The sequence below is a fragment of the Chelmon rostratus genome, chromosome 19 (genome assembly GCF_017976325.1).
Source record: "Chelmon rostratus isolate fCheRos1 chromosome 19, fCheRos1.pri, whole genome shotgun sequence".
In the NCBI taxonomy this organism is placed as follows: Eukaryota; Metazoa; Chordata; class Actinopteri; order Chaetodontiformes; family Chaetodontidae; genus Chelmon; species Chelmon rostratus.
In genome coordinates this window covers 993,459-1,065,547 of record NC_055676.1, presented here as the reverse complement: position 1 = coordinate 1,065,547, position 72,089 = coordinate 993,459, and the positions used below count along the sequence as shown (strand labels likewise).

Sequence of the window (72,089 nt, the reverse complement as noted above, 5' to 3'; positions counted from 1 at the left end):
TTGTAATAAATAAATGTCATGATAATGTGGCTACAGTTATAGTTCACATGTTCAGTATTCTAAATGGTCCAGTTAACATGGTAACATCCATGTTAACAACACTGGACATGAACACACCATCACTGAGCACATCACATGCTAATCGTGATATACTAAAAATAAGCTGATTAACATGCTACCACATTTTAAAATGCTTAGGTTTAATATGTTGCATGTTAGCATGCTTGATAGCATATTACATACATGGTTACTGTTTCTTCCCTGTGTTCAATAGAGAGGTCCTGGACATTTCAGCACAGAGACTGGAAGGAAATCCACCTTCAAACAACTCTCCAGATGCCTGGTCTCCATGTTGCTTCTTTTTTATTGAACTTAACATCAGAGCTATAGAAACCATCCTCTCATCACACTGTTACTTTAATGGACAACATTGGTTATTTTCAGTCTCAATCAAAATTTTAACCAGCAGAACAGTCAACTGTGTTCAAGGTTTTGGAGCTTTTGACAGTAACATTTAGCTTCAACACACACACAACTTCCAAATGGGTCTGCTTTGGTCTCTGTACTGTGTTAGTGACTTGCACATTTTCATCTAAAATATGGTTTTTCTGCGACTGGACATGACAGGAATCTCCAAGAAGAGGACAGTGAGAACATAGACAGGTATCATCTTCCTCCTCTTCCACTCTGTGTCTTCTTCCTGCTGCACCATCAGACGGCTCAGGTGACGCAGAGCTCTGAGGATAAATAAAATAAGAAAATATTGCTTTTAATGCACGTTAAACTGCCACTGGGAGTTAATGCTAGCAGTTCAGTCACAATCTACAGCTATATTTCATGAGCCCCCGTCAAGAAATCTAACCACATGGTGTGACCGTGAACTGCAGTCAAAAGATCTAAGACCATCTAGATAGATACTTTATTAATCTCCAAAGAGAAATTTACATTACTTTACTTCTAAACAAAACAAGGTTCTTTAAACCCAGTTATGATTCATTTTAAACTAAAGGGAGGACACTGATATGACAAATTATGCAACATTTGTCAATTTAAAGACAATTATCAGACATTTTTAAACAAATATTTTTGACTTCTGACACCAAATGGTTGATTGATTGAAGTTCATGGCTCTTTCATATCTATACCCAGTTGTATATGTGACGTACTGTTATGCTGACAGAACTTCAACCATAGGAGCACAGTGCTGCTTCTAGATGGCATACAGCATGAACGCAAGTTAGAGACAAGACTTATCTTGTAGTTCATCTTCAAAGAAGGCAAAAGTTTCAATGTAATAACTTAATAATTAGCTCTGCAAGATGAAGGGAAACTTTTTTGCATATATGTCATATGCCATCACCCAGAGCCCAATGCTGGTGAAGTGGAGCACTGAACTCAAGGCTAGAGGTATGCTATATGGCTGTCCTTGTACACAGCAATGATTGGAGCTAAATGCTAATGTCAATGTGCTAACATGTTTGCAAGAATAAATGCAAGCAGGCTGATGTTTGGCAATAATTGTGCAGCTGAAACACAGCAAAGTAAAATAAAGTATAGCTGAGGTTGTACATTTGGTGCCAATCCATATATGAGTATGTCACAGGATAAGTGACAACTTTGATGTGCTGGTGGCGAAAAACCAAAGGATGACCGAATCATTAGTGTTCATTCTCTGGAGAACATGAATGTGTGTACTAAATTTCTTGGCAATCCATCTAATGTTGTTGAGATATTTCTGTCTGGACCAAAGTGGTGGACTGACTGACTGACAGAGGGACCCTGTCATCACTAGACCCAATACACTAGCATGGCTAAAACAATGCCTCAAGACAGGATCTGAGACCAGACTTGTACCGGACCGGTCCTAATACATAGAGATCGTCAAGTTGCTGCAGCGTCAGTTCACGCTACACAGTCACTCTGATGTTAATCCTGTTGTGAGAAATAATGTGGCGCTTGTTAATTTGCAGTTACCTCCACAATGACGGTCCACCAGGAAAACAAACACAACCAGGGCTTTCCACGAGGACATGAGAGGCATGTCCCAGAGAAACATTTCCTCCATAAACACCCAATGGCACATTCTAATGCCACTATTCCACCACACACACAGATAATTTAATGAGTTTGCTGACCCAGCTGCAAAAATGTAGTGAATTATTGTAAATGAGAATAAGGCTAGTTGTGCGTTTGAACCCACACAGTCTGTAACTTGGTCATATACAATATATTAATGCACAAGTTCTATAACACCATATTTCATTTTTAAAACATGATTTGGGGCATCTGGCATTAGTGTGCATATTTGGTCAACAGCAAAAAATAAAAGGACATTTTAAACTAAAATTACAGAGCCTACATTTTCCTCGTAGGACACAGGCCTGTTACTTTGACAACGTTGCCTGTTTTAGTGTATGCTTGTAATATGTCTTAGAGATGGCTCTGCTGTGAAGAGCGCAATGTACATAGAGATCAGTCATTCATTCATTAAGGCCATAAACATCTGAATGGCCTATATGTAAAACGCAGGGCTTTCAATGGCCATTTTAAAGCTCACTGTCGCTTGTTGCCAACAGTTTTCCAAAGCTGCCGTCTAATGAGGATGTCCTCTGTCTGCGTGATCAGTGCAATTATTCATGTGTTTTGTCATCAATTATTTTGCTAATTTTTGTCAAACACTGAAGGCAACTCTCCAGCCTCTACTCCGCAGGACACAACCTCTCAGCTGAATGCATACACACTCATACATTCATATAAAGCATGTGGGGTCAAGACCGATACAGACAGCTGAGCACGTTTCTCTATCATCATCTTGGCCTTGTTTTGAAGCAGAGGCTAGTGGTTGTAAAATGTACTCAGCGAATCACAACTTGCTAACTACTTTACTAGAATCAAAAAGTTAAAGGATAACTTTCTTTTTTACAACCTTGACCTTATTTGTAGCATTAAATACGACCATTTACTCACCCAGACAACATATTCCAATATTTTGTTATGATATGCTGGTGCTATTCCCCTCTGAGCCGGCGGTCGGTATGGTGTTGTGGCTGGCTGCTCGCAGCACGCGGCGTTCGGTAATGACATCATCCACGTCAGAGGTAGTTGTCTAGAGACGCCGGATGTTGATAACATGCCACCACGGGCTCAGAGGGGAATAGCACCAGCATATCCTAACAAAATATTGGAATATGAACGAGTTTCGCCGCAGATTACGCTCCTCTGGGGCTAATTTCTTCAAAACGACTCCAAATGCCACCAAAGTTGTCTGGGTGAGTAAATGGTCGTATTTAATGCTACAAATAAGGTCCAGGTTGTAAAAAGCAAAAGTTATCCTTTAAAAAAAACACAACCCAACCCTTCCTATGAACAAAGCATGCAACAATACAGTTTGGTTTGTTCTTCACAACAAGACTGAATGTTGACAGCGGAGTCATGAGGTGTTTCCAGGAACTCCATATGAATGATAAATGAATGAAATAAAGCCAATTTAGTGTTTGATTCATCTCAGACACAAGTTACATTTTTTCCATTAACACTTGTCCTGAAACATTCTTCCTTGTTGAACACACCTGTATTCAGGCAGGTAAACTGCAGTTGAACTGTTCTTACCTGCTTCCCTAGAGTCTCCTGCCTGTAGCCTGTCAATGAGTGCTGGAGCTACTGATGCCTGTCATTGTTGCTGAAGCTTGGCCTCCACTGCCTGCAGTCTGAACAACATCTGTTTCAAAGCCTCCACTGGACCAGGCTGCTTAAAGATGCTGTTTCCATGGAGACCATGGCACGGAGCCTGGGACAGACGGCAGACAGAAGGGGCATTGTGATCCTGGATCGGTCAAAGGATCATTTAGACTTCAATGTATGTCTGGCAAAGGAACCACTGGAAAACGCTGCTGAATTCTACACTCGCTGATCAACTATTGGCATATTGTTTACCTGACTATAAAATTCAAGTATGAAATGTGGGCACTGTGAAGGAGGTGGTGCTAAATGAGAATCACACATTGGGCTGGTTTAACTGTACATAGCAGAGAGAGCGGGACGGACTGCGTCTTTAAGTTGAATGAAACAGTTAACAGTGAAGGTTCTGCAGTGGATCTGTGAAAATTGAAGGGAGAAATGGGACAGACTAACACCTACCTGAGCTCCTCTGTCAGTCAGAGCCTCTGTGACACCTGCTGCTGCTGACTCACTGTGGGTTCAACATACCATATCATATCATTCAGTGTTTCGTCAAGGTGCATCAGAACGAATAAAGGGAGTGAAAATAAGTCTTACAGAGTGACTGGATGACAGTGTGAGGAGGACCAGAGCAGGAGCTCCTCAGTGTTCAATGGACTGACAGCATCTTCAGCACAATCAGCAGGACAGACTACAGCAGCAAGAACAACAACAGTTACTCAATAAAAAGCACCACTATCATAATCCTCTTCGACACAGTGATGCAGACTTCACTGTTACTTAAAAAGTCTCACTTAAAAAATTCCCCCACATTAGGCTGATGGCTGTTTTTTTCATTTCACCGTCAGTGGATGGACGGACAGTGAATAAGTTAATTTAAAGCAACAATGACACTTGTCTGTTGTATCAGTTGACTAACATTGCAGCTGTGGGAGGAGAAACTGACAAACCTTGTGTCTTGGGTTGAGTGCTGGTCTCACTCGCGTATGCTGCACCCGAATTCTGAGACAAGGAGCTCAACACCTGATCTGCCTTCAGAATCAGAGACTCAATCTTGTTGTCTGACAGGAAAAAAACACAAACGTAAATAGGAGTTTATAACAAACATGTCATGTAGTTTTACATCAACAATTTGTAGTTTTTACCTCTGAAGAGAGTTTCCATGATGTCTGAGGTTGCTTGCCCTGCAGTGAGAACAGAAATCTGTTCAGCAAACTGAAGCCTCAGATCTCTGAGAGTCTGCTGGCTGTCAACCTGATAACACACACAAACACATAAAAATCTCTCACACACACTGGTTATGATTCAAATAATTGGGCATGGAGATTGATTCTTGACCTTGGGAACAGTGTATGTGACAAAATCATTTCTACTTGCAGGTCCACATTTTTTTCAGAGTATTTAATTGCATCTCATGATCCTCTCCAGCAAATGGAGTCAGCGATTACTGCCTGTTAACATGTGACCGCAGTTCCACTACAGTCACATGATGACACCTGAGCTAGCTCCATCCAATGATGAAGACCATGATGCAATTAAAAGCTCTGCAACAGCTGGTAAGTGGACCTTGAGAGGAGACTATTTTCACACTTATCATGAACAACAACATTATTACCAACAGTCTATTAAGCACTTTTTCTTGACTCAGGACCCTTCTGCTTCAGGTCTTTGTTGGATGACTAATCTATCTCAGTAATGGATCCTTCTTCAGGTCGGGTGCAGTTTCAGACAACATAAGCTGCTGATTGATGAAACTGTTCTCTCACCCGTGCAAGTGTCTGGTCACAATCATCATCCTCCAGCTCTGCTACCCAGGACGGAGCTCTGGGTCTGGGGGCTGCAGGTGGATGAACACCTGGAAGAACAACATATAACCTCAGCAAAGAACATAATGATTGTTTGATGCTGAAACTATTCCACACCAGGCTCTGTATAATTATTATCACTCTAAAATTATTATGGTTTGTTAAGACAAGAAATGGTTATTGCACTTAGATACTGTTTGGATATCTGTCAAGCTTTTCCATTCTCACACAGCACTCGTAGTTTATGATGATAAAGGTGCTCAAAATTTATAGTAATTCTTTTTTTTTTTTTTTAAATCATCATCAGTTCTCAATTTCACACAAAAGACAAAAGCAGCTTGCGGTCTGAAATAACAACTGTTGCTGTCAGATTTAAGCAGATGAGATTATATTTTTTGACAAATACATGATGCAGCGATTCTGCAGTGCCATGTGGGCTCAGTAACAGTGAGGCACATGCAAAATGTATGATGGAAGGCCTGAACCATGAACCCTGGCAGTGCTGGTGCCATGCGGGGTGTGATGTACCATGGTCATCCCACAGCTCCGACTCTGTGGGTGGTGGTGGCTCGCTGAGGTCACAGCATTGGATCCAGGCTGGATACTTCAAGTCAGGAACACTGGTGATTCCAGAACAGTCCATGTCAATCTTGTTGCTTGTGAACCAGTGAGGGAGGTGGAGCGATGAAGACGGCTCTTTCCGCTCTGACTTTGCTGTCCTGGGTGCAGACTGATGGAGTCAGAAAGAGGGGACAGTGAGGTTCACTATACTGCCCTACAAAGGCACAGTGCAGCAAAGTAAGTACAGCAGATAGAAAGCCTTTGTCATTTATGCCCCAAGCTCTGGAACACAAATACCTATAAAGATCAGGGAAGCCAGCTCACTAAATATTTACTTTTATGTGAAACACATTGCTTTGCCATGAAGGGTGCTGTATAAAAGTTTGCTGTTGTTGTTGTTGCTGCTTTGGCCAAAAACGTGTTTCGTGAGGTCACAGTGACCTTGACCTTTGACCACCAAATTCTAATAATTTCATCCTTCAGTCCAAGTGAACAACTGTGCCAAATGTGAGGAAATCTTCTGAAGTTATTCCTGAGATATCACATTCACAAGAATGGGACAGACATATGGACGGACAGACAACCCTAACACTTAATGCCTTCAGCCACGGCTGTTGCTAATGCAGAGGCACAAGATTTATTGCCATAGAACCCATACAATCCACACAAAATGCTGATACTGCAGTCTGCCTTTAAGTAATATTCATGGGCAGCTCAGAGAAAATGCAGTATCTACCAACAAAATGTGTTCTCTGATTTTTGATCCATTTTCACTAGTTTGAGAAAATTTCCTTTACCTTGATTATTATTTACAGTCCATAGCTTATAGGTATGTTTGGCTAATAGTACTATTAATATTTGTTGAGTTGAACCTAATGCATTTTAACACATGGTAGTTAAGGTAGCTTAACCACCAAATGGTCAAGAAATGGGATGGCAGCTACTGAGATCTGCTAAGGTGTTTGTTTTCCCCATCAGGAACTGGTTTAGATGTTGTCTTGAATTATGTGAAATAACAACAGAAAATCAAAATTGATATCTTTCATTTACAGATAACTAGGGGAAAATCAATAACTAAACTGAAAGCTTTAGTTTTAGCTGAGGTACACAAGCTAGCTTTCACTTGACATAGCAGTGGCTTAGTTAGCCATCTTTCATTAGCAGAGGGTGTGTTGAGGTGCCCTACAGCACAAAGATTACCAAGCCACCATCAGTACAAAGCCAGAATGCAGTAGCTATAGCTTAAGTGCAGATGCTGTGTTTTGACTTGGTTGTCAGGTCTGTTTTGTACTTACTGCAAATCTAAAAAGCCGTTTTCAGAGAAATTACACATTACTATAGCATATTTTTATATAGGGAAAAGAGATGTCAGAAAGTCAGATAGAGGTTATAACTCAATTTTGAGCAAATATATCGTAAAATGCATTTTGTAGGCTGCATAGTTCTACTCATAGTCAGACCCAAAAACACAAAGTGACCTTGACGAGGGAATTCAAATGTGAATGACAGTCACCCTATGGCAGCTGACTAAGGAGATGTCAACTTCTGGTTTCAACATGGCCACCCCGGGTCTTCCTCTGCACCTGGACAGGAAGAGAAAGTAATGAAACGTAAAATGTGATGTAGGCCTTCTACAAGACAGAACAGAACTCTTTCTGAAAACATTGCAAAGTGCAAACAGCAGGAACCTGGAGCTCTTGGGAGTCTTGGCTGGATGAGAGTGGTGGTGGTGGTTCAGTCTAGGAGCAGCTTGGCTGCTGCCGAGTCTGTCCTGGGTTCTCTGTGCTGGTCTGGAGGAGGAGGGGCAGGTCTGGGCTCCAGACTGGGATAAAAGCCCTGGATCAGGAAACGAGAAAAGTCAGAGAAACTGATCAACAATGTTAATAATGATTCATCTATTGATTATTTATACTATCAACCCATTCATCGTTTCACCAAACACTGTGTGAAATACAGACAAATGCTGCAATTTCAAAGTGATGGATCTGAAGACCTGGGATGAAGGTGAAAGAGGCAGTAATGTGTTTAAAGACCTTGTATGATGGTGGAGGTGTGGGTGACAGGCATTGAGCCGTCGTAAGGGATAGACAGCAGCTCGTCTGTCGTCATGGAAAGTCTGTCTTGGTTGCTGCTGTGATGAAGGGAACTGACGGGAAGGGTGAGAAAGTCCAGCTCCCTGTCAGTCAAACACTCCCTGAGAACTATGGATAGAAACAAAACACATAAGGACAATAACAGTCAGAGAAACTTGTAACGACAGTCAGGGCTGTATGTGTACACGGAGGGTTTTAAGAGCCCAAACGAAATATAGAAATATAATCATAAATGATTATATAATAAAATGCTTACATTAATGAATAAATGTATAATCATCATGTCACATGTCATACTCACAACTTTGTTGTACTCAGTTCCTCTTTTTAAAACAAAAAATGTTTAAATCCACTTGCAAATTCCAACCCCTTTTACCCCTTTTATCAGTCTCTGTTAAAAGAGTACTGGACCTGACACAACTGTGTGGACCAGTTAAGACCTCAATATTGCTTTTCAGTGACAGCGCCTCCGTGTGGTGACCTACCATCTTTGTTTCTGAGCGTGCCCACTCTGGGTATGCTCGACGCGGCGAGCAGACCCTGCGGTATGACAAGCCTTTCTGTCAACGACTTGCTGCTCTGACGACTGCTCTCAAAGTCTGCGATGTAAGCATCCAATGCAGCTGAGGCTGAGTCATAGTTCTGCAATCAATCAATAAGTACGAGGGATTTACTTTTAGAAAGTCCAGCACCATCAAGATCTTTTCAGACAGCATCTTGGAATTACAGGAATATAGGGGACAAACACTGGCAGTACCCAGTCAATGCTGTAAAAACAGACCCCCAGCAGAAAAAGTAGAAGCAAAGCGAACCTTGTCGCCATATCTGAAGGTGGTGTTGTGTTCAGGGGCCAGTAGGCTGCTCCTCAGGTGTCCTGAGCTCGACAGCAGGGAAGTCACCGTTGACTCTGGAGACAGAAAGTCACCAACCAAGCTGCTGGACTCCATGCTGACAAAAAGAAGTACACTCTGAGGTTATATATGACTAAATCACAGAGAAAAGGGTGGTGTGATGCTGGAGAGGAGTGTAAAATGTTCACTGTGATGGATGGTTGTGTATATGCCTTTTCCCACAAACAGCATTTAGAAACAAAATACAACATAAACAACTAAAACCCAAGCAAAGAGGGAGGATTTTTTCTTCATTTGTTTGTGTGTTACACCACTGAAGTGAGACCATCTATGGGTCTATGGGGTCACAACTTTTGGATACCAGCTATTAAACTCTGTGAAAGTAAGAGTGTGTAAGAAAAACTGACTGACGTTAGTTTGCTTATTTGCCTTTAGCCAGGCCAACAGCCAGATAAACAACAACCGATACCCAAAAAGTAACGTTACCGTAAAAGCCTAACAGCTTAAGTAATTGACGTTAATCATTTTTTTACGCAACAGTAGTTTGGTGTAACGTTTTTTAATGTTTTTTTGTGTTTCTAGGACCTTTCACAACCGGAATCACTTCACATATTGACAAAATCTCAAAAGTTAACGCTAGGTAAGTTAAACTCAGTACAGTTACTGACGTTGACGTTAACTTAGCAGCACGACCAGGCTAAAAACAGGAATTCCAATTCAAATATTCCAAAACAAACCCGCCAATCCTTAACACACGAAAATAACACACTTTTACTTCGAAACGTCTCCTTTTCTGTATATTGCGTGTCGACACTTTCGCGTGCGGTCACTGTTGTTTATATGTCTATGGTCCAAAAAAGATTTAAGGCTCCCGGGTAAAACTAGCTGACTGTTAGCTGATCTGAAATCAGTTTAAGCCAAACGAGCGCTTTCTTCTTCTTCTTCTTCTTCTTCTTCTTCTTCTTCTTCTTCGACTGTCAATGGCTATCGGCAAACAATTTTAATTTCTCTTTACCGCCACCTACTGTATTGGAGTGATGAGCAGTCGATTGACATATAAACAAACAAACAAAAAAATAAAGAAATTATAAAATAAAGAAATAAAAATAAATTACCGGTATTATTCTTGTTGCTCTTAAGTAATCAATTAGTTGTACCGTCCATGTAATACTTTCTTTCCACCATTTAGGGCTGACATTAGTTCCCTTCTTTCTTCACCATACCTGCTGCAAACAGTACCTGTTTGACAGTTTCCGGTTTACTAAAGGGTGTGCATAGTCCAGTGTGGTGCTTACCTATTCTATGGAGTGTTTGATTTAGACCTGTATGTTCTATTCTCAGATAGTTAATGACTATGTCTTCCTATGGGCTCCTGCTTCGTATTCCACCAACTCCTATGTGTTTTTATAGGCTACTTTAAATATGTCTTCTTCTGTCACTTTAGTCCCAGTGTTCCTGTAGGATTTGCACACATAGTCCTTTATGATAGTTTTAATGTCTGCTAACAGTACTTGTAGATAGATAGATAGATAGATAGATAGATAGATAGATAGATAGATAGATACTTTATTCATCTCCAAAGATAAATTTGCAGTTCCAGCAGCTCAAAAGGTGGACACACTAGGGCATGCAAAATAAAAACAAGAACTACTTTCAAGTAATGACAAGAACTACTTTCAAGTAATGAAAGAACAACTTTCAAGTAAGTGGCAAAAATACAATACAAAATACAAAATAACAATATAAGAAAAAATAGTGAAATAAAAATAAAGAACTAAGCTATCCAGGATAAACATCTTAACATTTTGCTATACAGGATAAACATCTGAACATCTGGCTATATGTCAATTAGCTGTCGTCTAAAAGATTGTTTCGCCAATATTTCCACTTTCTCATTTCCTTCCACCCCTACGTGAGCAGGAACCCAAAGGAAGGAGATATCCATTTCCTATAATGAAGCCTGAGTAGCATATGAACAGCATGTATGACGACTTTCCAGACTTGATGGACTTGATGCTTGATAGCACTGACAAGCTATCGGAGGTGATTACAACTCTAGGTTATGTTCTTACGCCTATTGTAATGCTGGCAATATTAAATATTTCAAGTAATTCAGCTGTGTACAGTGAAAGATCTGATTCTCTCTGTTTAACTGCTATCTCACACTAGGGATAAAGAATGCTGCACCTGCACAACCAGTCTGTTTTTTAACCAGCTGTAAACATGAATATCTAGCCTTGGTGTTGATCCACATAGTCTTGTACTATTGTCCACTTTGATATCAGTTTAGGTTTCTCCTTTGTTTTTGCTGCAGACTTAGCTCTATGGACGGCATAATGAATGTCCAAGGAGGTATGGCAGATGATGGAACAGTGGAGTTTAATTTTAGGTTGCATTGACCTACATTTTGCACCTTAGCATTCCCTCTCCAACCAAAACTGTGAAACCTTTACATACTGTCGCTCCCAACACTGCTGTAATATGACCTTTGTAGAGTGTGGTATGATGTGTCCTTATAGATTAAACCAATACTCCAACAGCTGGACCCTCCAAATTTGTAGAGGCATTTCCCCCATTTCAACTCGCACTGCAGATACTGGTGATGTTTTAAATGCTCCATTACAAATTGAGCCTGAGCCTGTTCAACATCCAGCTTTCTAAGGCTGGTTCCTGCTGCGGACAAATAAAATATGCATCCATAATCTAGGACTGCTCTCATAAGAACCCAATAAATATGTAATAAAGATGTCTTACTTGCTCCCAATGTCGCCCTACATACATCCGCAGTACTGATCTTTTTGCACTTGTTTTTCACTTTGTCAGTATGTTGGCACCAGGTAAGCCTCTCATCAAACAGAACTCCAAGAAATCAAACCTGAGGACTTACTCCATATAATTTCATGGATACCGATTTACAGCTTTTAGCAAAGCATATGACTTGTGATTTTGCGATTGACAATTTAAACCCCCATTTGTTGCCCATTCTGCCACTTTGTCTATTGCAGCTTGCATTTTGGTTTTTAAGTGCTCTAGATTTCAAATCCTAATCCAGAGCGCCTCATCATCAGCATAAAGCGATTTACCTACATTGAGTTCAGTTTGTTCAAAATGTCATTAATCATTATGTAAAAAAGCAGTGGACTGCACACACTACCCGGTGGGGCTCTTTTTCTACTGAATACTTACTGGAATATTCTGCAGGCACCTTTATTGTCCTTCCAAACAGGAAATCTAACACCATCTTCCCATTTGCACCTAATTTAGTCAGTTTGATAAGGACTCCCTGTTTTCCAGAACATGTCCTATATCAGCATTTTGCTCCACTCCTGCAAGACACAGCACAATATTTATCAGTTTCTGACACTTATCCACCATCCCAATATCATGGATGTACTCCATGGATGTATAAAACTACTCAATTCCCACTCACCTCCTCTCACAGTTGCCCTCTTCCTCAATAAACTCCATGCTGTAGCTGCATCTGTTTCCCCTCCCTGTCATCCTGATACACATACGCTCACAAATATCCCCCTGGCATATTTTACAAAAAGCCTGACTTTGACCAATGTTGAGATAAAAAAGTCCCCTCCCATTTGGTGAAATATTAACTTTTAGCCATTTTGGCAGGTGCTCATCTGTCTCATGTTCATCTTGTTTTATTGGCAGGTGCTGTTTAAGTGAATGACTCCTTGTCAATAAATGTTGCAGTTAATGGTCTACATACAGCCACCTGCTGTACTGGATGGTGGGATTGTATCAAACACACCAAACAGGTAGTTTTGTGTCCCGTCAACATTACAGTCTTTTTTTTTTTTTAAGAAAGGTTAAAAATACATGAGATTTATGTGAAAATATTTAACTGAGAGGAAAGGGGGGAGAGAAATGTAAATCATGGGAATATCCAGGGAAAAATGGGAGGGTTGATAGGCATGGTGTAAAAATATTGTCAGTCATTATCCCTACTTAATATTCCCCAGATTACCCAGTGGGGTCAGACTTAGGGGAATCTATTGGCAGAAATTGAATATAATATTAATTTAAAAATTAGTTTTTGATTTATGTATAATCACCTGAAAATAAGAATGATTGTTTTTTTGCTACCTTAGAATGGACCCCTTATATCTACAGAGGGAGCAGGTCTTCTTCCATCGAGTGTGCCATGTTACTCTGCCATGTTTCTATAGTAGCCCAGAGCTGATAAACCCAACAGTGGCTCTAGGGCCTCTTGCATTTTTTGTACATTTCGCAGCCACCGCAGGTTCTCCTTCACCTTCGAAGGGGAGGGTTAGGCGAGGATTATTGACTTACTTTCAATCTGCAACCTCGCTGCTAGATGCCACTAAATACGACACACTAAAGGCCCAGTGTGGAGGATTTAATGGCGTGCAGTCGTGAGGTTGCAGATCGCAACCAACTCGAAACCCTTGCATCACCCTCCCCTACAGTGGCTGCAAAAAAAGTCAAAAAAAACACCAACGGCCCTCTCCAGAGGCAATGTTTGGTTTGTCCGTTCTGGGCTACTGTAGAAACATTGCAGTGCAACAGGGCAGACTCTGTGCAAGAGGACCCGCTCCCTCTGTAAGTATAAAGAGCTCCATCTAAGAAACCAAAAACACAACAGCTCTTATTTTCAGGTGATTATACACTAATGAAAACATAGCTGAATACTATATTCCACTTCTGCCAATGGATCCCTCAAAATCCTACACACCTTTAAGTTCGAGGACCCAGAAATGCAAAATCAACATTGATTAATCAGTCAGAAAATAGAGGTAAGGGCTCTGAAACATACAAAAGCTCAGAGCTTCCGTGGTGATGACTGGCCCTGCTGTCCAGGCTCCCTGGGTCCAGTGCTCATGGCTGCTGAAGGCCCCTTTAACTCAGAGCCTGTGACGTCAGTGGTGGGACAGAGATTTGTGAGGGAAAAGCAGCGAGTGATCACTCTGCCTCCCAGTCCAGACACCAGGAACACAACAGATACTGGCACAAGGAGTCCCCCTGTCAGAGCAGCCTGCCCATGAAAGACGAAAATACATGTCAACTAATTTGTGGCAAATTAATCAAGATTATTGTACTACGGCCACTGATTTATCTATCATTTAATATTTTTCATGAATAAATTATTTGTCTACTTTATTTCATCTTTGTATAAAGTCTAATACATAAAATTTATTTTTTTATTTTTTTATGAATTTAGATTTTTGTTACTAAAGTAACAGCAAGGTTAACTAGTTCCTGTACGTGACTGCAGTTATTTGGTCAGAATCAATTCAAAGTGAAATGCTGTGAACAGCTCAGCATAACATGAATGAAATGATAAAGGGCAGATAAATTCAGCACTTATTTTAAATCTGTATCAGTTGAAGGTTATGTACACATAACTTACACGTGTGATTGCATTAACTTACTAAGTCAAGACGTGCAAGTTCTAAATGTCAAGTTGTTGTGAAAAAAAATATTAATTTGCTCTAAAAAACAAGGCACTGTTGATTTCTCTAACGTTTTGACTTAATTCAAATATTTCAATTTTTGTATTTTGTTTTATGTAAAATTTTGTACTGGCCATTTTCATAGGGGGGGGACAGCCTGTCTATTGGGCAGATTTAAATCCCAGTTAAGACTGTGTGTGTGTGTGTGTGTGTGTGCGTGTGTGTGTGTGTGTGTGTAACTCTGCTATCTCAGAAAAATAAACTTTTGCTTTCCAGAGAAAACAAGTTTCCAGGTCGTGGAATACTTCTGTATAATTAGGATTTACTAAGTAAGTTCTCTGACCCCCACCGAGTGGTTCATCTGTCACAATAGACGATCTAAGAGAAAGAGAGAGCGAGAGAGAGAGAGAGAGAGAGCGAGAGCGAGAGAGAGAGAGAGAGAGAGTCTGTGTGTGTGTGTGTGTGTGTGTGTGTGTGTGTGTGTGTGTGTGTGTGTGTGTGTGTGTGATATCGCAGACGTCACAGCCTGCCGTTGATCCAGTTCAGTTAAGATCAGATGAGCCGTTGGTTCCCTCCCGTGGTAAACTGAACTAAATCCGGCAGTTTGACCCGGGACAGCCCGCCTCGCAGTCTGAACCGGGACACTTTCTATTTTTGCTTAACTCTGAATAACCACCATAACCAGCCGGGGCGGAGAGAGAGAGCCGCCGTTAAGTAACGTCCGTGACGTCGGTCCGCCCGGACCGCCACTCCGCTGAGCTCACTACCACGCTGTGTTTCAGGAGGCTCGTCATCGGTGTTTACTGGGTGATCGATTGATCCGATCGGAACCTAATCGTGGGGTCGCGAAGTGTGTGATGATGGAGAGGAAGAGGACGGACTGTCCCGCTCTGCCGCCCGGCTGGAAGAAGGAAGAAGTAATCAGGAAGTCCGGACTGAGCGCCGGGAAGAGCGACGTCTACTACTACAGGTAACGTTAGGTTCCTCCGCCACTCTCATCGACCAGGCTCTGATCAGTCCGGTCCCGCGGTAAACCGCTGATCGATCAGCCGAACTGAGGTTATTTGTCCTTCCTGTGACTGTCATCATCAGTTCTGAACACACTTCTGCAGATAGAGGCGTTGAGTTACTCAGTTACGTTACTGTCAAAGACGTTACACTTTAACGTATTTTCTGTCTTTTCTCTGGAGCTGCTCAGTGTCTCTGGGTGGTCAACACGGTGTCAGTGTGAAACACAAATAGTTATGATAATTTACATACAACCTTATATTCCATCAATATTTCATCACTCCACTCCTGTAGGGGTGGAGGCAGTGGCTCTGTGGTTGTTAACTGACACTGACGGTTCATTTCAACTACAGAGGTCACGAGTCGCTCATGTTTTATTATACTGCCTGGAAATTGAATTTTCCATCATAAATCACTGAGCCTGTTTCTTAAGTGGCCCAATGAGTGAAGCTGTGCCTGAACAGTGGCTGATGGTGTGCCACAGACCTGCCAGCCCTGACTGCTTGCTCATGGTTGACTGTTGTTGTGCTCCTGCTGGTCTGTAGACATCTGCCACTTATAGCCTGGTCATCACTGCTATTCAGTGACAGACTCCAGCATATAGTGATGATATGTTTGATTTATGATGGAAAATTCAATTTCCAGGCAGTATAATAAAACATGAGCGACCTCTGTAGTTGAAATGGGTTTACTGAGTGTTTAGTACTTACTTCCCATTTACCTTTGGTGCGTCGCTGCTGCTGGACTGGCACCTACCACTGATTTCCAGCACCACTCTTCTAACTGACGTAGGCCACTGCTGACCATTGTTATGCCACTGCTGTATGCCACATAAAACAGCATGGAACTCACATTTCACTGACAGACAGGTCCTCTGTAAAACTGGTAGCTTATAATGTTACACTGGGGCTAGCTGTAGCTACATGTCAGTGCTGTACAGCCTTGGGTTGAGTTAAATCATGAAACTAAGGTATCATATCTGCAGTAGCATGAAAAATGGATCCCTATTATTGTAATTATAATTACAACAGGGTTATAGCCTCGGAGACAAGGAGTCCGTCGTAGATGTAATGGAAGCGTTCTTTGTTTAACTGATGGCCTAAATGGTAATCAGGATGATTGATCAAATCAAGAAATTGGACATCGCATTGGTTGTATTTGCTTGAATGATTTCAGTGGTGGGTGGATCAGCAACACCCGTGACTAAGTGTTGTTGCCACAGGAAACACTCGTTGAGCAGCTACTTTGTCAGAAACACAACTGGTGTATCTTTGTTACAGCGCAGCTAAATTAACTCTTTTTTGTTTGTTTGTTTTTCTGAAAGAAAAAATAAGTAAGTCAGTAATTGGCATTGTGAATGGCAGACTCTGCACTCATGATGAAAACTGCCTTCTAAAGATATCATTACAGAATAGAACCTTTTTAATTCTTTTTTGGATATATTTAATTATGTACACTCAGTTGCCAGTGTGTTAGGTGCACCTAGCTCAAAGTAATGCAGTCCAACAGTCTAGCAATAAATCCAAACTTCATTAAGGTTGTAATGTTCAGTGTTTTTTTTTTAAACTGTTTCATGGAGATTTTTATTCAGCTGTATTGTGTTGTATTTTGGAGGTTGTAGTGTGTGGTACTGTTGAACTGTTATAACTGAACAGAACTGTTATACTGACAGTTGTTTGATATTTTGTCTATCAAAATGTTCTTTTTAAAATATAAATCTAGAAATAATATAATATTGTAAGATTGTTTTCTGTAATGTAAGCAATCAAAATTACCTGCAATAATTTATAAAAAGAAGAAAACAATGTCGTCATACTATAGACTAAAAGTCAGGGTCAGGATTCTGTCCCTCTCACATCCCCCAACTCTAAGTGCAGGCCTTAATCACTGGAGCACTTTTTTTTGCACTTTTCCTGCACATTACATTTGTCCAGTGTAACCTTAAGTGTATTCATATTCCATAGGAAGCAGAGCTAGGCAGCAACAGCTCAGCTACATTCTGTCTTTCTTTCTGTTTAGCTTTCTGTGCCTCAGTAATTTTAACTCTTCTGAAGTTTTAGCTTTTACATTTTTCCTCATTTTGTGCCTTCACTAACTACTGCAGTGTTAGATCACAAAGGAAATGATGTCAATCTCGACGCAGGTCTGTGTCGAGGCCGCGATGCCGCAGAGCTGTCGGCTGTTTTTTCACTTCCTGTTGATCAGCGGCGGAGGCATGGCTCAATCAGATTAACAGCTCAGAGTTAGAAACATCTGAGCCCCGTCACATCCTGGACCCAACATGAAGGTGATCTGCAGTTCAAAGCTGAGACTCCTCTTTACTTTCAGTTTGCTTTGTAATGTGACTCATCAGTTCCAGTAAGGAGACCAGTCAGCAGGTCGACTTACTGGAAGAGCAGCAACACCCTGCTGGGGCCTGTGCTGCCTCCATCTTCACAAACTAATGTTGTTAATCAGGAACGTTCTTCAAACACACATTTTATTTTCAGTTCTAATTCACATAACATCTAAAATATCCTCAGAATGATGCATCAGTTTAAGAAGAAGAGTTGGAGTAAGATTAAACACAATATATATGATACACACATGCACACAGATACACACATGCATGTTCATGCGCATGCATGCACACACACATGCACACACACACACACACACACACGCACACACACACGCACACACACACACACACACACAGAGCCTCTGATCTTTGCTTTGTTGCTGCTGACCTACATGTCAGACACAGCTGAATGACTGTATGTCATGTCTGTTCTTGTACATCTGTCTTTGTGGGGACCAATTACAGTTTTAAACATCTTCAAAACATATCTTTCAAAATTGAAGACATTTGAAAGTGACATTAGAAAGTAAGGATATTTTGTCTGGCCCTCACTTCTTCAGACAGGTTTTTGAGGCTTACAGTAGGGCTTGGTTTTATGGTTAAGGTTAGAATTAGGGTTTGGTTAAGGTTAGGGCTTGGGGGTGTATTACTGAATGTTAATGAGAGTCCTCATAAGCATTGAATTACAGTAGTGTGTGTCAGTGCAGATCATTGGATGAGGAAGTGTTTGACAGTTGCTGCTGGTGTCAGATGTGATGTCATAGCTGACTGATTCTCAGCACAGAGTCAATTCAAACTTGCCTCCTTGAGAGTTCAAAGTTGCTACGTGGAGCAGTAACTTCCTGGAGTCTCTGCTGGTTGTCTGGCTACTGCTCAGCCCCAAGAAACTGTCTGGCACACACTTGTCTTTTGCTCCGGGATATTTGCATAGTTTTAACAAATAAGATATAATGTTTTAATTAGTGAGCTTTAGAATTTCTGTTAGAGGAATTTTGGCGAGTGGATCCTCACAACTCTGAAACATCATTAATACCTCCTAGTAGTGGGAGATAAGTGGAGATGGCAGCTGGTAGTGTTTATAATGACAAGTTTATTTATGCGAGTGAATGAAGAGTTTATCCAATTTTGTATGACAGAGTTAACATTAAAAATATTTGAAAATAAAATGAGACATTAACTCAACTTCACTAGATTCTCGTAATACACATGGGTAGTGTACTTATGTATCATTAAAGCACTAATACTGTACTGTAGGACATGTGTAGTCACAGTCTAATATCTACAACTCCAAAGTCAAATTATCTAACAAATTCAAATTCCAAACCTTCTTGTATTTTTGTCAGTCTTCTTCTTCTTCTTCTTCCTAAGAAATCTGTCTTCCCATGCATGAAAATAAACAAAAATTAGCACACAAGCAGGGGGTGGCAGTCCCTGACGGCCCAATCTCTGGACTCGGAATTCTGGCAATGGGGGACAAGGAATGTCACCTCGCTGGGTGGGAAGGAGCCCAAGCTAGTGCGGGAGGTTGAGCGGTACCGGCTAAAGATAGTCGGGTTCACCTCCACGCACAGTCTGGGTTCTGGAACCCAACTCCATGAGAGAGGCTGGACTCTCTTCTACTCTGGAGTTGCCTGCAGTGAGAGGCGGCAGGCTGGTGTGGGCTTGCTTATAGCTCCCCACCTTAGCCGCTATGTGTTGGAGTTTTCCCCTACGCCTTCAGGTTGGGGACAAGTGCCTCAATGTTGTTTCGGCCTACAGGCCGAACAACAGTGTAGAATACCCACCCTTCTTGGAGTCCTGGAAAGTGCTCCGAATGGGGACTCCATTGTTCTAGTGGGGGACTTCAACGCTCACATGGGCAGCGACAGTTTTACCTGGAGGGGCGGGATTGGGAGGAACGCCCTCTCCGATCTGAACCCAAGTGGTGTTCTGTTATTGGACTGCTGTGCTAGTCACAGTTAACGAACACCATGTTCAAGCATAAGGGTGTCCATCAGTGCACGTGGCACCAGTACACTCTAGGCCGGAGGTCAATGATCGACTTCGTGGTCGTGTCATCTGACCTTCGGCCATATGTCTTGGACACTCGGGTGAAGAGAGGGGCTGAGCTGTCAACTGATCACCTCCTGGTTGTGAGTTGGATCCGCTGGCAGAGGAGAAAGCTGGACAGACTTGGCAGGCCCCGTTTGTTGATGCAGCTGTTCGGAGTTGTGGCCGTAAGGTCTTTGGTGCCTGTCGTGGCGGCAATCCCCAAGCTGAAGAAGGAGTCCTATCGAGCGTGGTTGGTTCGTGGGACTCCTGAGGCAGTTGACGGGTACCGGCAGGCCAAGCGTGCTGCGGCCCGGGCGGTTGTGGAAGCAAAAACTTGGGTATGGGAAAAGTTCGGGGAGACCATGGAGGAGGATTATCGGTTGGCCACAAGGATATTCTGGCAAACCGTCCGGCGCCTCAGAAGGGGGAAGCAGTGCCCTGCCAATACTGTTTACAGTGGAGGTGGGGAGCTGTTGACTTGGGGATATTGTCGGGCGGTGGAAAAGAATACTTTGAGGATCTGCTCAATCCCATTGCCACGCCTTCAGTAGAGGAAACAGGGGCTGGGGATCCAGAGGTTGGGCTTAGGTCACCGAGGTAGTTTGGAAGCTCCTCAGTGGCAAGGCACTGGGGGTGGATGAGATTCGCCCTGAGTACCTCAAGTCTCTGGATGTTGTGGGGCTGTCTTGGCTGATACGCCTCTGCAACATTGTGTGGCAGTTGGGGACAGTGCCCCTGGACTTGCAGACTGGGGTGGTGGTCCCTCTATTTAAGAAGGGGGACTGGAGGGTGTGCTCCAACTACAGGGGGATCACACTCCTCAGCCTCCCTGGTAAAGTCTATTCCAGTGTGTTGGAGAGGAGAATTTGGCCGATAGTTGAACCTTGGATTCAGGAGGAACAATGCGGTTTTCGTCCTGGTCATGGAACACTGGACCACCTCTACACCCTCTGCAGGGTGCTTGAGGGTTCGTGGTAGTTTGCCCAACCAGTCCACATGTGTTTTGTGGACTTGGAGAAGGCATTCGACCATGTCCCTCGTGGCATTCTGTGGGAGGTGCTTCGGGAGTATGGAGTCCGGGGCCCTCTACTACGGGCTGTCCGGTCTCTGTATGACCGTAGAAGCAGCTTGGTTCACATTGCCGGTAGTAAGTCAGACCAGTCAGTCCTTGTAAAAATAAATGACAGACATCTTTAGATAAAGGGCTTAAATTCTCAGAGTTTTGTCTTTGTAAATGACTTGCACATTACATTGCATTTACATGCAACCCTAGTGATTGCCAAGGTGGAGCCATCTGTGGAGTTTCACTTGGCAGGTAGACCAACAAGCTCATGACTTGTCCTTGGTATCTAAAGTTGTGAGTTAATCCCTACTCAGACATTGTGCTGCATGGATTAGAGACATGATTTCAAAGGTATGTTTAAGAAGTTTTAAATAATTATGATCCATGCAGCTCTGCTGACAAACCCTCATGTATTTGTCATTTGTCTCTTCCTGTTCCTCTTTTTCTTCATCCTCCATAGGCTCATTCATCTTAGCTATTAGCCTTTTTCCACAGTTTGTCTTTAGGGGCTTCTGTAACTCATTATTTTTACTTTGGTGTATTTTACAAAAGTGTTGCAGTTTCTGTCACCCTCTAGTATTTGCAAAAAGCTCAGTGCAGCTTTGAGCTATCTGGCCAGCCTGGTCATAATGGCTAGCAGCTACTATGTTACTCTTTCTTCATCTTGTTTTTTATGTGAATATGTGAGTCTCCGATGGCTTGAACCATTCATCCATTAATTAAAGCGCATACCATCATTATGGCTGATGCAGCTCTCATGTTGTCTTGTCCTCTGTTGTACGGTGCATGTACTGTATGGTTACCAACATATTTCTTATCACACCTATGGACATCTTACTTAAAAGATCATATTTTCTCAACATGATCACAACATGGGGGCAAAGGTCGTCAGTTCTGCTATATTTCTCATTTGTCTTCCTTCTCTTCCTTCTGTCATCTTCTTCTGTGTCTTTTTTTTCTTCTTCTTCCTCCTCAGAATGCTCGGCCCTGACTGACTGCAGTGCAGTAGCTATAATTCTGTCTCAAATTCAAGATCCTGTGTCCCCACTGTAGTTCTGACTAGCTACAATGTCAGTTAAGATAGTTTTCCCGACAATTAAAAATCTGTAAATGATTATTTTATTTTTTTTTGGATATCCAAAATAGATATGAAGAGATATCCTTAATTACCCTTCCTCTCTTCCTTCAGTCCATCAGGAAAGAAGTTCAGAAGTAAACCTCAGTTGTCCCGTTACCTTGGAAACACAGTGGATTTGGGATGTTTCGACTTTCGGACAGGGAAGATGATGCCTGGAAAACTGCAGAAGAACAAACAGAGACTCCGACATGACCCACTCAGCTTGGCCAAGGTAACACTGATGGATCACACCTGTGGAGGAGGGCTGTGGCTCTGCTGTGTTGTGTTGTGTGATATCAGATTATCAAACAAACAAAGCTAACAAAGCTCTTCCTGCAATAGTTCATAGTTCAGTAGGTCTGTTGACAAACACTCATTTACTGAAGCGCAAGAGTGATGCGAGCATGAAACCCCGCCCACCTACTGAAGTTTCTGTCTGTCATCTTCCGCTCTCATCATTCATCTAACAGTATACTGTAAAGACCAGGGCTGTAGTACTCGAGAACAGTTTCAAGACATTTCTCTGTTATCTCTGATTTGTCTCAGTCTCATCTGTATTTTGATTTAGACTTGTTGCATTCTTAAGGGTGCCTCAACTCAGACTCGTGATCTTGATCTTGTTGTTGTTTGACTCTGACTTGCTTCCGTCTCACTGATGCTTTGACTCTGTCTTGGTTTTGTGCCCGTTTGACTCACATATATCTCAGTTTTGTGGCTGTTTTGACTTTGACTTGTTCCAGTCATGTGGACATTTTACTCTCTTTTTTTTTTTTTTTTAATTTTATTTTTTTTTGGGTGTGGTGGAGTATTCACTCCCCCCCCCCCCCCCCCCCCCCATTAGCCGACTGATGTACCCCTGACTCACATATATCTCAGTTTTGTGGCTGTTTTGACTTTGACTTGTTCCAGTCGTGTGGACATTTTACTCTCATTTGTCTCATGTGTATTTTGACTCAGACTTGTCTCTGTAGTGTTTCGACTCTGACTTGTCTAGGTCTTGTCAGTGTTTTGATATGGAGTTATCTCAATGTCATGGATATTTGAGTCTTTGATTTTGTGGGTGTTTTGACTCAGACTTGTCTTTGTCTTGTAGGTGTTTTACTCTGACTAGTCTTGGACATGGCTTCAGTGGTCTTGACTACAGCACTGGTAAACAGTATATTTGTTGTGAAAATGTATCCACAGTTCTTCAATCAGCTGCATCCAATGTAGCATTTTAAGCTGCATTTTCTGACTCCAAACAAACTTCACTATGAGCAGATGGGCCTCATTAAGTTCTGGAATCCACCTAATTAAATTTGATTGGTCATCCAACCTGGGTCAGCTGACACACCACACTCTCGTTCTGCACACATAGGACCAAACCTGAGTCTGTGGTGATAAATCCTCTTCTAATACTAACTGATTCTAAAGCAGCCCAAAAGCATCAATATTGTTGCTATGGTTATCAGCACTTTAATGTACTGTACTGAGCTCTGATTTAGAACTGTGGTTAAAGTGATGACCAGAGCAATAATAGTGGTGTCCACTTATATGATTTATTTTAACAAATGCCTTATCAGAAACCAGGATTTTCCATGACAGTGGTTACTGCAGTAATATGCTCCGCCCACACAGATCAGATTGCTGTGTGTGTGTGTGTGTGTGTGTGTGTGTGTGTAAGAGGTGTGTGCTGTTTTGTGTTTGTGCTGCAGTCTTTGTACCAAAGATAACAGGGGCACTGACTCCTCCCACACAGCAGTGTGTAGAAAAAGAAGCTTGTTCACTTCTTCACAGTGACAAAAACACAAACCATAAAGGATCAAAGTAAGGAATTAAAGAGTGAATGGAGGAAAGGAAAAGTTCAGGTGTAAAGGAAGGAAGACTTGACCATCAGGTGTAGTTTTCTGTTTATCCACACTCACGTGACCCTCATGACCTAAAGTAACATGGAAAACCAGTGGAGAGTCCAGCTCCCTGACAGACTACAGTGTTCATTACAGCCACAGTATGAAAGTGTTGAACAGAACAAACAACATACTGATGATTGAGCTATTCAAAGGGACTGTGTCCACCAAAGTGTATTTTTTTTTCCTGCTGAAAGCACCAGGCACTCTTCTGAAAACACCCAGCTAGGAGCCCTTGAGAGAGCTATGGAGGCGCAATGTTTTTCAGCTGTGACACTTTTGGTTGCTATGTTCCAGAATATATATGTCGTGGGGGCAGCAGTCTAAGCACGGATGCCCAGACTTCCCTCTCCCCAGACACTTCCTCCAGTTCTTCCGGGAGGACCCCGAGGAGGCCAGCCGAGTGACATAGTCCCTCCAGCGTGTCCTGGATCTTCCCTGGGGCCTCTTCCCGGTGGGGCATGCCCAGAACACCCTCCCAGGAAGGCGTCCAGGAGGCATCCGATAAAGATGCCCGAGCCACCTCAGCTGGCTCCTCTCAACATGGAGGAGCAGCGGCTCTACTCTGAGCTCTTCCCGAGTAACAGAGCTCCTCACCCTATCTCTAAGGGAGCGCCCCACCACCCTGCGGAGGAAACTCATTTCAGCCGCTTGTATCCGAGATCTCGTTCTTTCAGTCATGACCCAAAGTTCATGACCACAGGTGAGGGTAGGAACGTAGATTGACTGGTAAATCAAGAGCTTTGCCTTTCAGCTCAGCTCCTTCTTCACCACGACGCAACGACTGCATCACTGTAGCCACCGCAGTTATCCGCCTGTCAATCTCACGCTCCATCCTTCACTCACTCGTGAACAAGACCCCAAGATACTTGAACTCCTCCACTTGAGACAGGAACTATCCTCCAACCCAGAGGGGGCAAGCCACCCTTTTCCAGTCGAGAACCATGGCCTCAGACTTGGAGGTGCTGCTTCTCATCCCAGCCGCTTCGCACTCGGCTGCAAAACGCCCCAAGACATGCTGGAGCTCCTGGTTCAAAGAAGCCAACAGGACAACATCATCCGCAAAAAGCAGAGATGAGATCCTGTGGTCCCCAAACCAGACTCCCTCCGGCCCTTGGCTGCACCTAGAAATTCTGTCCATAAAAATAATGAACAGAACCGGTGACAAAGGGCAACCCTGCCGGAGTCCAACATGCATGTGATAACCTCAGGATACATCACACATAATGTGCCCTAGCTTAGCATCAGTTGAAGTTTCATTCCAACCTCACACTTGTGCTGTTCCTAATGTCAAAATGTCTTCTCTGAAAATTGCCAATTTAAAGTCTGTGCGTTAAGTACAGAGCAAGAGTCATGGTGTGGTTAGCCTAGCCACAGATAAAGACTGAACATGGGGGGGCAGCTAACATGGCTCTGTCCAAAGTTTAAAAAACAAGTGAGTGATGCACTTCTAACATAAAAGTACCCCTAAAAACACAAAATGAACTGTTGTGTATCCATTGCTGTTTGTGCACGGACTAAACAAACAACATATAAGAGGCTATGGAGCTTTAAAGGTCAGGCTAGCTGCTTCCTCTGGCTTCCATTCTTTACGCGAAGCTAAACTAATCACCTCACAACACCAACTACACCAGAGCGGTTGTTGAGATGTGTTGTTTTAAGTATGACCAAGCAACATCCTACAACAGGGCAAAAATAATGTAATAGACTTACATTCCTTTCCTGGGGACTTACCCTCACCATAACCACTACTTGCCTAATCATAACCCAAGTCTTCACCCTAAAATTTAATGATTTACATTATGGGGACATTTTGTCCCCACAAGTAAGGCGAGTCCCCACGATACATTGCCACACACACACGGAAACACACAGACACACACACACACACTTATTTGTGAAACCACAGCTTGGAGTTAACCCATTGAGATCAACTTCCAAACACTCAGTATACACACACACATATAAAAACACAATACATACAATACACACAGGTTGCAGGTTATGGGGCAGGGTAACAGGCAAAGTCTTAAATCTACCATTACTGCACCCATCACCCATCACCCATTTCTTTTAAACCTGCATCTGTTCGTCACCAGTCAGTTACTCATTCAAGCAAGCTGTCAAGCTGCCTTCTCTCTGGGTTCTAAAAATGAATGTGAATTGAACTAAAAACCTCAAATGAGGGTGCCTGAGATGATCTGCTAACTGACTTTTTTTATTTTATGAAACAGCTGCTTAATGTTGAACAGAGCTCACATTCTTCAAAAGCGAAAATCCACAAAAAAAGGGAAAAAAGTTTCTGTTCTATATTTTGTAATCTGTTAACTGCATCCAGTCACACACAAGTTATAACTGTGAAGTCATAAAACAAGAAAATAACTTTCATTTGACAAGAAGCAAAGCTATATTTTATTTTCAAATGAAAGCCCATTGTCTAAAAAACAAGTAGAATTTTGAATGGAAATTTCAAATAGAATCAAAATTGATGTCTTCTACAAATATTTAAACTGACATTTTATTACACTTCCAATATATTATTGCACCATCTACTGACAGTAGGTGTCTGTTACAGTGAATGTTATGAGAATGTTGGTTTGTCAGTAGAATTAATTAAAACAAAAGATAAGACAAGATAAAATAAGACAGGATAAGGCAAAAATTTGTGTGGGGAATTTCGGGTGTTACAGGAAGCAGGCAATAGTTGTAGAAATAACAACACTAAAAAATACAAAATACAAAATAAAAGTTGACTCTCTCTCTCTCTCTCTCTCTCTCTCTATATATATATATATATATATATATATATATACATTTTAGAAAAAAGAACTTTAAGTGCCAGTGGAAAAATTACACATGAATTTGAAAATTGCACATGGTGGGTATGGATAAATTAATTACAGTGGTTGCTCTAATGCACAGCAATAAATAATAAATATATAAGTACCGCAGAAGAAGAAAATTATATATGCATAGGTTGAGTACTTAAAGAAAATTAAATAATATTACACAAGGTATTGCAAAAACTCCTTATCCCCGTAGTTCAAGAACTGTTGGACTGTAAAGTTTTTCAGTCTTTGCTTAAGAAGACAATTTGAAGGATTTTCATGGCAACACACAACTTCTAATTACAGCACTTACTTACTAAGAGTAAGTAAGTGCTGTAATCAGCTTTAGAAAATCTTGACATGACGTTCGACAAATGTATCTGCAGTAAATGGAAAATATACTAAGGCTTCATTAACAAGAAGAGAATTTTCTCTGAAGGTCTGTAAGGTAAAATTAAAGTTCTGTCCACTTAACAGACCTAAAACATCATCATAAGATATTGGACACTGACATCATTTGTATCACAGATAATAAACAATAATAAATAAAAATTAAAAATTTGTGGACGAGTGGAAATTTGAGTTTGGAATTTGCAGAGCAGCACAAGATATGGAATGTCAACTTTTAAACCACAAGTTAACAACAGGGAGAAACAGGAGATGCATTCACCTTGATGCCAAGCAGGATTTGAACCGGTGACGTAAAGGGCTTGTGTGTAGACCACTACACTGTCAGGACAACACAGTCATCACTGGCAGCAGTTGACACTAAATGTTAACAATGCTGTGTCTTATGGCTTGTTTTGTAAAACGATGCTGTTTAATTTAGCTGTAAACTTGTACTGCATTCAGCAGTGCGCTCTTCCATCACATGTACAGATAATTTGCCAATCTTTAGATCTCAGTAAATTAGTAGAATTTGTGTCTTCCATCACATGGGCAGCCTACATACTGCCAACACTACTGCACTGTCTGAGCCAATGGACTACAGGCTTTCAATCAAAATGTGATTATACATTATTAATGGAATGAATATATTTTGTATTTTTCATGCTCTTTTGGTTAAAGTAGCCTAAAGCATAGTACACAGTTCATAAATGAACATCTGCTACTTTTTGCGAGCCAGCTATTACCATGTTGGATGCAGCTTGATTGAGCATGCCAGTTGAGGAGTTTTAATTAACCTATTCCTTCTTGTTAAATGGACTACATTTTTTTTTTCATTTCTATCAGAAGACTTCTCACATATGTCTGCTTATGATATGGTAAAAGTTTTTTTTCTACCTCCATATATTGTCAACATGAATACCTGCACATTGTAAATTTCATTTTATATATTGTTTATTGCCACATAATTATTTGTATACATTCTTTATTTTGGATTTTTGCACTACTTAACTTATTGTCCAGTCTTTTGTTGTTGTTTTTTTGTCTTTTTTGTTCACGTTGAGCTGTTTTTTTTCTATGCAAGTACATTGAGTCAAATTCCTTTTTATGTGTTTTCCTTTATTTTGCATAAATTCTGGTTAATTCCCATGGAAAGTTTCCAGCTCGAGTATTCCCAAGAATTTAGCAATCCTGGTGAGGATACAGCAATTTCATACAGAATATGAGGGAAAACATGTATCCACCTATGCACTTTCAATCCGTGGAGGTTTATATCAGACAGCTGTCACTCTGTTAACAGAGATTCCAGTCTGCGATCTACTTCATTCACTTCAACTGATGGGGGAGGGGCAAGGGCGACGAGTTACCACCTTGGTCGAATAAATAGTTGACTTCTCATCACCCACTGACGGTCTCTCGGTTGCCAGTGCTCAGTTGCTTGCTTCAACAGGGATATAGCCTCTGCCGACTTCTCAATATTCTTAATTTAGCAGTTACCCTGCGCCATATACAGTATTATTAAGAAGGTAAACCATTAAAAGTGGAAAGCAAGAATGCATGAATAGAAAAAGGGAAAGAACAGAAAGAAAGAAGGAAAGAGTAAGGAGAGGAAGGAAAGAAGGAGGGAATGAAAGAAGAGTGGGATGGAAAGAAGGTAGGAACAAAACAAGGGATCTGGAAAGAAAGAAAGGAGAAAGGAAAGGAAACATGTCACCAGCACACACACTGTGTGTCTCTCTGTCTTATCCAGGGAGGTAAACCAGACCTGAACACAGCTCTGCCAATCAGACAGACAGCGTCCATCTTTAAACAGCCTGTTACCAAGGTTACGAGTCACCCCGGCAACAAGGTGAAGACAGACCCACAGAGAGCAACGGAGCAGCCCAGGCAGGTGAGAGGCTGACACACATACACGCGCACACACACAACACACACACACAAACGCACACATTCTAGTGTCAGCGTGGTAATGAGGTTGGGCTATTACACAAGAGTTGATGGAGGAAACCAGGTTGTCATGGCGACTGTGGCCAATAGAGGGTGCTGAGGCATCGTGGAAAAAGCAGCATGACATTGACAGAGAGGAGAAAATGGAAGTGGGAGGAAGAGGTGTGATGTTGTGGAGAAGAACGAAACAAAGACTGAGAGAGGAGGGAATGACGCAAAATGGAAAAAATTAAAGAGAATCCCATCTTGATCCCATCTTATTATTTATTCTTTTTTTCTGTCATTATAGTATAGCTAAAAGTAAAGCTTTTATAAAGGTTAGCAGTTCAGAACAAATGAGAACTAATACGAAAGTCATTATGTGGACCTTTAAGTTGAGATTTTTTGACATACATACACCAACAGATTTTCCCTCCATATTTATGCATGGTGTAGGTTTAGATTTATAGTTGGCTGTTGGATTTCACCCGTTGAAATCAGCATTGCTACTATGTGATACGATGATAAAGAAGACATTAAATATATCTTTTTATATACAATGTAAATCAAAATAGAATACAGTCATTTACAAACAAGCTGTGTTTTACAAGTATTCCTGAGCCCATGTGGTAATCTCCTTTATCCAGTAATGTCTTCACAAAGTGGTGAGCCTCCCTCCATCCTTGCTTGTGATCAACTGAACCTTTCCAGGATGCTCCTTTCATACCCAATCATGATACTATCACCTGTTAACAATCAACCTGTTTACCTGTGAAATGATCCAAACAGGTGTTTTTCTTTTGTTGCTCCTGTCCCAACGTGTTTGAAACGTGTTGCTGCATCAAACTCAGAATAAGCAGATATTTACAAAGATTAATGAAGTTGATGAGGTAAAAGATTACATTTATTCTCTTTACACTGTTTTCAATTGAGTACATGTCATCAAGGGTTAACACAGGTCATCACGTTCTGTTTTACACAGCATTGCTCAGCCATTAGTTCCCTGTGTCAATAATCTTTTAAGTTTATCCTGAATTGTGAAGCACTTCGTATATAATATGAGCTCTATAACTTAATCATCAATCATCCTTCTGAAGTTAATTAATGATGATTGAGATATTGTGCCTTACAATGATGATGGTTTACAGGTACATGTAGTAAATTAAGTAAAGCTTTTCTGGTGCTGTTAGAGAACCCTGCTGATGCAACACAATCGATGACATTGCACTTCTAATCAGTGCAGGTCTAACAGTCTATCGATATGGAAACAGATGTTTAAGGGCATTTCCTCCATGTATTTGCTGTGTGTGTGGTGTCACCTCAACACAGAAGTAAAAAATCAGCTTCAGGTCTTCAGCTTGCTTTGGTTGTGTTATGTTGTCTGTTCTTACGTCAGAGTTTCTGTAAGAATTCTGTATTCTTGGGATGCTTTTTTGACTTTCTTTCTGGAGGGCAGGATCAGCAGTAAAGGTGTTGTGGTTGTTTTTTATTCCACTGTTTATTCCTACAGTATTGATCCACTGCTCAACAAGCCAGACCTACTCCAAGCAAGGCAGACGTCTCACAAACATGAGACGTCATGGAGGGTCGGAAAGTAGCATTTTCCTCCAGTGCTGGGGCAACTATAGATTGGAAATTACAATGCCAGTTGGGTTTTGGGCTTTCTGATGTTAAGCAGTATCCACATAAATGATCAAACTAATGTGGTGGATCAGTGGATATAATTATGTTTATTCATAGACTTCTTCGTAGACACACCACAGTAACTGGAGTGGAAACATTACTTTGAAACATTTGGTGACTTTCAGTACTTACCGACAAAGCCAGACAAGAGTTTGCGGTACAGGCTGCACATTCTTACGGCTGGTCTACAGTTTGCAGCACGGTCTACATATTCTCACATCATGTTCATTTTTATACAGCCCACATGTGCTTGAAAACCAGCGTAGGCAGCCTTTTAGTATGTGCGCATTGCTAACCTCGGTGATTAATGCTGCATTTCCTGTATCTGCTCACAGTAAAAGCCTTCCAGTGGTTGCCATTGGAAAGCTCTTGAAGTGAAACAGCAACAGGAAGTGCTTTGTTGGCATTATCATCATAACGCAGCAGCAGACTCCAGCTTGGGCAAGGAGCAGATGAAATTAGGAGTAAAACTAAACTGAAAGTGAGATCCTGCGGTCCACAGCTGATACTCACCTGTCTGTTGCCTGTCTGTCTGCAGCTGTTTTGGGAGAGGAGATTGAAAGATCTGCGTTCATCAGACGTCACAGAGGAAGTACTTCGGACCATGGACCTGCCCAAAGGACTGCAGAGTATGTCTCCAGCTAGAACCTCACACCACCATGCTTTAGCCTTGACGCCTGACCTCTGACCTCTCTCTCTGCAGGTGTTGGTCCAGACTCCAGCAATGAAACTCTGCTCTCAGCCATCGCAAGTGCTCTGCACATGAGCTCTGCTCCAATCACAGGACAGACGACTGTAGCTGCTGAAAAGAACCCAGCCATCTGGCTGAACACGTCCCAGCCACTCTGCAAGGCCTTCACCATCACTGACGAGCACATCCGGTGAGAGATCTGTTTTTTGTCCCATGGTGACAGTTTTCACTGCCTTATTTGTACAGAAAGTGTTTCAACGCTCAGTTCAGGAGATACAGGTGTATGCTTTCTGACTGCCAAGCACACTTTGGTGGGTGACATCAGCATCTTTAGTGTTGGCATTCATCTTTTCAGAATGCATTAAGTTCGACTCTGTAGATGGTCTGTATCTGTTTTTTAGAGGTGCTTTATTCAGCAGTAACTGTATGTGTCCTAGTTGACATTCTTCCTCTCAGCATTGAACCTTTGTAATCAGTACTAGTACAGATGCTTTTTAAAAATGTCTTTTTTAAAAATGTCTTTTAAAAAGTATTCATACTGATGCATTCCATTATGTTGCATCAGATGTCTTTGAAGCTCATAGTTCCTTGGACTTTCAGCCTGTTAAAGTGAGACTGTTTAACTTTTGAAAAAAGACATTTTAACTCCTGTATCTCCTCTTCACCTCAGGCTCTGGCATGTAGCACCTTGACCCAAACAAACTAGGTGACATTTCTAATGGTCCACTCTTTCTCAGTCCACTCCTATTTGCAGTAACCATCTTTTCTGAACAGCTGGAACTGGTCTTAGGTTAATGTCCTTGACTAGAAAAGGCCTGAATTTCTTGGAGGACAGTTTAAACCAATTGTGCATCAATTTTTAATTTTGGGAGTTTATTTTTCACTGTAGTCTTCCACCATCTCCTCACATAGCCATCAGTGGACGATCAACAGAAGGTAACAAATATTCAAATTAATGTAACTGGCTTGACCTCCCTACTTGAATACAGAAGAATTCCTCTGTTGCATCTGTTCCATGTCATGACCTTCTGAAAATTCGATGAAGCCTCTCTTAAAAGAGATATGCATGCACAGACTTGGGTGTGTCAGCCATGTTCCTGTGTCAATAATAATGATGATTGATAAGTTATTGGCCTCATATTTTAAGTTTGGGATTGTCAATAGTACTGCGGTCTTGGTACTATTAAAGACTGATTTCCTTCTTGTTTTGTAATTTATTACTTGTATACTTGCACAATTTCATTTAGAACAGATGTTTATTATGATGTATTATGATTGTTGTCTTTTCTTCTTTTTTTATATCACAATTAATTGTTACTCTATTTTATTTATATACTTTTATTGACTTTCTTTGCTTTCGTTTGTTATCTAAATTACTGTGCTGTCATTTTAAAATGTATTGAGGTCCAGGTAGAGGAAATTTCCTCAAGCAATGGTCCTGAGCATCATAATGTGTAACTTCCATTATGATTTAGTGCTATATATACTGCAGTAGCTTAGTCGTTGTATCAACGTATAATGTATAATTCAGTAATATTTCAACAATTATTATTTTCACTTTTCATATTGAACTGATGTTGAGCAAACCATCTGAAATTACTTTTCTCTTTTATTTCTCTGACTGTTGTCTCTTGTTTCATCTCTACCCTGTGACTGTGTATCTTGCTCACTGTCGAGATTGCAGTGCTCATCGCAAAGCACAGATTTGATTTGTTGAGTAGCATCATGTAAGATGATTGACAGTTCATGTGTGACTTTCCTGGACCACTAAAGCAGTGCCATTAAGGCTAGAAACAGTACAACAGTTAAAATAGGAACACTCAGGTAAAATGTAGTAATTCTATGGTTTTTCAAAAACAGTGAGTCACTGCAGCCATGAAAGGTACTTAAGCAGTTGGACAAAAAATATTAGGCTGCCAGTAGTATGTTATTCTTTTTGCACTACCATTTACATTTTCACTATTACATTTTCTTGATGTTTCATTGTTTAGATTGCACAGTTTGTTTTACTTAGATTGTACAGTTTTTATTTAGATTGTACAGTTTTTTATTTATCTCTTTCAATATATGTCCGGTCACAAAAGGTTGAAGCGTAACGCAATTTCGATTCTCTGTTTGTCCTGTACATACTGCAGAATTGACAATAAAGCTGACTTTGACTTTGACTAGCTGCAGACAGACAGACACGGCACACACACAACCTGAGTTAATAAATACATGTCAGTTGTTCTCCTTGTTCAGTTAAAAAGTGATGGGATGTGTGAGCAGAGTAATGTTGCATATAAAAACAGTTTAATATAACAGAAACATGTCAGACATGCAAAAATGTCATTTTTTATTTCCACCTTCTGATAAAATCCTGAAATGGGTGAATCCAGCATCTCCCTCTCCAGCCTGAGACAGATTAGATGAGTGCAGATGACTGATGCATGCTGGGTAGTGGGAGTAATAACTTGTAGGGAGAGAGGAGGACGAGAGGGTAATGAAAGAGGGGACAGATGATGAGAGATCAAGACTAATGAAGCATGAAAGACGAGGAGGAAGAAGATGGAGAACAGTAGCCATCACCAATTGAAATTGGCAACAAACATGTGATTCACAGTAACATCCAGGTAGCTACTAAAAGAGAAGAACCAGCCAAGTCAGTAATCAGCAAAAACTGATCATCCTTTGCAGATACGGCCAGCTCACCTGCTGTTACAGATTTGTAACATCTGAGGCCATAGAAACATTCTGCATTCTTAGTGATGGTGGCCATAGAATGGACAGTGAAATTGATAGATGTAACCACGTATTAATTTAGTCTCTATTAAGACATGGTGTAATTATGAATACTATTTTATGAAATGAATGTCTCTGTTGGAGAAATGGGAAGCTATACTTAAAAAGTAGCCTCCAAAATGTTTGAAAACACAGGCCTACGTGTGTAGTAACCTATTCACAGGTTGTTGTAATTATTTGCATTCATGTATTAACCATGATGGTAACTGAAAGGCCTTTCAGTGGGAGAAAGACGCCTCAGCTTTCATAAATTTCCATGATTCCTGGTGTTAAAGCATTATTGGGTGGGAGATGTGAGTGCATCTCTAAGAGATCGAAACATTAGCCCTTCATCATCTAATCTGTGGCGTTTCATTAACTCACTGTCATTCAACATCTGGGGAATATGCATCCCACCTCTTTGCAACATTGGAACTCCAAGACTTTTTTGAGTTTTGTCATGAGGAGCAACTCTTTATGCGTTATGAATGTGTGTGTATACATATATATATACACATATATGTCTATGTGTGTGTGTGTGTATGTGCACATACATATATATACATTACTTCCTCTTCCATTCACTCCTTTTCTCCTCTCCTTTTTCCATCCCTCTCTCCTTCATCTTCCCTTCATCCTCATTTTTGTCATTCCTCTCATTGACCAATCTTTCCAATAATGCATTCTTGTCTTTCTCCTTCCTTTGTTTGCCAGCTCCTTCTTTCTGTCGTTCCAGTTTGCCTCTCCTCCTCTTTCTCCATTTCCTCGCCTCTTATATCTCCTCCAGCCTTCCTCCCTCCTCTCCTCCTCCTCCTTTTCTTATCTCTCCCCTCCATTAATTTCCAATTCTCTCTCTCTTCCCTCCTCTCTCTCTCCAGCTGAATGTGCTTGTCATCCTAAATCGTTCTCATTCCTGTCCTCTCCCTCTTCCTCCTCTTCATCTTCTCTCTCCATACTGCTCCTGTGCTACACACACTCTCACTTGGTTCACATAGGCCTATCTGTTAGGATTCATGTGATTTTTCTAATTATGTTTTTAATTAACTAATTGATTTTAGCCATTCATTATTCCCGCTATCCTTGAAATGTTTCCCTTTTCCCTTTGTTTTTCTTAAAAGGAGCAAACATCATTGCATAGCATGACCATGACTAGCATCCCTCTTAGGATGTTAGTAAATCCAGATTTTGGTCTCAGACGATGGAGCTGATTCTGTCTCTTCTTTGTGTTTCTTTGTCTTTTGGTTTTGACAAAAGGCAGCAGACATCTTCTCTGTGTCTGTGGCAGCAAAGAGAATAAAAACTCTCATCTCTTTTAAAGAACTAATGTGACTCTGAGGGAGTTGTCTGAGTTCACCACAAACTCTTCTTATCAGCTCAACATGTAACTTATATGAACACTGTTTTTAATCACTGTGATCAACTTGCTTCGATTAGAGGTGGAGTCTCAGGACAGTGATGTCAGTTCAACCAACAGTTTCATCCCGAGCAAAATACACCATATGGCCAAAAGTATACGGACAACCAACTCTTTCGTTGTAGCTGAGTAGCAGCAAGTCTCCTGGTTGCAACAATTATCTTCCATTCAGACCTAAGATTTTTAGTGAGGTCCAACACTGATGGTCTTGTCACAGTCGGCATTCCAGTTCATCCCAAATGTGTTAGATCAAGACTCTGTGCGGGCCAGTCAAGTTCTTCTACACCAAACTAGGAAAATAATTTCTTTATGGAGGAAAAGGGAGGAGGAGAGGGTCAAACAGAAACTGCTGCCACAAGCTGCCACCACTGTTGTCTTAAAAATCATTGTATGTTGTGGCATTATTATTTCCCTTCACTAGAGCTAAGGGGCTCAAAATAGGAAAAAGCCCCTTCCACATGTATCAACTAGGTGGATTGCCATGAAATTCTCTGTTCCAGTTCCTGCTCCCCTGAGGATGAGCTTCTTATGAGATGTAAATGAAACCATGACCTTTCCTATAGCATCACCCTGAGGATAATCTGCACATTTCACAGACTGTATTGATTTATTTTAAAAGATCTACAATCAAAGTAATTAAGATTGTAAAGAAAGGAGTCATTGTTGGGGTTTATGTTTCTTTCTTCTCGGTTTTAAGGGCTGTAGTCATGACATGCAATGACACTAAGTTTCCCTCATTCCGTGTCATTTTCAGCACAGGTGCTACTCGCCCTTTGATGATGTTTGTGATGTTTGTGTGATTTATGTTTTCTCTTCAATCTTACGTATTGTTACATTACGTTACGTTCAGGAATATTTGATGTGTCAGGTGCAGTCTTGAATTTGCATGACTGAAAAGTACTTGATGTTTGTGTAATATATTGATACATGAGATTAAATATGAAATATTTGAACAAATAGTAAACCAATATATAAAGACATTGTCTCCTACCTGTGTTTGTGTGTGCAGAGAACAAGAGCTGGAAGTTTACCAGGCCAGGAGGAGTCTGGAGGAGGCGTTGACGGCTGATAGTTTGGCGCGGGCCACTGAAAATACTCGAGAGCTGCCGGAGGGAAAAATAGCCTGAAGATGGACAGGTGAGATAGGTAAACAGTGTTGTCAATAATCATGTCAATAATAAGCAGCAGAAAGAAAAACACTTCTGTGGTCTCATTGTTCAAACAGAACTTCTGCACTTTCTTGCAGTTTATTAAACTGCTGAACCGGCCAGAGAGGCGTCCCACTTTACTTTTGCTTTTGTTGAGTTTAATAACATTTCATTTAATTTAAAAATATAAATATTAAGCACAAACTACACACCCAAATTCTGCCCTGTCTCTCCATCCAAGCATAAAAATGCAGCAGAAGAGTGTACAGGACACATCTACAAGCACTGAGGCTCTCTGGTGTGTGTGTATGTGTGTGTGCGGGTGTGTGTCTGTGGGGGAGAGTGTCAGTGTGTAGTCATAGCCCTTCTGTTAAACATGGGATCATCATTAAGGGAAAGAACACAACCTGATGGTAGTTCTACAGCCTTCAATAGCACAAGTCTAAACCATTGTGTTGAGATTGCAACATGCAAAGTAGAGGCTTAACAAGAAAAGAGAGTCGACTGTGAAAGTCTTTAATGAGCTTGGTTTCTGCCCTTTGACTAGAGGGTGTTAACATTTTTTTGTATACATTTTAAAATGTAAAGAACTCCCAAATGCTTGACTTTCCAGCAGGTTCAGCAGGATTTAAAACAGTAGGTGGCGTGTTGAGCCTTTTCCAAGACATGGAATGCTGATTTTTTTTTAATTTGGTAAGAAAAGTCAATATTAGCACCAGCGCTGATGTGCACTTACATAATACAGTTTGCAGCTCAAAAAACATGTCTAAGTGTGCAGTACCTCTTTAAACATGTCAAAGACCCCTTCTCAAATGTGCAGATGAGATGCAGATTGGAGAGATGATAGTGAACATTAGCCAGTTGTCATGGAAACACAACCTGCTTTCAGGCAGGCAAAATGGGGTGCACATCAGTCTGAAACAGATTCTGTCTGAGCACCGAAGGAAAAGAAAAGAAAGTCTGCATCTATATTTTAAAAATGTTAGAAACACAAGTGTTCAACAACAGCAAGAGTAACTAACAACACAGCTGACAACATACCACACACATCTCCTCAACCTCTGCACAAAGCAGCTTCCTGCAGCCACATTCTTGTTTTTCATGTGTGTGCACCTCTTCAGTGCTGAAATATGTGGATGTAGTTCCTTGATCACTCATTATTTCTCTATATATTATATTTTTACCCTCATGTTAGCTTCCTGTTCAGTTACATTTTCACTGCTGACCAAAAACAACAAGATAAACAACTAAAGTACAGAACTAGTGAATTAGTAAACTAGTAAATAACTCAGCTACCAAGGTGCAGAACTACTGAACTACTAGCGTTTGCCTCATATGACTCAGTATCTGTGTTGCAGTTTGAGGAAAGTTACAGATCACACCTTGATGTCTTAAACGATGCAGAAGCAGAACCAGTCTGCTCTGTCAGAGACCCCGTCTGTGTGCGTGTGTGTATGGTGAGACTTGTGAATGCTGATGGGATTCTTGGCGTATGATTGAAACTCAGTCATGCAGCAGACTGAGTGTGAATGTGTGAATGTAGGTGTGTGTGTGTGTGTGTTTGTGTGTGTGTGTGTGTGTGATATATTACAGTTTGTTTGGTTATTGGTTATATTTCACTCTGTAGAGCATGTAAACAAAACCAAATTAAAAAACATTTACTTTCAAAAGTTCACAAATCCATCCATCATCCCTCTATTTCCCAGCCACTTATCCAAGTCAGGGTTCCTGCTGCTGCAGAGTTTGACATCTTAGGGATTTTTTTCCACCAAGGAGGCTCAGAGAAAGAAGAGCCTAATCTGATGACTGCCACCTGGATCATTTTAACTTAAGTGTGACTCCAGTTTTTATTATGTCCAGCTTTTGCTGTCAGATGATTTAACAACAGAGTCCAGTGTGTCCTGAAAGTGGCACTAAAGAAAAGGTCAATGAAACGGGCTCATTCTCTGGGGAGCAGGAACATGATCAGTAAATTTCATGCAGATGTGTTCTGAGTGCCTCTGAGTGCCTTAACTAACCCACAATAACATGATTTTCATTCATCATTCACTGTGTACATCACCAGAGCATTATTATTTAGAAATAAAGGTAAAGTGTTGGGATACATTTTAAGACAGCATTGAAGAACTTAAAAATCCAGCTTTTGGTCAAAAAAAGTAAACTTTGGTGTAAGTAAGTAAACTTTGTTGGCTACAGTACGTACAGAGGATAGGGCACTGTAGGTGGGATACCTGGATCTGGACAGACTGACATCACCACCTACCAGCTATAACTACTATCTGCTGACACATCTATTGTCATTGTAATAATAATAATAATAATAATAATAATAATAATACAATACTTCTTACCACTACTGTTTGCTTTTGATATTTTATTATTATGTATATAATCTTTTACTGCTTGCTATTTCGATATTTTATTATATATAGTTTGTTCTTACAGTCACGGTACACTTTATTTTCACTGCCATTTGCTTTTGATATTCTTATTCTTTTTTGTGCAATACTTTTACTACTGTTTACTATTTGGCTATTTTATTATTATTGTTATGTATATAATCTTTTTACTGCTCGCTATTTTTATTTTTTATTATGTATAATTTGTTCTTTATAGACTTATTTTTCACTTATTTCACTGTGTGTAATGCTGCTGCTGCACTGCAATTTCCCAGCTTGGGATAAATTAAGTCTATCTATCTATCTATCTATCGATCTATCGATCGATCGATCGATCGACATTGACATCATTTCCCAAAGCATGCAGCCATATTTTAGCTTTTGTAATATCTTGGAAATTGTTCAAATTTTCAAAATGAAATGTTCAGGTGTTACTCCCATCTTAAAATTCAGCACTTAACCAACCAAAACACACGTCTGCGCTAATAATTCACTGTAATTATGATTTCATTCATCTAATAATTTGTCATTCTATGACTAATTTCCAAGGTGGAGATATACACTCCGTCTGTGTTGTATTGGTTGGAAGGACAAATGTCCCGCCTACAAGTACTGCTGATTGGAGAGACTCTGCCCCGTAAAGCACACCATATTCTGTAGAAAGTATGTCGAAAGTCTTCCAGCCCAGATTATCCACATCTGAGTTTGATGTTTGTGTGGTGTTGTGTAGCTAAAACTGTCTTCCACTCTGACATCAGCAAAAATAATTTGAACTATCATGCATTAGCTATGTTGAGGAAGTCACCAGTTAATTTTGAGACCAGCGGGCCCCTGGAAAGTATTAAAAGCTATTTAAAAATTACAGCGACATTTGCATGAATTGGGAAATGGTTGTCAGTTATGTTAAAGGATGCACATAGGCTGTACTGGGGGCTGCTGCACAAAACTAGCACAACCAGCAAAAATGATCTGCCTCTGAGACTCTATTAATTATCAGTATTTCTTAGTCAAGTCCAGCACTCACATTATAAATCCTTTGTAAGTGTTGTCGTAGTGATATATCTGTCATGATGTATCTGTTGTTAATAGAAGCTGCAGCTGTGTTTGTGTGTTTGTGTGTGTGTTGTCAGATGGATGGTGTGTGTGTCTCTGCTCAGTGATGTTTCCCCTAAAGGACGATAGATAAGGAGACATTTTTAAAGCACATTTGTTTTCTGTGGAGGGAAATTCAGCCATTAATGTAGATTTATGCAGATTGGCTGGATGGAAGTCGTTTGGGCGAAAAGAGCCGCTGAGAGTCAAGGAGTGATTACTAATGGGTTTTTATAGCTGGACCAGAGAGAGAAAGGGCAGCGGCCAGCCAGCGTGTGTGTGTGTGTAATTGTGGGTATGCTTTCGTCTACTTTCGGGGACATATTTCAGACTTAAGACCAGTTAATTTGGGATGGCTGGTGCAACTGAGGACAAAAGCTGTGTCCTCAGTTGGAAAACAGCTGATGTTTTAGGTTAGGGGTAGGTAAGTAGTGGTTAGGTTGAGGGAAACTTAAGTGACATGCGTGTGTGTGTGTGTATGTGTGTGTGTGTGTGAGTGTGTGCGTGTGTGCGTGTGTGTTTTCCTGGGCTGCTGTTTACCCGTTGAAACAGCCACTCTAAATCTTTGCAGAAACCTCAGAGTTTTCACTTTGTGCAGCGTGTTGCTGCTTCCTGCTAATTTATTTATGTTGATTTTATGGCTGAATTGGTTTCGTCCATTCTCTTTCTATGTTCTGCTCTTTCTTGGAAATGAAACAAGATGGGGAAACAGATTTATCACCACTATTTTGTTGTTAAAATCTGTTGCCATCAGTTTTCATTAGTTTAGAGCCTACTAGCAAAAGTTGGAGTCCCACAGTGCTGAAATGCTTCCATTAGTCCTAAAAGTCCTGTAGCTAAAATTTTAGTACAAGTGCTGTCAGCAAAATATGCTACATTTTCAAAAGTACTAATGTCAGTATTTTAGAAAAAAATCTGTCATTGTTTCAGTTGATTTTTTTAACATAAACACACAACATAAACAACCGTGTTTGATAAGAATCCATTTGGTTATTTAAGAATTTGTTGGACAGACTTTGTATATAATGGAGACACTTGACCTTCGTGTGGTGCAGTCCCAGCAGGGGGCAATGATAACCAGAGCTAAGGTTAAATGGGTAGAGTGGTAGATCACAAACAGAGAACCAGGGTTTGATTCCTGAACCAAAAGTCAGTGTTGATTGTTTTAAGGAAGTCATCATTTTGAGCCAAACAATGATGTTTTCCTAAACCTAACCAAACTGTGACTGTCACATGAAATGTTTCTCAACAAGCTTTATTTTAAAAGTCAAACCAGATGTTGCATATTTATTATTTCTAACTTGACTCTGCAATGAAAATGTGTTCTTTTCATGCCTGGGGAAGGCATAAGGTGACACTAATACGGTGGCCCGGCGGTCTATTACACGCTTTGGTGTCTCACCAGAGCCACATGCCAGAGCTGGTAACACGTCTTGTTTTCATTTCTTTCCGTTTAGGTGAGGGTTTTTTTTTCCAATGTATACACTATGAATTAGTGATTTGTTCTTCAATCTGAAGTGGACAACACAAACACAGACACATATAGCTTGGTCAGAAATATCTCTCCATCTAGACATCATTTACCTCAGTAACAATCACACATCAGTAATGGATTAGCCATATGATGCTCCCTGTTACAGTCTGTGGCTGAATACAAGTGCATTAAGTGTTGGCTCGTTAAACACCCACCCTTCTCTGTTGCTCTTGTGTTTTGTCCATGCACAACGATGAAACTGACATCCATCTTCTCTTCTGACTCTGTGGAAGAAGAAGAAGAAGAAGAGGGTGATTACACTAAATGTTGGACTGTTTCTTTAAATGTGCAGAATGGTGTTTTAATCTGATCCAGACTAAAGATTCACAACGCTGACTGAGAAAAGACTGTGACCGTTTGATACGGACACACAAACAAAGTAGCCACTGTGTGTGTGTGTGTGTGTGTGTGTGTGTGTGTGTGATTATTAGCTGTGTTTATTGCAATTTCCAGAGGAGCTGATTCAGACTCCTGCAGCATTTTTCAGTGCCTGGTAATTAGCGGATGTTGAGACACAGACAATTATCTGCTTCAAAGTCATTCACAAAGCTGATAACTGCTGAATGCGTGTGTGTGTGTGTGTGTGTGTGTGTGTGTGTGTGTGTGTGTGTGTGTGCTGTCAGTCAGCTGAATTGCCCTGATTAAGAAGCAGATTATCAGGATTTTCTAATTATTAGGGAGTAATTAAGACTGAGCCGAGGATTATCAGTCTGAAACATGAAAATACTAAAACAGTGAAGGAAGCAAACATTCAGATACAGACACATTAACACGCTGAAACAGTGAAACAGTGAAACAAAGAGTTTATCATAAAGTCAGTTCAGTGTATTTAGCAGCACCTGCAATCTCTGAGTGCAAGACTGAGAGATTCACAATGAGGGATTGAAAATGAAAATGGCAAGATTGGGTGGGTTTAGCAACGAGGGATTCAAAGCAGCACAATGAAGGATGATGAAAGTGGGGATTCAAAGGATTTAATTATCAAGAAGAAATGAAAAATGTCCCAATGAAGTGAATAGAAAGGATTTTAACTGTAAATAGAGGTGTTAGAATGACACAAAGAAGGATTCAAAATGAAAAAGGTAGAAAGAAGGGGAACTTAAAATAACAAAGTAAGGACTTAAAATTGAATGTAAAGAATGAGGGTTTGAAAATGTAAATGAAAAGAAACAGATTTCAAACAGAAAAAAGGAAGCATCAAAGTGGCTGTTGCGATCATGACATCACCCACTGATTTGTGAAACATTTTGAAGCCTTGAGTTTGGCGTTGTGGCTGTCAGCATTTTGTTCTTTTGGAGCCAGTGGCCGTATTTGGAAGAGAGGGTGGAGCTGCCGAGGATACGCATTGCTTTGCCTCTATCCTGATTGACAGGTCTTCATGGTAGCAACTTGTCAATAACAAGGTAGCCCCACCCTAAATCATACTCTGTTTTATCATCTGTTTTACTCTAAATTGGACCATAATTTCTAAAATAAACATCATGCTGTACTGAAAAAGGCTTTACTGTGGTCATAGCAACTATGTCTAAGAAAACATATAGTGAAGCCACTTTGTCAGACAAGCTTGTTCTGAAGAACAAAATAAGGAAACAGGTTGCCAGTCACGTTCAAATGTTTCAGCACCAAGGACATCACAAGGTGCTCTACGTGCATCCGTTTTGCTGTTAGGAAATCTTTGCAGGAGAAAGGCTTTAGGAAGACCGGTGATGTAGAGCGACCAAGTTCGTCTGTGTGATACATAAAACTATCTTGACTTATTTTTACACCTTGTTATATTCTTTTATGATGACGACGACGACGACGACGACAACGATGATGATGATGATGATTATTATTATTATTATTATTATTATTATTATTATTTTCAGTTCTCAGTCACAGTTTGGTTAATTTTAGGCAACTAAACTATTTCATTAGGTTAGGAAAAGATCATGGTTTGGGTTAAAATAGACCCTTTTACAACATTAATCACATGTAATCTGGCAGAAGGCCCTGAAGGCAAACTTCTCTCATGCGAACAGTTTAGCACCAGCGCTAATAGACAGCCACAAGCTGACAGCCACAAGCTGTCAAGCTGTCCCCGTCTGCCTGTCGCTGTTCATCAGTGGTGGTGCTGAACGCTGACAGGCCAGGTGCGCTGTCAGTACAATGTCTTTCTTTCACAGGAATAACATTCACATAAATTAGAAACATTTACACTATGCAAGGCCTATTCTAATATAAAAGAGACGCAGTGTTCTGCTGCAGTATACAAGCCCTTTTCAAAAGTAGACGGTCGTCATGCAGTAACACAGACAAGTTCCAAGATGGAGTTAAACAACTGATTAACATTCTGAACTAATTAATTACTAATTATGGATGATTCACTCACCAACTGTTGTCCCTGCTCAGCCTGCTGTAGTTCAGTGGCCATTTGTGTATTCCACCATTCTCCATAGAACAATTAATCTAAACAGGTTAAAGAATTTCGTACATATCACAAATACACAATCCACAATAAAACTTCATCCTCCTTTCCTTCATGCTGACAAACTAGCCAACCACTTTGTCTTTGTCAGTGTTTTCTGTCAACACACAGTAAAGTTAGAGTGTTGGACAGTTTGGCCTCATCCATGCATGAACACAAATGGCTCTTAACGAGACTCATACTGTTGAAACTTCATTCAGCAGTGATGCTGCTAATGAGAATGGTTTTGTCAATTTTATGGAGATTAGTCAGATGTGGACATGCTCAATCCATGTTGTTGGCGATGAGGAATGATAGGACTGCGTCAGTGTTAAGATCCATGGCTAACAATGTATGACCCCATTTCCAAAAATGTTGGAATGCTCTGAAAAATATGAAATAAAGCAGAATGTGATAATTTGGTAATCCTTTTTGACATATGCCCAATTCAAAACAGTACAAAGACAGTTTATTTAATGTTTTACTTTGTGAACTTCATTGATTTTTGTGTATATATATATATATATATATATATATATATATATATATATATATATATATATATAATCATTATTCTGAATTTGATGCCGGTATGCTTTGGGACAGCAGCAACAAAAGACTGGGCACTTCTGCATTGGCTTTGCTTTTCAGACCTCGAGTCTATGTAAACTTCTTTGAAACAGGCTATGAGGGAGGTGCAGGAGTAATGTAATATGTAAAGTAACTCCTGCTCTCCTGCTATGTGAAGGCTTCGCTCTGATGTTTTATGTGTAATTAAAATGGTTTTTGTGCAGGAGAAAGGCCTCCGCAAATGAGCTTTCCTAATTGTAGCCACACCCCTTGTTAATGCAGCAGGCAGGAGAAGATGCTGAGGGGTTAATGGAGGAGCTAGTGATTAGCATGGAGGCCTCCCACATTAATTAGACTTTTTTTTATCCCTTAGTCTGATGTTGACTGTTCTGCAGGAGCTAGAAGAAGGCAGTTTGTTCTGTGCAGTTTTATTTAGCGGAAAAGAGGCTCAGTCAATTTGAGTTAGGTAGGAGATTTCAAAGGGATTTCAAAAATGTCAGCGCTTTCCAAAAAATCCCCAAAATTGTTCTCACTCTATAAAAAAGCCTCACCTTCCAAAAAATGTTTCACCTTGGAGGAATGTCATCACTTTCTAGAAATGTCCCCACCTCTCAAAGATGTCCCCACTTTGAAACAAGTGCTCACTCCGAAAAATGTCCTGAAAATTGTTCTCATCTAAATTAAAAGGACATTCAAAATCCCCTTTGTTCACTGTTACACAAAACTATAAACTAAACTGTTACACTGACAGTAATATTTCTCTGTTTCTTTCTCCAGAATCCCTCTGTTTACCAGCCTCAGGTTTATCATCATCTTCATCCTAATACAGACAACAAATCAAAAAACAGACCACCCAAAGATTGAAGACTCATAGAGCGACTGCTTCAGCCTTCCTCTTTCATGATGAAATAACACTGAACATCTTTCTACATCTGGAAACTAAAGCGAATTTCCAGAGCAACAGCAGCAGCAATGGGAGCAGCAACCACAGCAATAATGGCATCAGCAATGACAAAAACACCAGCAACAACTCCAATATGACAGCAAACAACTGCAGCAGCAACAAAACCTGCAACATGGGAACACGGGGAGCAACAGCAGCTGTAAGAGCATCTACCATGGAAAAGTAACAACCGAAGCCGTTTCTCCTCTCTGTGATTTATCTACAACGCGCACTTATCTTGTCTCACTTTTCTTTTTAACATAAAGGTCATAAAATATGATAAAAAAAATAAATAAGAATTAAAAAATATACTGAAGAGCAATGCCCTCATCGAACCCAAAGTCAGGTTGCAAACTGCTGGACAGCTTGTGCTAACTCTACTAACTCTTATTGAGCTTTTTGACGATTTTGTTTGTTTGTAGTGTCAGACTGTTGTTGGTTTTAAAGAAGTCTTCAGGGGTTTTGATTAAATAATAGAATTTACATGAATATGAAATAAAGCAATTACTTATTTAAGACAAATTTTATACCTTGAGAGACCATACGGGTATATTTCTTGGACTGTAGTAAATAAATGAATATATTCACAATTGTTCGTTGGTGCTTTTTAAATATTTGCTGATAGATATTTCTGATGATGTTGATACTCTACACACAGCTGACCCTGAAGTGAATAGTACAGTATTTTGGGAAGTACTCTAATTTGCTCTCTTTCTGAGAAATAGATGAGAAGATCGATATCTGTCTCATGTCTGTGTTTTAGGCATGGGCAGGGGGAAATGACTAGCCTTGCTCTTTCTGAAATTTAAAAATACACCTGTCCACTCCTCCGAAGTTCACTATCCTTAGTTATACCTCATGTATAATTTGTTTACAGACAGAAATGCAAAAACAACAGTTTGACAGTTTCTGGTTTTATTTGGAGTTACATGCTGAAACTATTTTTTGACAAATAACAGCTGGGTGCAGTGGTTGTGCAGAGCTATGTGACCTTTTACTTTGCCACTGCAGAACAAAGCAAGATGCAACATGTTAATTGGTGACCCACAGAAATGTTGATAGGTGTATTTTGGAAGTCTGGACAGGCATTGTTGCAATGAGATGTTACAGTTAAAGAGAGGCATAGCAGAACTCAGCATGCTCCGCTCAACAAAGCCTGTGCTGTTGAGTGTGAAGAGCTCCTGAGCTCCACCTGTTCCAGATCCACCACACCCTGCACCTTTCATACAGGAGGATGTAAAGCTGAGCTGCTGCAACCGAGCAAGTCCCCAGGACCTGGCAAGGGTGCACAATGGAGCTCTCACCTGTTCTCCGCTCACTCTTCTGTGAATCCCAGAGGACCTCAACCTTTCTCACCCTCTTGAAAACATCCACTATCATACAGATGCCAAAGAAATCCCGCCCCTCAGAACTCAACTGCACTTGCCTGAATAATCATGCAGTTCCTTCTTTTTTCCTTCTTTGTATTGTATTCTTCTCATTGCTTTTATATGTTGTCTTCTCTGTCTTTTCCTTTTCCGATAAAGCACTTCACAACTTGTGTTTTGAAAAGTGCTTGCTTGCTGATAGCAACAGATGGATGCCTATAGTTTTGAAATGACCACAACAATGTTCAACAGTTACATTTGGCTGGAATGTTCAGCTGTCCTCATGCTTTTGGCCATCTCAGCATCTACTGTCCAGATTAGATATTCCTGATCTTATTCCTGCTCCCCAGAGGACGAACCCTTTAGATTTTAATGACTCCATGACTGCTCCTTCAGTACCACATTCAGAACAAACATAATATTTTTCAGCTCCACTACTGGTACGACTGTAAGAATATGTTGTTCGCCCTATCAGATACTTGGCACAAACAGTTCCCAGTCCAGATGCTGGATTCTGTATGTGTGACTGTATGCGTCTGTGTGTGGTATTGGTGTGTGTGTAAAAGACAGAGTGAGACAAACCAGCCTGCCAGCTCTGCCCTCATTTGCATCTGCTAATGGCTCTATGATGCCAGTTTCTGATCACTGCAACTACACATTTAAATTCCTGCCCCACTGCCAGATGCTTCTCTCTCTCTCTGTCTCTCTCTGTCTCTCTCTGTCTCTCTCTCTCTCTCTCTCTCTCGTCCAGGGATTCCTGTTTCCATCAAATAACAGCAGCACTGTTCGTGCTCTGCATAAGAAAACACCAGCTGAGGTTAAACTGGAGACATGAAGCTGCTGCTGGCAATGAAGCTTTAGAGGAAAGCTTATGGATTTACACCCTAACACTACAGCCATGGACATGTCATTCCAAAACCATGGGCATTAATCAGGTACAATAACAACCTCCAATCTTCTGGTTTCAGGCTTTCCCCCAGTTTTTGGAACTGTCTGTAATTATTGGCTCCCATTCAGACTACACTCAGAGAAACTTACATCAAGAAACTGTTAGTCATACAGTTATATTTAGTGAAAAGGCTGCACTCTGTGAGGGAGCTCTTAGAGTCAGAGCAGCAATGAGGATCCTGCAAATACCAAGAACTTAATACCATACATTAAGGATTTTGGGTGGTCAAAGGAGCTGCTGGGCTGTTATGAGCAAAATAGCAGGGTAACCAGTAAGAAGTGTCAGGTTATAATGTCTCATGTTGAAACGGGAAAGGGCCTACCCCAAACCCTATGAAGTATATACAGTACATGTAGTACTTACAGCAAACAGTTATTAACAACATTACGACAACTAATACTCACCTATACGCACTTGAGCAATTAGCTTGTCCATGCAGTTATCATAAGTTCTAATTGTATGTGTGAAGTAAGTATATTTTACTTATGAAGTACCTTTCAAAACTAGAGTCACAGGGTGCTGCACAATGCAAACATTGAAGAAAATACATTGGGACCTGCCTGTGAAATGCTTTATAGGTGATTTAAAAGAGTTTACATATCAATTCTGTGTTCTGTGGGTAACCAGTGTAGATTGGCCAACACTGGTGTAATGTGTGACCTTCGTCGTGTGTTAGTTAAGAGCCTGCTGGCCGCATTTTGGACCAACTGGAGCCGAGACAGTTAAGAGCATCTCAGGCTGGTAAATAGTGATTTACAATAACAAAGAAGACACAAGGAGACAAAAACATGGACGATCGTTTCAGGATAGTACAGATTTGATTTTGACAGTGTTTCTTAGTTGGATGAAAGAGGATTCAACATTTGACATTTGCTGAGCTTGTATCTTTGAAAACTTAAAATCTAGATGACTGATTACGAAAATGCTTCAAACTGTTGAAACACAGTTAAAACAACCAAAGTCAAAAAAATATTATTGGCTTAAAACTGTTTAAAAAGTCAAATTAATGACCCCCAACGACACAGTCACGTCAGTCTCTCGGTGTGTGTACATATTGATGCAAGTATACATTGATGGATCTATAATAATGCATGAATCATGATGTTTCATTGTTGGTGGTGAGTAAAGTGTAATGCATTTTCAAGAATTTAAAAGAATTCAATTTAATTCAGTTTTATTTTTATAGCGCCAAATCACAACCAAAGTTTCCCTATAGAGCAGGTACAGACCAAACTCTTTATCTACAGAGACCCAACAATTCCCTCATGAGCGAGCACTTGGTGACAGTGGCAAGGAAAAACTTCCTTTTAACAGGCAGAAACCTCGAGCAGAACCAGGCTCTGGATGGGCGGCCATCTGCTTCGACAATCTATGGTATAAGACTCCAAAATGCAGAGGATTACAAGTAAAACTTGTCTGCTTTAGGGATGGAATCATAACATATAAAACCTATATGATATATTCAAAGTAAGGGGGTGGGGGTGCTAACAGGTGTAGGAGCTGCAGTGCTCTGATTCCTCTCGCTTCCTCGAGAAAAGAGAAGAGAAACCGTAAAAAGCAGTAAGGACTCATAGAAACAAGAGCACAAAAATTAGGTAAATATGATGTTGAGGATTGAACCCCATCAAATTAAACTATGGTGCTACATGAACCTCATAGCAGAAATATTAGAATTTATATCATCAGTGACTTTCACACCACTAGTGATGGCAGAATTGCAGTTATAATACATCAGTCACATCTGTAGTGTTTCATGACTCTTGATACTGTCCATCAGAAAGCATCATGTGTGTTTTATGTAAAGTCCTAAAGCATTCTGAATGCATTACAATACACCCTGAATGCCCCCATAATGCACTGTAGATGTGGCCTTCATAGGTGTTGATGGCTTGGTTTGCCTCTGAAGCTCAGCACCACCTCACAGCGGGGGTGATGATCTGCTGGCAGGATGTAGCTGGTTAGACAGATGGGGCACAAGGATCTTCTTCTGTTGTCTTGTTGACTGCTTGTCACTGAAGGAAATTTGGGAGCAGAGCTCAGATCCTCACAGTGTTATGTACTGTACACAAGGACCTGAGAAAGTCAACTATAGAGTGGCAGGAAAGAAAATCTTCACATACTGCGCTCACACGCTGGGATAAATCCAGCAATGATCGCTCTTAGAGAGGGAAACCTATACAAAATAGAACATCCTGTTTGTACCTGAGACTTAAATGATAAAGTATCAGTAAACTAACTTATGGACTTTGGTTTGTTGGTCCAAGGACAGCTGAAGGCACAGGCCATTTCATTTGAAGTAGAGAGTTAGCTAAGTAAGCAATACAGCTAGATGACGATGCTACTATTAATTCTACCACTAATATTAGTAATTAGTAATACTTATTATACTAATATTACCACTACTGCTAATGATAGGCTACCTTCCTGGAAGGTGGTGTCATCCTCCCACCTCTAGCAGGGTGCCACTGTGACAGCTCGATCGGTTTGTGTGTGCACTGAGTCGCACTGTTTGTGAATCAACTGGGCAGATGCTCATGGACCTTGAGGAAGCAAGCCAACAGGTGGTTTTTTTTAGGTGTTGTCTAACACCGTGTAGACAGGAAGCATAGGGAGAGAATGAATCAGCTGGCATGTGGAAGTTACACTTCAGTTTCACTACAGAATAGTGAACAAATACTACTGTTTTTTGGCCGTGACTCGTTTTTCAAATCAAGATGAACTGAACTGAGAACCAAGAAAGCATTCCAGGTGTGTCATATGGAAAATGAATTTGTTTTAAGGACAGACAGCTCAGTCTTACATTAATGTACATATTTTATCTGCTCATTATTTGGTGTACATGTTCATGGTTTATATATCATATTCACTGCACTTTTATATAGTAATGATATTGTCAGGACTGGGGTTTCAAGGGGACTAAGGCTGAACCCAAATGCAGACACAAGGGGGTGCAGTTCAATTTAACAAATTTAACAGAGGGAAAACCCAAAAAACAAAACTCAGGGAACTAAGAAACACACACTCGGGTAAATGGGCATAAGACAGGGAACGGAAAACACATGAAAAACTGAAGAAACATTTACAAGGAACATGGCATGGAATGGACAAAGACAACACTAGAAAAACACTAACATGTACAGTGGCATGGCTGAAGACAAAGACAATACTAGAAACACCTACATGGCTAAAGACAAAGACTAGAAACAAACTTACATGGACAGTGGGAAGGCTAGGGAACATAGACCATACTAAGACGCTGGACAAACATTTGCAAGAAAGCAACAAAGACAAGGACAAAGACAAACCAAGGAAACACTCACATGAAACATGGCACGGACATCAACAAAGATAACCGAGGACTCACTTACATAGACAGAAACGAAGACAACATCAAGAAAGGTGCTCACACAGAATCTGGTACAACAGACTGGGGGGAAGACACAGACTTAAATAAACAAGGGAGGACAACTAATGACACAAAGGTGGGAAACCACAGGAAGTAAAGCAAACAAAGAAACATAACTTGAACCTTCAAAATAAAACAGGATGTGACAAAAACAGACTATGACAACACACAAGGGGAATCTTTAACAAAAAACAGGCGTGCAAAGCACGGATCATGACAGATATGTTTTGTCATAATTCTGTCTAATCTCAGCTGAACTTAATGGAACCTGAAGAAAAGTTAAATCACCTTAAAGCTGATGACTACAATTGTTCAACAATAGCCAATTGATCATTTAATAGTTTCAATATCAAAGCACATAGCTCAGGGTTTGATGGTCCTCATGCAGGAACTCATCCTTAACCTCTCCTTTTTTGTGTGAATTTTGCTCGTGTTTCAAGTTGAATTCACTAAAATCACTTCACTGCACAAACATAGTAGTATATATATATATAGTATATATATATAGTAAATAGCAAGAATGGTTCGAAGTTAGAAGAAGTTAGATGCTAATTCACAAGCAAATAACGTTTAGAAAACCATTAAAAAGGTGTGTGCAACAAATGTACAGTAACATTTAGACAGATTTTATGCAAAACATAAATATTCATCACCCCAAATATGCTGTTAGTGGAAGATGATGTCCTGCTTTAGCTGAATTTAGGCTTCTGGAAACAATGAAAAGAAGTGTTTCAGTGTTTCCAGCCTAAATTCAGCTGTACTAGGACAGATAGCTGTGCAATGAGGCCACAAGTACAGTAACTTATTGTACAATTAAGTTTACCTGCATTATTACTGCCACTTCTCTTTACTATCTGCTTAAGTAATTAGTTTGATCATGCTCAGGGTCATATCTGGAGCTTCCAGGTGCACAGTAATGTTTATAACTACCGTCTGTGATCATTATGGCAATTCAGCAAGAATGAAAAGACTGGAGCTTGTCAGTCACGTAAATCAGCAAATTTTAATAGTGTTTTAAAGCAAGCACAATTACAACTGATACAAGTTGAAATCACCACATTTCTTTTCACTGACAGTAAAGATTTGAATTCTCTTGACTCAATAAAAGGATCTGCACACTCAAATCTGTCCAAAAATCTTTTTAACTGAGCTTTTTGGTTCCTTAAAGAAGGTGTCTGACCCAAAAGCTTGCTTATTAAATGATTTTTTGCACAGATTTGAGGGTGCAGATACTTTTTGTATTCGATTCAATGTAGTTCGATTGCTTATAGAGCAAGCACCTCTGATACTGGGTGAGTGAAACAGAAATGTTTTAATCCACTGCAGCTGTAGATGGGAGAATTTTATAACACTGATGACACTGTGCTGCTCCCATACGTTGATTAAACACCACATCCTGCCACATAGTTGCTCAGGTCGCGGCCCTGGCAGTGATGGCGCCAGGCCACCCTGAAACCAGATAGTAGGACTACTAAGTGCTTTAAAATGAGAATCTTCACAAACAGATAGTATGATGTAACTCATGTGTAGTCAATACAACACAGTCTGTATCTGAGTCACTCGATCAGATCTTACCATGCTCCAATGCCGGCGGGATCCCTAACGACGCGTTTAGCACAATTGATTGCCACTGTGACATCATCCGTCAGAAGCTCTGTGAAAAAGAAAATCTGGACTTGAATGGTAATTTACAATAATTGAATGGCATTTACAACATTTACAACATAATAAGTAAAAAAAACCTGAAAGCTCAGTTATGATCATTTAGCCTGTTAAATATCGCTCCACTGGGTTGCCAGCTAGTCACTAACTTTGTGAGCAGGTAGTGTAGAGAGGGTCTGTTTTGTTCAAAGCGACACTGACAATGGGGGACGGAAGCATACTACCAGAGACACATATACACAATACAGAGCCATCTGATTCACTGTTTATACTAGGAACACTGTATTGATTATTGCAGCTTTATTGGTGGTGGAGCAGGACACATTGGGACTTGTCAACAGAACTTGCACCACAACATAGGAAGTAATTAAATAGGAGGAAATGCTCCTGTGTAGTTTAAGTCTTCGTTGTGGTGGTTCATCACTGACCGCTGCACCTGATGTTGCATGCATTTGATGAAGGGGTGATGCCATCGTTACACCACCAGCGGCTGTTGATCTGAAAGATGCCGTAGTCAGTGGATCCATCAGTGTTGTGGTTGGTGGCTCTGGTGTTGTACTCCGACTCCCACTTGGACAGACAAACCCCTGCAGAGGAAACAGAACAGACCCATATATAGACCACCCGAAAGGTCAACTTTGGGCCTTTAACCCACATGCCTGTGAAAACAAACAACAAAGCCATTCACACATGGCTCAAGGAGCCTCCCAATGACAACAATGGGACACTAACGAGGCTAACGACTGTCGTTGACACCAAAGGGTTGCACCCCACCCCGCCTTAATGGGGGGATCGTTTGCCTCACAATAGAGTGATACCATTCTTGTTTTTGTGGGTTGGTCTCACTCAGGGGATAAATACTTGAACCTAACATCATTGCATTGGACTAGAGCTGTCCTATCTAGTCTGGTTGCGTACGAACTGATGAAGCCTGCTCGGATGAGAGGCAAAACGTCTTCTAAGACAAACTGACGAGGTCCAGTTGCGAACGATTGAATGCCCTAAAGCAAACCCGTTTAACCCACATGGTAACAGTAGGCCATCTCCATGACAACCTCATCTGCAAATAAAGACTGTTTGTTGTTGAAAACTCTGGAAAAAGATTGTATCTTAAAATTTTGAGATTATTTCATGCGATCTATTAGTCTCAGGGAAATGGCTCTCTACCAGGCTAACTCTTCCCCACTTTTTCCAGTGTTTGTGCTAATCCAAGATGAGGCTATTGGCTGTAGCTTCATATTACCTCATCCATACAGAAATGTTATTTCTTCACATACATGTGAAACATGAGAATATATCGTTAAATTTAGATGGAGGGCAGGAAGTGAAAATTGCAACTTACAAGATGAAGGAAAGTTTCTACTGTGCTAATTTAGATGAAATTATGAGAGAATGGTAAAACCAAATGTTCCCATCTGGGGATTAATGAAACTGATCTTATCTTATAAACAGAAATCAGAACACTGGATATGTGTTATATGTGTGTGATATGTCGGATGTGACCCTTATGAGAAGGAGCGCTTTTTCAACTGAACTGAAAGATTTGCCTGCTATTGAGGCAGTAGATATAACAAAGTACCTGCTTATTCAAATGCAGCTCTACTCTTAAAACCAAATGAAAGCATACAAAAGAATGAAGGCATACAACTTTTTTGTTAGTGGTTTGGTCCACAACCTCGGTACCAAGGTGCTCTGGGATACTTGTCGTTTGGTTTTTGCTAGGGTGAGTAGCTTTTATTGTCAAATGTTCAGCACCGCAGATCTGAATGTTGATGTTTACGGAATGGTTGCTGGCTGGATTAACCCCTCTTGCGAGTGAAACGCCCCTTAAGACGCGGATCATCACAGCGAACCAAGACAGGGTAAGTTATCTACGTTCACCTGTCTGATGTGAAACTGTTAACACAATTCAACAAGTTTTAGTCATGTTGCTTGTGGCTTTTAATTTAAATCTATAACCATGGATTTAAAACAATAGCTAATACTACACCATTTCCACCATTATCCGACTTGGCTCCTCCCGACTGCAGATGGTTAACAAGTCATTTTTTCCACCATTTTTCAGTCAATTTCTAGCATTTTTTACTTTTATGAAGAACAACTTTTGGTACTTGATAAAAGCTCCTTGTAGGCATTGAGAGTGTTTCCTATGCAGAAAATCACGTCCTGCCCTCCATCAATGGCAATATTTACATTTGACAATAATAAATCTATAAAACTACAACATATAAAATACAATACACAAACAGGATGCCCCCTCAGGTATAGCACAGTATGACAGATGTAGGGGCTGTGCAATTGCACAATGCTGTCAACCTGTGCATTCAAAATCAGGCACTTGGCTGTAAAATTTTGTACAAATAGGACATCAGAATGTATAAACTAACAGATATCAAGCAAACTGAAGCCTTAAATGAAACCACAAAAACAGAGAGCAAAATAGAAAGGTTGGAGTATGAGTCAGGTGATATCCTATATTTTTCTTACTTATAACAAATCCTGTGAAAAGGCCTAAACCAACAATGAATGAAGAGATATACTAACACTGCTGGTTTGGGTCTTTTCATTGCATTCGTATATGTCAATAGTAAAAATTGCTAGCCTTATTCTTTAAAACATATGTCAGTGTTTCTGTGATCTTCCTGGATCTGTCTCTCCATGACATAGTTTGTTTTTATTTTATTTTTTTTGCAGCATTGTATAGCTCTCTCTTTGATGCTGGACTATTATGTAGTCAACTCATAGCGATAAAGGAACTTGAAAATGTTGTCCACCCTCAATCTTTGTACAGGCACAAATAAACACAGGGATAGCTGTCAGATGTCCAAAAGTTTTATTAACAGCAACAAAATGGGATGTTCTGCTTAAGGATGACAAAAAAAACTTCCTTTATTGAAAATAATGGCAGAAGGCATAGCACATGCCTCCAGCCCTCAATCCTGCAAAGATATAGTAAACTTTATCATGAAGAAGGCACTATCATCACCATCTTTAAGGATGAGAATGTGAGAGTCTCCCTCGCACAACAGCATGAAGTGCCAGATAGTTGCCATGTTCTCGCATTTTTTTTGTCTGACAAGTGCAGTGACTCCTTCAAGCTGTTCTACCATTTGAACTGTCTTCTTGGATTTAGTAAACATCTCACATGTGTCTTTAACCTCAAAGCGGGCATCACTCATCAAAGATTTACCACAGACTGGAAGTGCCTTCTGAAGCAGAAACGTAAAATCTGTAAGGCTACACCCAGTGTGCTTTTTACCATCTCAAGCAGTTCTCTGTTGTAGCTTTCAAACAACACCACCAAGCAGACACAATGCACGTGGTGAGGAACACAGCCATGTATCCTGGTAAAGCCTGGCAACAGAAACAGTACTGAAGGCCCATTAATGCCCATTATAGCTGTGGACTTCTCCAGTGTACTTTCAGTAAACTTCATGGTTTGACTGTGACTTCTTCAGTCACATTTTGTTTCAGAAAGGTAAACCCTTGTCTGCCCTTGTTCCTTTTCGACCTTGACTGGCCTGGCAACAGAATCACTGGGTAGCACCAAAGGAAAAACTTGAGTTTGTATTGTTTTTTTTTAATGTCCAACTGATCATTTAAAACTTGCTGCAAGTGAACACATTCTTTCATAAAAGGTTCCTGAAACATATTCATGTTTGGCTTTTTCTCCGTTAGTGATAGGATGCTCACACTATGGCTTTTATTATTTTTCAAAACGTCCCTGTACAATTACCTGTAGTAACAGTTAAACACAGAAGTCTTTGGAGGTGCACTGTCATTGTGTATGATGTTTCTGACTTGGGCTTCCAGTGGCAGTGCAATAAAAAAGTTTCACACTCTCATGTATTTCTCCAAGCTTTGTTTGTTCCCACAGTTATTAGGGACACGGGGCAACGTCCCGAGTCACTGGCTCCTACAGCTATGAAATAGCTGTAGGAGCCAGTGACCTACAGCTAGCCCCGAGTCACTTATTACTATCCTGCGCGTTTCTTCTTCTTCTTCTTCTTCTTCTTCTTCTTATTAGGGACACGGGGCAACGTCCCGAGTCACTTATTACTATCCCGCGCGTTTCTTCTTCTTCTTCTTCTTCTTCTTCTTCTTCTTATTTTTCATCCTCCTCCAAGTTTTCGTCCCTTAACTCGTCCCGCAGCTTTGAGAAAACCCTCGCAAATTATATATCAAAACATGCGGTTTCATCGGGATCGGTGTGCTATTACTTTTCTCAAATTTCCCATAAGAAATGAATGGGACGGGCGACAAAAACAAGATTGAAATTGGAGTTTTTCAAACATCTGTAGCTCAGGCATACATTCACCGAGAGACTTCATTTAAACTTTAAAATGTAGACCCAAGTCTGGTCTATTGGTGTGTTCATCCACATTTTGATTGGTCCTATAGTTTTTGATCAGTCACTGTTCAATGACAGTGATCGTTTGGAGGGAAATTTTGAGATTATAATGGGTGTGTATTGCGCGGAATGTTCGTGCTAGAGTGCGTGCTAGAGTGGCACAGAGTCTAAAAACGATCTGAAAATCTTCTCTTTTTCTCGTCGCTACGGCCACAAATTACACTCTACACGCATAATTTTGGGATCAGTTTGTAGACAAACTTGTCCTCTTTCGTGTGATGTCCTCGAAAAAACCGAGAGACTTACTGAATTTAAATAGTGAGGCTTTTTGTGTAGCCAGCTCCCTCCTGCTCTCCCATTAAGTCCCATTTTAAAATTCAGAGCTGTTTTGGGAAAAAAGCAGAAATGCCTCCTGTCTTTAGATCGCCATAAAACGAAAAGTTGTTGTGTCAGGAATAAAACGAGGTGATGGTCGGACTCAGGAAGTTCTCGGGAGTCCGATGATCTATAGTACACTCTGATACGAGGTACGGTTCTCTCACCAGAGGATTTAGTTCAGGAGGTTCGCCGAACCCAAATCTCACTGCATACAATACAAACTCCTGTTCTCTGAGTCGCAGAGTCTTTTTAAGTCGACCATTTTGTCATTTTTCTAAAGAATATCTGGACACAAAACACACGTACATCTGGCCCAGACTTGTCCGCATCTCACAGTGTAATCGGTTTTTTGATAGCAGCTACGGTTTTGTCACAATCGCAAGTTGTTCGGAAGAAACCGACAGCGAAAAAGCCGCTTTTCAAGGGAAGAGTTTAACAGGTGCAACTGTCATTTACACACACACCGGTCAATAACCCACGCACACACATCTGCAGGACAACAAGCCTGAGAATGATTATCTTAACGAGCTCAGTCAAAACAAGGGCATTGTTTGAAAACAATCTCCGTCCAACAAACAGTTAAACTCAGCTTCACCAAGCGCTTTGCCAAAAAGGTTGAGACAGTAGTCACACAAACACACACATAAGCAGGGCTAACCAACAGCTAAAAAGTGATTAAAAACAAGCACGTCAAAACTGAACAGGAACAGGTAAACAGTGGGAGAGGTGCAGAGGTAATTATCAGCAGGTGGGGCAGAAGTTACACACGCACACAAACACACACACACACGCACACAAACACACACACACACACACACACACACACACACACACATTCAGACACATATATACCATACACATCTCCATGTAGGAGCTGGTTGGGCTGCTTGTGTAGTTCAAGCAGACACACACACACAAACAGACGAAGACACACACATACGCAGTCACACACAACGACAGATACATAAACACACACACACAGACAAATGCATAATGAAAACCCCATCCCCCCGCCCCCTTGTTAACGCTGTTAGCTCTATTAGCTCTGCTAGCACAGTTAGCTCTGTTAGCGCTACCGCCGTTAGCGATATTCGCACCGTTAGCTGTTAGCTCAGTTAGTGTTAGCTCTGTTAGCTCTGTTAGCATTAGCTCCATTCATGTTTATTGATTCAGTTCATTAATTCATGTTAACAGAGACATGAAGCAGAGGAGAGAAGCAGACACAGACAGCTGAGGTGATCAACAGAGACAGACAAGGAGAAAGCCACAGAAACACAGCTGGGAGCAATTCATTAATCAGGGACTGACTGCCTCTGATATCTGCAGTTTTCTCAAATTGCAGCCTTTTTCAATTGTCCGCTGCTTCGCCATAGTTTCTCCTAGAGACTTCATTCAAACTTTAAAACGTAGATAATTTTGTCGGCTCGAACGCACCCCGTGTCCCTTTCAAAATTTCCCAGGGGGAATTTTCTAGTTATTTTTCATCCTCCTCCAAGTTTTCGTCCCTTAACTCGTCCCGCAGCTTTGAGAAAACCCTCGCAAATTATATATCAAAACGTGCGTATTGTTCGGGATCGGTGTGCTATTACTTTTCTCAAATTTATCGCAGAAAAACTGCGATAAATTTCCCATAAGAAATGAATGGGACGGGTGAAAAAAACAAGATTGAAATTGGAGTTTTTCAAACATCTGTAGCTCAGGCATACATTCACCGAGAGACTTCATTTCAACTTTAAAATGTAGACCCAAGTCTGGTCTATTGGTGTGTTCATCCACATTTTGATTGGTCCTATAGTTTTTGATCAGTCACTGTTCAATGACAGTGATCGTTTGGAGGGAAATTTTGAGATTATAATGGGTGTGTATTGCGCGGAATGTTCGTGCTAGAGTGCGTGCTAGAGTGGCACAGAGTCTAAAAACGATCTGAAAATCTTCTCTTTTTCTCGTCGCTACGGCCACAAATTACACTCTACACGCATAATTTTGGGATCAGTTTGTAGACAAACTTGTCCTCTTTCGTGTGATGTCCTCGAAAAAGCCGAGAGACTTACTGAATTTAAATAGTGAGACTTTTTGTGCAGCCAGCTCCCTCCTGCTCTCCCATTAAGTCCCATGTTAAAATTCAGAGCTGTTTTGTGAGCAAAGCAGAAATGCCTCCTGTCTTTAGATCGCCATAAAACGAAAAGTTGTTGTGTCAGGAATAAAACGAGGAGATGGTCGGACTCAGGAAGTTCTCGGGAGTCCGATGATCTATAGTACACTCTGATACGAGGTACGGTTCTCTCACCAGAGGATTTAGTTCAGGAGGTTCGCCGAACCCAAATCTCACTGCATACAATACAAACTCCTGTTCTCTGAGTCGCAGAGTCTTTTTAAGTCGACCATTTTGTCATTTTTCTAAAGAATATCTGGACATAAAACACACGTACATCTGGCCCAGACTTGTCCGCATCTCACAGTGTAATCGTTTTTTTGATAGCAGCTACGGTTTTGTCACAATCGCAAGTTGTTCGGAAGAAACTGACAGCGAAAAAGCCGCTTTTCAAGGGAAGAGTTTAACAGGTGCAACTGTCATTTACACACACACCGGTCAATAACCCACGCACACACATCTGCAGGACAACCAGCCTGAGAATGATTATCTTAACGAGCTCAGTCAAAACAAGGGCATTGTTTGAAAACAATCTCCGTCCAACAAGCAGTTAAACTCAGCTTCAGAAAGCTCTTGCCAAAGAGGTTGAGACAGTAGTCACACAAACACACACAAAAAGGGCTAACCAACAGCTAAAAAGTGATTAAAAACAAGCACGTCAAAACTGAACAGGAACAGGTAAACAGTGGGAGAGGTGCAGAGGTAATTATCAGCAGGTGGGGCAGAAGTTACACACGCACACACACACACACACATTCAGTCATACATATACCAGACACATCTCCATGTAGGAGCAGGTTGGGCTGCTTGTGTAGTTCAAGCAGACACACACACACACACAAACAGACGAAGACACACACATACGCAGTCACACACAATGACAGATACATAAACACACACACACAGACAAATGCATAATGAAAACCCCATCCCCCCGCCCCCTTGTTAACGCCGTTAGCACTATTCGCTCTGTTAGCACAGTTAGCTCTGTTAGCGTTAGCACCGTTAGCTCTATTCGCACCGTTAGCTGTTAGCTCCGTTAGTGTTAGCTCTGTTAGCTCCGTTAGCATTAGCTCCATTCATGTTTATTGATTCAGTTCATTAATTCATGTTAACAGAGACATGAAGCAGAGGAGAGAAGCAGACACAGACAGCTGAGGTGATCAACAGAGACAGACAAGAAAGCCACAGAAACACAGCTGAGAGCAATTCATTAATCAGGGACTGACTACCTCTGATATCTGCCGTTTTCTCAAATTGCAGCCTTTTTCAATTGTCCGCTGCTTCGCCATAGTTTCTCCTAGAGACTTCATTCAAACTTTAAAACGTAGATAATTTTGTCAGCTCGAACACACCCCGTGTCCCTTTCAAAATTTCCCAGGGGGAATTTTCTAGTTACATTTTGCAATTTTCTCATCAAACTGCATCACAATGGAGCACTGTTTACCGACTTAATGAAACTGAAAATGCTTTCTAACTTCAGCAAAAGTTTTGTAGAAACAGTACTTTCATGTGGAGATGTTTTTCACTAAATGCAGTGACTACCTCCAACATGCCCTCAATAACTGCATCAGTTAGATTAGGTTTTTAACTTTGCTGCCAGCATCAAAAAGTCATGCTGCTTCCTCCTTTGGTCAGCAGCACCTGGACTGCTGTGCTAAGGACCACTGCATGAGTTCTGATACATCACTCCTTGCTCAGTCCTCTTTCTAGTGAGATGAACCCTCTTCAACTTGCTTTCCTCCTCCATTCATTCCCTGTCGACCTCCTCTTTTGCAGTGGGGATGGATTCAGCTGGATAGCCCTGTTAGAGAAGAACATCCCAATAGTGCAGTGTTACTGTTTATGCAGGTATGTTGTAATCTGACTGGTGGCTGTGGATGACTCCAGACTTCAATCGACTTTCAACTGCCTTCCCACCCACACTGACAATAAGGCTAAACTAAGTCACATCAATGGCTTTTTAATGGCTAGATGGTAGTGACACTGGAACATATATCATTGTAAAAACAGAGAATATTTGTGACTTTTACGGTGAAGATTACTTGGATGCATGGGATAAAAACAATAGCATTTATGTTGTGGAGTGGGTCCAGGGCGAGAGGCCCAAGATTATCAAGGTAATTGGTAAGTTGATGTTTTTTTAACTCAGTAACTCAGTCAACTGAAAGCAACCTCTTTAAGTATCAATTTAATAAAATTGTCAGCTCTCTAACATTAACAAAGCAGCTCACCTTGTAGTTTACAGTTACTCTGTTCTTCTCTTTACCCTGTTGTTGCTTAAGATAACTGTAAATTTGAGTTCTCCATACATTGCTCTAAAAATAGACATGAGGTCTTTCTGTTCGAATTTGCTGTGTTAAATTGTGCATATTACAGTTGTTACTGTTCTTTCACAGCTACAGAGAGGGTATCCACAGGAGGAAGACGAGGATGAGGACGAGAGAGAGTGGAAGCTCCCATCCAATAAATCTGGTAAACGGCTCAGTGTTATGCTGAAGAACGTAGCAGTCCCACACCTTGGGACTACAAATTAAATGCTGCTTAATGTTAGACAAATGCCATTGTTAGCTTGCCTATTCTGAATTAACAAATAATGATGCAAGAGTAGATTGTATCAGATATTTACGGATTAGACTGCCACCTTTTCCCTCGCTCAGTTTCCCTATTTAACACCACCCAAGCTTATGTTGTTGTATGGAAAACAGAGGATTCACTACACATTTAGTAGCACAGTTATTCCAGGATTAATTTAAGGGATAATAACTTACCTTACAGAACAGGTGTACTGGGCTTCTGGTTTAAATGTGGCAAACTCCGGCAGCGCTTGTCTGCATAGTCTCAAGCCAGTTGTGTCTATCTGATGTGCAGTGATTTTTTGGAAAAAGAATGATACGACCAATATGTGCAATTGCTACCCATGTGTAAAATAGGTTAGTAATTTTTACCATACTTCTTGCAATATACTGTATATATATTTTTTTTTTCCCACATATTTTTCTTTCATATAGTCCCATAATATGTACATATATATAGTCAGCTTTTATTTTATATTTTGTTTTTTTGAATATATCTATTTCTGTTGCTATCTATGCTATGCTATGCTTCAATTCCAAATGCTATTACCTGCTGCTGTAATACCCAAATTTGTTGGGGACAAATTATTAAAGTCTATCTTATCTTATCTTATCTTATCTTATCTTATCCTTATATGACTCTTAATTCTCTCCCACTAAGCCAGTACACTGTAGTTCCAAAAAAATAAATAACGGAGTGGTCAATCGCACCGTCATGAAAACATGTGCCTAGTTAGTGACAAGGTCTGGGAACTGAAATGCTAACATCTCATTTCTGCGTTGAAGAGACTAAGGGGGGAAAGTATATCAATTTCCTGGCTAGACATTTTGGCAAAGTGGGTGGGACTGACCTGTCACTTAGGAAGTACTGATTGTTTATATGGTGTAATACAATACTGTGATGCCCACATCGCCCTAAATAGTTAACCCAAATACTAATTATGTAACTTTGATTCTTTGTCCTTAGGTTTATTGTTCACCAAAAAAATAAATAAATAAATAAAAATAAAAATAAAAATAAAAAATAAATGTTTTTAATCATCCAAAGCATTCTCATACCCTGATCTTCCCAGCTTTCTAAAAGTAAGTCTAACTCTGAAGAGTGTTTCTGTCATGATTCTGGGCTTTGATTTTGTTACTACCTGTTTTATGTTGAAAATGTACCTCATGTGCCATCTTTAACTTTACTTCCTTTGTTTTTCCACCTGTGTAATTGTCCGATTGTTGTCACCTGTGCCTCATTAGTCCTCCCTCCCCAGTGTATTCCCCTCATTCTTCATCACTTTGTCTCTCGCATATGCTGTCAAGCGTTCCTGTCTTTGTGTAAGTTTAACAGCCTTTCCTGTGTTTTTGGATGCCTGTTCTGTTTTTTCTACCTTGCCATTTTTTTGCATTTATGGACTCTAGGTCCTGCCACTGTGGAGCACAATTTAATTTTTTTGAACTACTACTTGGTGGTTACTTACTGGTTTTGGCTTTTGCCAGCCTCTGACTCCTGTAAGTCTTTGTTTGGTCACCTTGGTAAATAAAGTTATTGAACTGCACCAGCTCCACCATGTTTGGCCAGCATTTGGGTTCAGCTTCTTGTTGCTCCATGACACAATTACCCAGCAGACCTTATTTCGTACTAAGAAGAACTTAGAGACATGGTGTCCATGTTAGACAGCGTATCTCAGCGTGTCAGCATTACTCTGCTGACTTTGAAGCTAAGCTTCTATGCTCACTCTAAGGCCTGTTTTTTGAGAGTATCTGGCACCTTTTTAAAAAACTTTGACAATTGCAAAATAAGGCTGGAGAATCTGAATCAATCCAGTGGCCCCAATTCTGGCCCTGGCATAAAATCTGTTAGATCTCCTTCAGCCCCAGCTCCCCGGCCATCAAACCCGCAGCCAGCTAACCTCCTGTCAGCTCCAGCCTCTGAGCTGGCTAGCTAGGGGCCAGCTAGCCTCCTCCCAGTTCCAACTTCATATGTCTGCTGCTATTGGCTGGGGGCTACATACCCACTCTCCAAATGTTGGACTCCAGGAACATCCCAAACACAGCAAAATAAGAATATAAGAAATTACAGGCAGTGTAGTATCTCTGCTTGTCTCTCTATATATACCGTGACACACTTCTAGTGCGTCATAACTGATGATTAAGAGGGAATATACTTTTTCTGCTCCCCATACAGTATCTGCAGACAGACAGGCTGGTACTCACAGTTTGCCAGGCTGTGGCCCCTGTAGCCATCCATCCCATTTTTCTTCAGTACTCTGGCCCATTCACAGCGTGTGAAGACTTTAGCACTGGCCAAAGCCACCAAGAGAAGAAACACCAGAATCCTCATGATGGACTCTCCACTGGACACAATGTTTCCACAGCTGCAGCTTAATGTCCTTTAATGTTCAAGAAGCTCAGCTGAAACTGCTGTGACAGCTTTAATTCAGATTAACTCCTTATTTTCTTTGAATACTGCCCAGTGTCAACAAACCTGTTGAAAGAGGTGGAGATTTAACTTTTCACTCAGTTTGAGTCAAGGTTTTCATGTTTGAACTTTGATTTGTTTGTTTCCAGGTGGAATGGGTTATCATGTGATCGACAGACTGACGTGAAAGACAAGGACAAAGTTGAGTCCAGGTGAAGCTCTGGCACAAATTAATCTGCATTGATAAAACAGCTATAAAAACAAAGAAAAGCTGATAGAAAATAAAAGAATAATAAAAAGCCATGACAATTTATTATTGGCGTCCCACCTGACTGTGTGTAATACACACTTAAACATGTTTCATGAGCCGTGAACTGGGTTATATAACTGTACTGTGATGAAACACATCAGTGCTAGTGTAAATAATGACGTTTCCTTCAAATCACATGGGTTGAAAATGGCTAATCACACCATCTACTGGGACTTTTGGAAATGCAAACTTGACAATGAAACTAATTCCACAATAGCATTATAATTTTCCATTTATGTGTGTGTTATGTGGGTCAAAAATAAAATGAAAAAACAGCAACTTTCATTTTCACATACTTATATGGGTGTTTGGTGGTAAAATAAAAATGGAAAAGATATTTCACATTTCATTGTAAAGACTTAACCTGCTCTAAAGTGGTTTCAAGTTGTACATATCAAGTTAGGTCTACAATCATTAGGGTTTTTTCTTCATGGTTTTTCTTCATGGAAATTGAAAGACAGATGATGGACAGTAAGTGCAGTTGAATCAAGACTGTATTTTTTCTCAGTATCTAAGACCAAGACAGAGTTGTAGTGTGTGTGAGGATGTTTTGCTAACTTACAAGTCCATGAGGAAGTCAGAAAGCCCCATACTCTGAGTATGGTATCAAGTTTGGAGATAGACCAAGATGGCGCTGCAGACGGCCACCTTGATGCTGCAGTCTCTGGTGCTTGCTTTGTTTTTGTTTATTTGTCAATTTAAAGATGCCCGAGCCACCTCAGCTGGCTCCTCTCGATGTGGAGGAGCAGTGGCTCTACTCTGAGCTCCTCCCGAGTGACGGAGCTCCTCACCTAATCTCTAAGGGAGCGCCCCGCCACCCTGCGGAGGAAATTCAGCCGCTTGTATCCGAGATCTCGTTCTTTCGGTCATGACCCAAAGTTCATGACCATAGGTGAGGGTAGGAACGTAGATTGACTGGTAAATCGAGAACTTTTGCCTTTCGGCTCAGTTCATTCTTCCCCACGACAGACCGGTACAGCGAGCATTACTGCAGCCGCTGCACCGATCCGCCTGTCAATCTCACGCTCCATCCTTCCCTCACTCGTGAACAAAACCCCAAGATACTTGAACTCCTCCACTTGAGGCAGGAGCTCTCCTCCAACACAGAGGGGGCAAGCCACTCTTTTCCGGTCGAGAACCATGGCCTCGGACTTGGAAGTGCTGATTCTCATCCCAGCCGCTTTGCACTCAGCTGCAAACTGCCCCCACACATGCTGGAGGTCCTGGTTCAAAGAAGCCAACAGGACAACATCATCCGCAAAAAGCAGAGATGAGATCCTGTGGTCCCCAAACCAGACTCCCTCCGGCCCTTGGCTGCGCCTAGAAATTCTGTCCATAAAAATAATGAACAGAACCGGTGACAAAGGGCAACCCTGCCGGAGTCCAACATGCACTGGGAACAAGTCTGACTTACTGACGGCAATGCGAACCAAGCTCCTGCTCCGGTCATACAGAGACCAGACGGCCTGTAGCAAAGGGCCCCGGACTCCATACTCCCAAAGCACCTCCCACAGAATGCCACAAGGGACAAGGTCGAATGCCTTCTCCAAGTCCACAAAACACAGGTGGACTGGTTGGGCAAACTCCCACAAACCCTCGAGCACCCTGCGGAGGGTGTAGAGCTGGTCCAGTGTTCTACGACCGGGACGAAAACCGCATTGTTCCTCCTGAATCCGAGGTTCAACTATCGGCCGAATTCTCCTCTCCAGTACCCTGGAATACACTTTACTAGGGAGGCTGAGGAGTGTGATCCCTCTGTAGTTGGACCACCACCCCGGTCTGCCGGTCCGGGGGCACTATCCCCAACTGCCACGCAATGTTGCATAGGTGTGTCAACCAATCAGCCCGACAACATCCAGGGAATTGAGGTACTCAGGGCGGATCTCATCCACCCCCGGTGTCTTGCCACCGAGGAGCTTCCGAACTACCTCGGTGACCTAAGCAAGTCTTTGTGTGTGTGTGCTACCCAGGTAGTGTGTGTGAATTGTGTAGAGAGCTCATCTCTGTTCCATCCATTGTCGCTACAGGTACGATGAAGTACGCTGAGCAGAAGACAACACGCTCCTTGGATCATCAGCAATTCACAGATTTTGTCCCAATGAAATCAAAACTGGACATCCAACATGTCTTTGGCCCCTTTCTTCTCAAAAAATAGTAAAACCTTAAACCATATACTGAACTTAGAGACCTCTCACATCTCTCTCTCTCTCTCTCTGACGTTTTTATGGAGATCTAACGTAACCAAACTGTTTTAAGGCACTTCCTGTTTCCAATAACAGGCAAAGACAGTATCAATGCGCCCTCTGGTTAGCTCATAATGTAACTGCTTTAATTTACTGGCTGGTCAATTTATGTGGGCTACATTCCTCCCCCCTGAATCTGCATGTGTACATGTAGGTAGACTGTCATTTGTCACAACTGTCACAACTATTAGAACTGAGGCATCATGTCATGCAACTAATTTCACCCATGGGCAACCGAGTCTAGTTTGTGTTTGCAACACAACAAGTGCAAATTCACACAAGTGCCATCCTGACTGTGGGCTTTATTATTCCTATACGCTATATGCTAAGTTAAATAACTTCTAACATACATTGACATAGCATTTTGTAAGCTACATGTGATATAGCTTTTTAAATAACTGTAGTATGTTATGCTTAGTTAATAGAATGTTAAAAAATGTTAATTTAATGTGCATTATGGTCATTTCAATTGGGTCACTGATGCATGTGTGATGTCAATGTGATCTAACTTGAATGTTTTATCTTAATTGTAAATTCAGGGGCAATTCTGAAATATTTCGAGGCTTGAGCACCCACTGGCCAAAATGAGGAGTCAGACACCTGCACAGCAGCCACAGACATGGTCCTGGAGTCTGATGAGGAACAATCTACCTCCTGAGCCACATGTTCGTTGCAAGAGTCCTCAGGTGTGTGTGTGTGTGTGTGTGTGTGTGTGTGTGTGTGCATGACTGTGTGTGGGTGGTGTTATGTGAGCATTTTTGCATATTTTTTTTACTTTTGTAAACACTATAAATGCTGTGAATAACATGTATACTAATGACAATACCATTTTCTCTTTGTTAGAAATGCCTCAATTAGAAATCCCACCAAATCCTGTGTCTGAGGATGAGCCTCTGTCTGCTGACCCTGCTAATTGGCTTTCAGTTCTGCCAAGGTATGGTTCGCCCAGGGCGCTAGTCTAGCCAGAACCGCCTCTGGATGAAGTAAAGGCATTTTTCAAGAGAACATTTGTTTGAAAAATGAGGACAGGTCCTCATGTCTTCAGAGACTGAGAAACGACATCAGTGTTTACTGAATCAAACATGATTTAAATTCTACTTTCATCGGCTTGTTTTACTCGTTCTCCTTAGCGTCTACTGGCGTCAAAACTACACAAAGTAAAAAAAGAGCAGGAGCTGCCTGTCACTGCTGGTTCCATTCTAAGACATTTTATCATACAGGGCTGTAATCACACTCATAATGGAGTTCCTGAACTCCATTTACTGCACTAACTTTCTCCATTCTATTGCTGCACTGTGTTTTTCAGACGTTCCATCGTCAGAACGCCCTTGCTTGCTCTCCTCTCGCTCCATCTCATCTCAAACCTGAAACACAGGCAGAGAATGTAATTAATTAACCAGCCAAGGGAAGGCAGACTGATCAATTAAGCTGCACAAAGAGGGGAGAGATGAGAATGGATCAATTTGAGTCAGAAAGAGAGAGCAGAGGGAGATGTTGAAAACAGTGTAAACAATGACGGAGCCGGGATGCAGGTTATAGACATAGCTGTGAATTTCTAAAAGGTTTCACGGTTCTGCAAAAAAGAAAATACTTTTTCTGTTGAGCTGCTGTTGAATTAATCTCACCTTATTTAGTCATGTGCAAAAATATTATAGTCAAGTCAGTGAGATTTCGAGAGCCCAGAAGCACAGGTTTCTGGAGAAAACTCACAAAGACCAACAGATGAGGGATCTGGAGCAGGTAATAATATAACAGAAGTTGCTATCTGAATTCTGTAAGCCTTCCATTTGAACCTCTCAGCTGTTTGGCTTGGAGTGCATCATTGTATAATTTCAGGGGCCATATGTATAAACTATCCACTATTCACAAAAACATGGATGTGCAATATAGAGAGAGTCCTCCCAAATGCCCATAAGAGTGACCAGGTTTGGGTGGTTGGATGGATCAACAGAATGTGAAAACTTTAGTCCACTGTCTGTTTCCTGTTTCCAAAAAGTCAAAGTTGGTTTCTTTTAATCATTACAACAAGCAAGTAGTTATTATTTTAGCCACAATCTGACTTTGTTTACATGCACAGAATATTCCAGGTTTTTGCCCTTTTTGTGAAAAAGACAATATTCTAACTAAGCTGTTTGCATGGTTATTGCAAATAAGGTGCTATAGTTGTGAAATCTTTGGTCTCCGTGCCACACATTTATGGTGTGTTTCTTTTGTTTCAGGCTGGAGCAGGAGAGGGGCGGTGCTGATCACCTGACGGAGAGCGCTAAGATGCACCTGTCTCCAATGGCTAATCACCGGCCATTTATAAGCAGCCTCCGCTCTGGTCTCGTTGCTGGACTATTCCCTGTGTCAGTGCCTCTCGATGCGCTCTCTAGGGATGACCTGTCTCTCACCTCACTCCTACCAGTCTACGAAGTTTGTTCCACGTAGTAAGTTTTCGGTTTGTGTATTTTTTCGTTATTTGCTAGTTAAATTTTTTTTCTCGTAACTGTGATTTTTGGTTCCTCCTTTAATTTGTCACTTTGTTATCGCTTGAGCTTTCTGTTGGTACTTTGCCCCTCGTGGCTTCTCTTAGTTGTACTTTTGTTGTTTGTTTTTTGGAAAGAAGATTTTTTGTGATTCTTTTGTTGTAAATAAACTTTGTTTCACGTCTCTGCATCTGGGCCTTCGCCTCGCTCTTTGTGAACCATAACATAAGTAATTCACTAAGAATCCCATTTACAGGCAGCGGTGCATATTCTGATAAACAAACACAGCCTCCCTTGAGTAATTAAAACTAAAACTTACCCTAGCATGATGTCCATAAACCTTTTCTTCATAGTTTACAGCCAGTGGTTCAGGGACCAGCCCCAGTCCAGTCTGGTCCTGTTTGCAAACCCAGAGTGGGAACTCCGAACACTAGGCTGGAGATCCAGAGACCTGCAACACCATCCTGACCAACTGCTCCATCCTCTTCACTTGGAGGTGCTACACTGACTTCTAAGGAGTGACGGAGGCAACATCAAACTAATCTCTGTCTGTATTGTGGCCAGGCTGGCCATTTTGTCTCCCGCTGTCCAGGAAAAGAAAGGGCTCACCAGTAGTGAGTCATACCACTGCCAGTGCCCCTGATGGTTATCTTCTGGGGACAGTAGCTTGCCAGAGCTCACTTGTTCATGTCCTGCTGCCCGGGAAACAGCATGAGACTGTCCAGTTCCACATCCTGAGGTTACCACACCTTGCTCTCATCCCGGGCTACCCCTGGCTACGTTGTCATAACCCCCACATCGACTGGTCAATGGGGGCCATCCCAGGATGGAGTGCTCCATGTCACCAGGACTGCCTCAGACAAGCCACAGGTCTGCAGCGCTCCTTCTCCTCCAGCGTCATCCCTGATCTGTCAGCTACTTCTCTGCCTCCTCACGACCTTATGACTGCACCATTGACCTGCAGCCTGGCACATCCCTGCCCAAGGATGTCTATGTTCCCCATCTGCTTCTGAGAGTGAGGCCATGGAGACCTACATAAATTAACCTTTGGCTGCTGGCATCATTCGCCCTTCCACTTCGCCCGCCGGAGCAGGGTTTTTCTTTGTGGGAGAGAAGGATGAGACCTTGCATTGACTACATCACCACCAAGAACCACTACCTGCTTCCTCTCATCTCCTCTGCCTTTGAGCTCCTGCAGGGGGCCACCATCTTCACAAAGCTTGACCATCGCAATGCATATCATCTGGTTTGTATCCGAGAGGGGGATGAGTGGAAGACTTCTTTCAACACTCCCACAGGTCACTACGAATACCATGTAGCCAGTGTGGAACAAATCCACCACGTCTAGTCTGTCTTGCAATGTCTCCTGGGGAACTCGCTCTTTGTCAAGGCTGAGAAGTGCGAGATCCACGCCCCTTCTATCTCCTTCCTGGGGTACATTGTGGCACAAAACAATATCCAGATGGATCCAGCCAAGGTTTTTGCTATCACATCATGGCCCTTTCCTGACTCCAACAAGCAACTGCAGAGGTTCCTGGGGTTTGCAAACTTCTACAGACACTTCATCTGCAACTAAAGCTCCATTGCCATGCCCCTCACAGCCCTCATGTCTTCCAAAGTGCCCTTCCATTGGACCACAGCGGCAGATGAGGCCTTTCAGACTCTAAAGTCCTGGTTCATGTCAGCTCCTATCCTCCAGCTGCTTGATCCTGACAGACTGATTGTTGTCAAGGTGAACGCATCTGATGTAGGAGTGAGAGTCGTCCTGTCCCAGTGCTTGGCCATTGACCAGAAGCTCCCCCCTGGTGCCTTCTTCTCACGATGGCTATCTCCTTCTGAAAGGAACTACAACATCGGCAACCGAGAGGTGAGGAGGAGAGGGCGGAGACTTCTGTCTGATTGCTCCTATCACATGGGAGATATAGGAGAGGGTGAAATCCACCATGGAGGGCCAACCTTGACCCATTGCCTGTCCCCCCGATTGCCTGTTTCTTCCTCCTGTCCTGCAGTCTGACGTCCTCCAGTGGGCTCACTCCTCCAAGCTCACCTTTCATCCAGGGATCCAGAGTACCTGAGATGCCCTGCATCAATGTATCTGAACCTATCTGTACCAGTGATGATGCATTGATTCAGCAG

The 72,089-nt window shown here is 41.2% G+C and overlaps 3 protein-coding genes across 5 annotated transcripts in view; 1 reads left to right on the top strand and 2 right to left on the bottom strand.

Annotated features, from left to right (window-relative positions):
• Positions 1–9,921, bottom strand: part of c19h18orf54 (chromosome 19 C18orf54 homolog) — a 10,060-nt gene extending 139 nt beyond the window's left edge. The window contains exons 1-14 of one of the 2 annotated variants that reach the window (XM_041960617.1): positions 9,758–9,921; positions 8,950–9,085; positions 8,623–8,779; positions 8,078–8,245; positions 7,733–7,880; positions 7,558–7,627; positions 6,012–6,213; positions 5,445–5,533; positions 4,824–4,932; positions 4,629–4,739; positions 4,276–4,369; positions 4,138–4,189; positions 3,610–3,787; positions 1–737 (exon numbers count right to left, since the gene is read on the bottom strand). The exon at positions 1–737 is cut by the window's left edge and continues 139 nt beyond it. In XM_041960617.1, coding sequence (XP_041816551.1) covers positions 3,671–3,787; positions 4,138–4,189; positions 4,276–4,369; positions 4,629–4,739; positions 4,824–4,932; positions 5,445–5,533; positions 6,012–6,213; positions 7,558–7,627; positions 7,733–7,880; positions 8,078–8,245; positions 8,623–8,779; positions 8,950–9,084 — 1,452 coding nt within the window. In that variant the 5' untranslated portion in view covers position 9,085; positions 9,758–9,921 and the 3' untranslated portion in view covers positions 1–737; positions 3,610–3,670. Of the gene's footprint in view, positions 738–3,609; positions 3,788–4,137; positions 4,190–4,275; positions 4,370–4,628; positions 4,740–4,823; positions 4,933–5,444; positions 5,534–6,011; positions 6,214–7,557; positions 7,628–7,732; positions 7,881–8,077; positions 8,246–8,622; positions 8,780–8,949 lie in introns of both variants that reach the window. The other variant, XM_041960618.1, reaches the window with a different exon arrangement.
• Positions 9,922–14,925: 5,004 nt separating this feature from the next.
• mbd2 (methyl-CpG binding domain protein 2) lies at positions 14,926–46,287 on the top strand. Of its 2 annotated transcripts, none has more exons than XM_041960753.1 (7): positions 14,926–15,387; positions 22,050–22,209; positions 28,829–28,969; positions 31,226–31,316; positions 31,391–31,568; positions 36,562–36,689; positions 45,519–46,287. In XM_041960753.1, exons 1-6 carry the CDS (start codon positions 15,275–15,277, stop codon positions 36,677–36,679), a joined length of 801 nt encoding a protein of 266 aa, XP_041816687.1. In that variant the 5' UTR covers positions 14,926–15,274; the 3' UTR covers positions 36,680–36,689; positions 45,519–46,287. The 2 variants fall into 2 exon arrangements, with proteins under 2 accessions (XP_041816687.1, XP_041816688.1); XM_041960754.1 differs by having other exon boundaries at positions 36,562–36,698.
• A 6,462-nt stretch (positions 46,288–52,749) lies between these two features.
• LOC121623362 (lysozyme C-like) lies at positions 52,750–64,854 on the bottom strand. The gene is given in 4 exon segments (XM_041960629.1): positions 52,750–52,855; positions 52,982–53,060; positions 53,497–53,655; positions 64,728–64,854. Coding segments are annotated over 4 exon segments (471 nt in total).
• Positions 64,855–72,089: the final 7,235 nt, after the last annotated feature.

Coding starts and splice junctions, on each gene's coding strand:
- mbd2 (XM_041960753.1), top strand. CDS start 15,275: ATGATGGAGAGGAAGAGGACGGACTGTCCCGCTCTGCCGCCCGGCTGG. Junction 15,388..22,049: donor AGCGACGTCTACTACTACAG/GTAACGTTAGGT, acceptor CTCTTCCTTCAG/TCCATCAGGAAAGAAGTTCA. Junction 31,317..31,390: donor CCTGCCCAAAGGACTGCAGA/GTATGTCTCCAG, acceptor CTCTCTCTGCAG/GTGTTGGTCCAGACTCCAGC.